Source organism: Achroia grisella, unplaced genomic scaffold (assembly GCF_030625045.1).
Source record: "Achroia grisella isolate CSIRO2021 unplaced genomic scaffold, CSIRO_AGI_Agris_v1 utg1866, whole genome shotgun sequence".
NCBI lineage: Eukaryota > Metazoa > Arthropoda > Insecta > Lepidoptera > Pyralidae > Achroia > Achroia grisella.
The window spans coordinates 200,596-272,684 of record NW_026712689.1 but is presented as its reverse complement, the minus strand read 5'-3'; the positions used below and the strand labels follow the sequence as shown (position 1 = coordinate 272,684).

Below are 72,089 nucleotides of genomic sequence, written 5' to 3'. Positions count from 1 at the left end.
AACTGCTTCACAGTCGACAGTTTGGTTTCATCATTGATGCCGGTGTATGTATTTGATTCTTGGGAAGTATGCACATTTTGTGATCTGCATTTGATTGCGTTGAACATGAAACACTTTTGCTCATCATTACATTAGATAATATAAATATCTAAATAATAGATGCAAGTTGTCGAATATAATAGAACTAGTATTAAAATGGGTGTTCATCTTTTTATTTTCTTAAACATAAATGATCTTATATGGTAGAAAAGATAGCTGACATAGTTCTGTTTGCTGATGATTTTTAGTATTCAAAGTCAATCGACATATTGATGATTTGGACGTAAAACTGTCTTTCATGTTTTAAAATGGTTTACGGCTAATAATATGTTACTAAATGCAAATAAAACTAAATGTATCATGTTGTAAGGCTAGATTCAAAAATCACGTTTAAATTATAATTGTATTTTATATTATTTCTAGGTATCACATTAGATTCCAAGTTGCTGGGGTTACATTTTTAAGTTTAAGTGTGTGAGAGTATGTCTGTCTGTCAACTTTGCTATTCGGCAGTATGTATTTACAGAAAATTCTTAAAAGTGTAATTTTGAACAACATTTATATAAAAGAGCAACATGCAGGTTCCTTTGAGATTTTACTGTGTTTGGCTAAAGTTAGTACAAATGAAAATGGTGGAATAAAAAAAGATAAATGTCAAATAAAACACTTCCTAAAAAAGCTTACTTATATTAGGTTTTTGTATTTTTAAATACATAGAATAAATTATCTGATTATATTTCTATTTTAATTTGTTACTGCTCCACGACTCAATGGCTGAATGTATATGTCATAAGATAAATCAAAATATGACTATTCAAAAGTGCTTGTAATGAGTTTATTTGAATAAAGATTATTTCTATTTCTATTTCTATTTCTATAATATAATATTGTAGATATGAGAATATAACACAATAGAAAATCATTTATTCAAATAAACTTACATTGAAGAACTTTTGAATAGTCATCACATTTTATTTAATCAACCACATTCGTAATTTTTAAAAATAAAAACTAACATAAATATTATACTATGTATATAGGTTCCTTGACACACTATACGAGTATATCTTCATGTCAATGTACATCCTTACTAATATTATAATTCAGTTTTTTCTATTTCAATTTGTTACTGCTCCACGCTTTCACACAAAAAAGTCAACTGAACCATAAATAATATACAATGTATATAGTCATTACACACTATACGTAATTTTATACACTTGTTATTATAAGGTGTTAGACACAAAAACAACTGAATGATGATTTTATACACTTGTTCTTAAAGGTATTAGAATGAACATAGGATACTTCTTATGTAAAAAATTTGCGAGCAAAGTCGCGGGTGAAAGCTAGTCATTAATAAATAGCTATTTAGTTGTTAAAAAAAAAGACAATTTGTAACATTGATTCGTCAGTGTGTGAGTGGTGTACGCAGGCAATCCAAGGGTTCCGTGAGACAGAGCGCAGCACGTGGAGCGAAGAGAACGCCCTGGTGATGTCACGTGTGCGCGGCGCCGCGTTCTCGAGTGCACGTGCGGGCGAGGCGCTGCCGCACGTGCACGTGCTCGACCTCGCCGCCGCCGGACACATCCGGCCCCACGTGGACGCACTCAGGGTGAGCCCCCCCCACTACTTACACTAAACTTTTTTTTTACTTGGAGATATTCGTCATGGAGCTTCTCTCTCCCCGGGGGAGGTCCTCCGCTTGCTATTAGCGCCGAGGTCAACGGGTCTAAGTGCATTCATTGTGGCCCTGACAGCGCAGGCTCTGTAGCCTGCTCCTCGAGTGGTTTTCTACTTAATCTCCTAACCTAATCCTCCCTAAGGGACAACAGACGCCTCCGCGTCTGTCGCCGTGAGGCGGCATGTTCTTGCGGATGCTGAAACTCAGCATCCATCGCCTCCACTACCCTCCACACTAAACCTGACCTATTATGTTTATTCGAGGTGCCCTGTACGATCAGCGACGACATTCGTTTTTCGATTTTCAAACAGCTGCACACTCCTAGGGCAGTGAAGGATGGGGCCTCGGGGCCCCTTTGTCTCGGCATCAACTCCGAAAGCGACAACACCCTGTAATCAGGTTAACATCCTCTTGATGCGAGTTACCAAAACTTAAACTAAAATTGCACTGAGTTAGATACTATTACAAAATAAAAAATATTTGCAATAAATTTACTTGTCCTAACTTGAGAGGTGGTCCATTTTGGAAACTGGTTATTTTTCGCGCGGGTCGTAGCAATGCTTAACTCATATTGGAACATTACAATGTCAATTTCACTACAAATAGCTAACCTATTGCCACCAGAACTATTTATATATTTATTCTATTATATATGTGTAGTGAACATTATTATATCATAATGCACATGTATCGCTAGTGAGTGGTGAACAGTGACCGTCGCCGCATCCTATTAGTCACGGTCGAGCCACCACCTGATTGGGCTATTACCTGAGGATTACCATATACCCTCCCTCCTCTAATTCCTCAAAGCGACCTCTCGAGGGAACTGTACCTATGTATGACATGGTTTATGTAAAATGTGCGTGTGTATGTGCAGTTCTGCGGCGAGGTGATTGCAGGCATCAGCCTGCTGTCGACGGCAGTGATGCGCCTGGAACACGCACAGAGACCGCAGCTGCGGCTCGACGCACTCCTCCCGCAGAGATCACTCTATATTATGAGGTGAGTTCACACACCATTTGGACATGTATTTATTTATTCATCTATACATATAAATAAAATTGAATTGTCTGTTTGTAATATTGAAATAACCGTTTTTTACTACACGCATATGAATGAATATGGTACCAAAATAATTTTTTTTACATTTTTTGTCTGTCTGACTTTTTGTTCCAGCTAATCTCTGAATTAGCTAGACTGATTTTGACAGGATTTTTATTGGTAGATAGCTGAGAGCGTGGAATTGAACTTTATTTTTCTAAAATAATAGTAGCGTAAGTTACTCCTTATTACATTAGCTACCTGCCAAAAAAAGTCGCGTCAAAATGGGTCCAGCTATTTCAGAGATTAGCCGAAACAAACAGACAGACAGACAAAAATTTTAAAAAATGTTATTTTGGTGTATGTACCATATTCATTTATACACATATAGTAAAAAAACGGTTATTTCAATATTACAAACAGACACTCCAATTTTATTTATATGTATAGGTTTACTGTTAATAATGTAAATTAAATATTGTAATGGGTGAAAACTGTGATTGGTACAGCCTATGCTGTAAATAATATAAATGACATAGTGGAGTAACTTGAAACAGTCATGCTCGCTATAAAGTTCAAACTTGTGGCGGCGTGGTGGGCCGGGTCGATGTGCTCCCTCTAATATGGTTGAGTGCAATGATGGCTGGCTCATCCGTCATACTCGTGTACGTGTGATGCTTGTGGGGACTGGTCTGTTCAGGTTGCGAACACTGATTAGATTTTTTGATTTTTTTTATATAGCATATGCTGGTGGTCACTCTATTCTCCCAAATTTGAATTTAAATGAAATAGTATTATTGTAAATATGTACAACATTAAAAAAAAAAGACGAGCTGAGTTTCTTGTCAGTTCTTCTCATCTCGAAATCATTCGGAACTGACGGTAGATTTGACATATCATAAGAGTCTGTAATAGACCTACATGAATAAAGATATTTTGACTGATGCTTTACAACTATTTAACGAATGAAGCTGCTTGACGGCTGAGTTGAATGTATGAGATAAAGGTACCCAAATGGCTAGGTGACAAACTCCCGTGTGATTGGTACAGGGGCGTGGCGCGGTACGAGTTCACGCACGCGGTGTGCGGCGGCGCGGGAGCCCCGAGCACGTGGCGCGGGGCTCCGGTCCCGCGCCGGCGCCGCCTCGCGCTCATCTCGCGCAGTCGGCCGCCGCCGACCGCATGCTGACGCACGCGTAAGCATTCTTACTACTTTGTAACACTGTATACTACCCGAGCCCTACATATTGAGTGGGAATTTATCTACACACTGACTGTTCGGTAGAACATTTGTAATAATAAAGTAAAAAAATATATAAAATATATTTTGATTATCAATATTTGTAAATATTGATAATCAAAAGTGTTACAATACAAGTGTTTGTATTACTGTCGTGTTATACAACATAAAAGTTAATTTTTGTGGTTTTCCGTACATATAGTATTTGTTTACAGTATTAACCTATACAATACAAATCCTCGATTTCTTTCTTTCTTACCATAAAATATTTAAAATAGGTGTAGGGGTGTTTTATGATAAACTAGCTGTACGCGCGACTTCGTCCGCATGGAATTTTGCAACATTATTTCTCTAAAATAAAAGTAGCCTAAGTTACTTCTCATTACATCAGCTACATGCCAATAAAAGTCCCATTAAAATCGGTCCAGCCATTTCAAAGATTAGCCGGAACAGACAGACAGACAAAAATAGTAATAAATGTTATTTTGGTGTAATAGGCTTTGCTCAGTATATATGATTTAACAGATGTTTTGAATTTATTTAAGGGTAACTCCAGTATATTCTTTGGTATCTTATTATACATTTTTATACCTATTCCTATAAAAGACCTATTGACTTTTTCTAAACAATACTTGGGGTCAGCAAGATTGTCTTTAAATATAATATAACCTACAAATATTGGGGGAAAGGAATTGTTAGTAATGTGGATTGATAACCCCATTGCTAGCAATGTACCATGTCAGGTCGACCTCCACGCGTTTCCCCCTGGAAACAATCGTGTTAAATTCCTGGTGAATTTGTCACGATAACGCTAACTGACCTGACCTCATGCTCATCTTATCATCCTCCACTGGTGCAGATACTTTCCATTATCATCCTCAAAAAAAAAACCTACAAATACTTATCAGTTTCAATTAATACATGTCCCTTATGTTTCAGCACTACAAACAGACAAGAGAGAAGATTATAGTATATTATATGATAGTATTATTGACGAATTTAATTTCCCATTATTGTACTTTCCTATTTTATATAACTTTGAATAATGTAAATATTTAGTACTAAAAACAATGTGATACAATGTTATGTGCCCTCAATGTACAAACATAATATAGAAGTGTGAAATTATTTATTATGTATAAGGTAAATAAAATATTTGAAGTTTATTCCAAGTTGTTTAAATGAAAGTCTTGTTTAGTGCGAAATATATTTTATTTACAGTCAAACAGGTCTGCCCTAGAGTAGAGGTATTATAATAGAAAAAAAACCAATTAAATTTATACAGCTGTATTGAAATGCTATTTAGAATCAATCAATCAATCATATACATATTGTAAGGGTGAAGGGGGTTGTTGTTTCAATGAGGTTATTAGTCAACATGGTAAATATTATTTTAGCCAGGAAGACGTCCACTGCTGAACTATGGCACCCCTCAAAGGTCTCCACGACGATTGGTCCTGCGCTGCTCGCATCCGACGCCTTCCAGCGATCTTGACCAGATCGTCGGTTTACGTTAGTCCACATTACTGGATCATTGCCAGCAATGAATCATGTCAGGTTGACTACCATACGGTTCCCCTTGGATACCATCGTAATAAATTCCTAGTCAATTTGTCACGGTGGGGTATCTGACCTGACCTCATGTTCATCTTATCATCCTGCACTGGTGCACCATTCCATTATATGGTACAGTTTGTCTTCCTAATTATCGGCTCTTAAACACGCACCACTGTTCTTACTCGACGATCACAGCTTAATGACGCCAGCAGTGTGCGCAAGAGACGACATAATACTTCCTTCTCTTTCTTATACTACACATGTATAATAAATTAATTCGATTACCATAAAATATGAAGTTAATACGTTTTTTAGTATACAATTTAAATATAACGAAAAGATGCAATGTAGCACAATCCTATGATCTGGATTCGAACGTTCGGAATTGTCAAGAGCAGACAGCTCGATTACTAACTTACAACTTACTTAAACTTAATCTATTAAAACCATAGTTGCATCAGTCCTTACATAACGAGAAAATATACACAAAGTCGCCAATATTTGGTTTATTTGTATTAGAAATGAATATTTATTATTTGTCTAACACACGTTGGTGGTCTACTCGCGGTATTCCATATCCTCAAGGGTTTCAACTTCAAGGTATTCTACTTCACCTTCAGCGTCGACGTTCACATTTGCTTCCACCTCCATCTCCTCACCGTCGCCTTCCAGCTGAGAATCCTGGCCGTCTTCCTGCAAATTAACATTATTTAAATAGTTATAATGTCTAAGTTATTTTGTAATGCTCTCTAGAAAGTAAAATATCACTTGAAAATAAAACCGGGCTAAGAAACGAACCCTGCGATACATCTTTATTAAGGTTGATATTTTAATAGAATTTTAAACAAAACAAATATATTAGTTTTTTTGTTTAAACTTCTTATAGCAATATATTAAATTATTGTCTGCGTGGCAGCTAGTTGGAAGCAGCCATCCCTGGGGTGACGGTCTTTTGAAGTTTTACCACAAGTAAAAAAAAAGCTAGTTGATAGACGTATTTGGTCAGAACCAATGTTTTTTATTAAGACAGTCTTCTCACTATCTACATTATTCTGTACTAGCTGAGTGCCGCGGCGTTGCCCATGGAAATTCATAAACGTTCCAGTAGTTTTGATATCCTCACAAAATATCGCAGTTACCAATTTTAGAACAGTGTCAATTAACAAATTACAATATAAAGCAAACACTTTTTTGCTTTAAGTTAATGTAATTTAGTAAGATCATCGTCAGTGCGTCATTCCGTCACTTGATGTGACTGAGAGTCAGTCAGTACCTTGGTGATCAGCCGGTCGCGGTGCACACGAGCGTGGCGCTTCATGGCTGCTACAGACCCGAATCTGCGGAAATTAATATATTTATTAATATGAGATGCAGATGGTAAATCTTGATACGACACGATGAATTTATCGACATTATGAATAATATCGAAGGAAAAATAGGATGCAAAGAGTGGAAGAAGACCAAGAAACGGCTATATCAAGCAGATTAAGGAAAAAGTTGGAGTCGTGTCGTATTAACAACTAAAAGCATTGATGGAAAATTGTGGAAAATAGTAAGAGCAGTAAATGAATGAAGATGGAACAAAGAGCTAATCGTACAAACAAATTTATACCAGAGGTAGACTGTACAAGTTTCTGTGTGTGTGCCTCAGTCTCGCCTATTTCTTTTTCAGCCAAGGAGCAACTTCCTTTGTGAGGCGTATTTCAGTTTTAGGGTACTATTAGGCAGTGTAATTACAGGTTAAGAGGCATGACATACTAGTTCTCTGTAATGACACTGCATGAGTGGCATCGTCGGTGTCACATAACATGATGTCCGTAGTGCTGTTCGTGTATACAGGCGACGGTTACCACTTACCATCAGGCGGGCCGTCAGTAAAGTTAAGTAAAAATTTACAGCTAACGACTTGTAGCTCTGGTAAAGGTACGAGAGGTTGTAGGTGAAAAATCAGTGTTATTACATTATATATGCTACTAGCTTTTGCCCGCGGCTTCGCTCGTGTTAATTTATCCCCTTAGGGGTGGAATTTATCAAAATCATTTCTTAGGGGATGCCTACGTCATAGTAGCTTTATGCATGCAAAGCTCTCAGCCCGATCGGTTTAAAATTGACAAAGTTTCATACAAACTTTCATCCCCTATTTTATCTCCTTGGGGGTAGAATTAATCAAAATCCTTTCTTAGCGGATGCCTACGTCATAACATCTACCTGCATGCCAAATTTCAGCCCGATCCGTCCAGTGGTTTGGGCTGTGCCTAGATCACTACGTCAGTCACCTTTGAGTTATATGTATTTAGATTTATAGATTTATGGATCCGGCTCGAAGGATGTTAAAAATGTATGTTCATAAATGTTCAAGATAAGTAATGAAGTTGCTTATTTTAAACAATCTTAAATGAATGTTGTTAGTAGTATATATAAATAGTGGTGGTGGATGATTGTGAATAGAAATAATGGAATTAAATAGATTCTTTTTCTTATCGACTCGTGCTCGAGAAAGTAGTCTAAAGTTGTGTCGCGGATGTATCCTACTTACGCTGACAGGGTTTATGTCACAACAAATCAAAGTATCTTTATTAATGTAGGTCTATTACAGATTCTCGCCAATACAATGAAATTCTTGTCTCGAATAGAAATATAGATATTTTTCATTCAACGCTGGTCCAGTTCCGGAGACAATTAAATTTCCACCGTAAAGAGACAAATTATATTTAATATTGTACCAATATAAATAAAATTCTGTTAATATGATAATTCATTGCATTACGTAGTTATAAATCATTTTCTATTTAGTTTACTTTTTATTATATAACCTTATCTAGCTATCTAGCGTATATTGAATGCGTCTATATAATTTATCTTTTAGGCATACATAGTGTTGGATTACAAACCAGTTTTGTACCGAACTACACGCTTCTAATTATATTATTACTAGGCGTACCGGCAAACGTTGTTTTGCCTTAAAAAAAAAAATTAGGGGTGGACTACCCCTAACATTTAGGGGGATGAAAAATAGATGTTCGATTTTCAGACCTACTCAATATGCTCACAAAATTTCGGTCGAATCGGTCAAGCCGTTTCGGATGAGTATGGGAACGAAAACTGTGACACGAGAATTTTATATATAAGATATTAATTGTAATCAGTTTTGTATGCTAATAAATAAATAAATAAATTCTTATATGTCAAGTTTACTGTCAGCTCATGCTTTCGAGCTAAGAAGAATTGACAAGAAACTCAGCTCGTGTAAGCAAATTAATGTGGTATGAAGCTTGTTACGGAAGGAAGGACTGTATAAGGACTGGTTAAAAATGAGACACGTTCTTAGGTGAGGTAAAATAGCGCGGCGGCAGCGGGGGCGCTAGCAAAAATATAAAGACAATAAGGCATAAGAAAACAAATAGTATATAAAAACAGAACGTCAAAATATAAAATTCAAATATATATAAAAAACATAAAAACTATCAAAAAGGTTGCCATCGGCAACAAAGCTAATGTATATGGTGTGTAGCCCTATAGTGTTGTATATATAATGGGATACGTACTTGCGACCGCAGTGCTCGCAGGTGGGCGCGGCGGCGGCGGGGGCGGCGGGGGGCGCGGGGGCGGAGCCCGACGACGAGTGGCACTTGCGGATGTGAGCCAGCAGGTGGCCTCTGTAGTGGCAGGCCAGTTCATTATGTTATATCTATTGAGAATATTCTAGTAGAGTATTATTTTTGGATTCCAATTTAAGACATTGTAAAAAGGATGCAGCATAGAGAACATTGTCACTTACTCATTAACTTCTCTTGGGATGGAGAAATGGGGGTTAGCGGGTAAGGTAATTGGACTGTATGGAATTGAAATAAAGGGGGCGCACAGTACGTACCTGCGACTGTAGAGCGGGTTTATTCTTGCACAGCTGCTGCACTCGATGAATACTAAGTTTAACACAGGCACGCACACAAAGTTACTTATTGTTAATGTCAATATTATATTAATTAATTTAAAGCGGAGCGGTTGGGACGAGATGTCACCATTCACGTTAGTAGACGCGGTCGTCGGGCGACCTCAGTTGACATACTGTGCGCGGGAAAGGGATTAGGATATGGGGAATAATACCATTCGTACCTGGAGGAGAACCGCAGGATGCAGGCGTCGTACCCGCACAGGAACCGGTCGGGGCGGCGGTGCCGCAGCAGGTGCGCGGCGAGCGCGGCGGGCGCGGGCAGGGTCCGGAAGCAGCGCGCGCACACGCAGGGCGCGCCCCCCCCGCCCCCGCCGCCCCCGCCGCCCGCCCCGCCCCCGCCGTGCGCGGCGGCCACGTGCGCGGCGAGCGCCGCCCGGGAGGCTGCGCGCGCGCCGCACGCCGGGCACACGCCGCACGCCGCGCCCGACGCGCAGTGCGCGCGCAGCTCCGCCGCCGTCTGCGGACCACATCTCACATGACCACTGACCGACGACAGATGGCAACTCCCACGGCACGAAAGAAATTTCGAACAGAAAAAAATATAAAACATTTCCGCCCTCCGATTTCTCTAGCCTGACTACCTTAGTTGAGATAAACTGACAAAAACCCAAATATACAAAGTTAGCCAAAAAAAGATCGCTAGCACTACATCGTGTTACTTATAACTAATTGATCCAATGTGATATTATTTCAGACAGCGTATATTGATTTCATACAATAATAAAGTGGAAACTGTGTAAATGCCCCTTTAAAAATTAGATTCTAAGACCTACTTCGTCGAGAACCAGGAAACTTCAAATGATAGAAACGACGATCAGAATAAAGGTGTTTTTTCCGGGATTTTCAAAAAGGAACTTCTTTTTCAAGAAGCCGTGACGCTCTATCCATGAAGTCGGTTAGCATTTGACCTCGAAAATTCCGGTCAATGGGTGATCCCATCGCCCCACTCTTAGCTCGTCATCACTTCGCTTGTCCAATTTTGAATTAAAGTTATTGTTCCGACCTAATATGATATTGAAACCTTCAATAAAAGAATTTCTTGCTTTTTAAAAGACCAGCAACACCCTCGGCGTTGGCAGCGTTCGTGCATTAGGTGAACCGCAAGCTCGTTTGTCCACTATTATTATCCCTGCGTATATATAAAAAAGCATACACTTACCGCGAAGTCTGTGCTGCAGAGGTGGCAGGTGAGTTCGTGGAGCGGCGCGTGGTCGGCGTGGTGCGCGCGCAGCGCCGCCAGCGACGAGAACTGCGCGCCGCACGACCAGCACGAGTGCAGCGCGTCCGCCGGGTGCTGCGACACGTGCGACCGGAACTCGGTCACGCGCTGCCCACGACCAACTTTATACATCATACTTTGCACCGGGTCAGTATGGCGACGAAGACGACCCATACAATGATACCTTTCATCAATCGAATGCCTTAATACAGGGGCGAGGGGCATTGTTAGTAATGTGGACCCCATTGAGACTCTACGAGTCGAGCGGCTGCGGTTGCGGGGAGTCGGAAGAGGACCTCCACCACGTTGATGGGAGTGCTCGCTGTATTCCGCCCTTAGGGGGAAGCTGCTGGAGGGGATACGTCGCGGTGAAGGAGAAGGAGAGGATCCGGTGTACCCGGACTTGGTGTCTACGGAGGAGAATTTTAGGAGGCTGCGGGAGTTCGCGCATCAGTGGCACCGGAGGCGGAGCGAGTACGAGAGGACTGACGGTGGTACACGTTCAAGAAGGAAGGATGCTGCTGAAGACGGCGTGCTGCCCGGCACCGAAGCTGTCAATGTTTCGTCTGCTGCCCCAGAAGGGAGAGAAATAATTTGTAGGGGTCAAGAGAATGCGTGGAACGTAGAGTAGATTCGGCCAGTATAACCGAGATGTTGGAATGGCCATGGGTTGGTGGAGGGTTATTGACCCCATTGCTAACAATATACCATGTCGGGTTGACATCCACACGGTTCCCTCTGGGTACCATCGTGATAAATTCTTGGTGAATTTGACACGATGGGATAACTGACCTGTGGGCTAATTATGTAACTTCGTTCGCAACGATTTTCGTATGTAACGTAGTGAAAATGACGTCATCTGTCAATAATGCGATTATATTGACGCCATTTGACGATGTCAACTAGCATTGCAACGTAAACGCAACTTTACATATCGATAAAAATTATTTCTATCGAATGTCGATTTAGTAACCTCGTTGCAACGTCACGTAATCGCTATTTTGCCGAAATGACAGCGTGGAATTGAAACGGTTTTTAGATTATGAGAAACAATTTAGAAGGTGTTTCTTTTGGTAATTTTCAGTATTACATATATTTTTATTATATTTTTATAAATATTACGTAGAAAGTCGTGAAAAGGTTTTAAATTTATTAAAATGGGAAAATTGTCACGACTCACAACACGACATCAGTGTTGCCAATTCGATATTTTATTTTTGTCCCAAATCACATTGAATAAAAAATGTTGGTCCAAATTAATAAAAAAAATGTTGTATCAACTAGAGTTTAACGTTTAATATAAAATTGGGGTTGTTTATGATATTAATATAATTAAAAAACTATTTCAATGAATACGGTGCTCTGTGAACAGAATACGGAACGTTTATGGTGCTCTGTGATTTGTTTATAGCAAATATTCAAAATTATTAACCTTATTTTTTCATTACAATAGATCTATAGAGAAAAGAAAATTTCTTTATTTTAATATTATTAATGATTATAAATAGTTTATAAAATATGCTTTTATATTCAAAATTATTAAATTTTTTCAAAAGAACAATTTTATTAAATGTCTGCAGTTTATTTATTTTGTAATTTTTGAACGCAATAAAAATTGTTTCAAATCAACCAACTAGTGTATTAACCCAATAATTTAAAATGTATCCCTCTAAAGGTATAAGCTATCTAATGTACACACTTTTTAAATTGGTCGGATTAACAATATTCCGCTACAACTTCATAGTAGTGTTTTATTGATAGAAATTATTTATGCTGCCATCATTCGATCTTACTTGATCGCATTTTTTAAATTGAAATGATTTTATATTGCATCACAACTTCAACAGAAACAATTTCATATTGTGTTACATAATTAGCCCACTGACCTCATGCTCATTTTGAGCATTCCCATCATCCTCAACTAGCGCAGGTGGGTGCACCATTCCATTATCATACCTAAAAAAAATGCCTTAATACACAATATCAAAAGTAAGAACACAGTTCATAATCAAGCAATTTGAGATAGATATATGTGAAATGAGAGACTAGGTAACCTTCTTTTGAATACCTGGAATGACTGTGGGCAAACTGAGCACTGATACACATTCTCTCCCCGTGCATTCCGTGCTCTCTCGAGATCCTCGTCATCAGCAGCAGCTGCGGCAGCTAGAGCATCTTTCTCCACCATGATGATGTCCTCCTCGCTATATGTACCACCTGCATTTGCTCCCGGTCCGCCAACAACAATGAATACATCGATTTTCTGTGTCAACTCATATAACTTCCGTCTTAATGCACGGATTTTCTCACTAAGTGGTGGAGTATTTCGAGCCGAGAGAGACGAACTGAACTCATATGCATCGACAGTTCTTCGGATGCAGGTAGGACATAGCCGACCTTCTGGTACAACCTGTAATAGAACAGATAAAAATATAAGAAATTACATGTAGAAAAACTTGATATCATCAGTTCAATAGAAAAATGGCAGTATTCAAAATGTACATTTTTTACAAAACAAACAGTTATTTTTCCTTTAAAGTTTTAAATTTGACGGCATGGTAAAAGGATGCAATACTAGCTTCTAATTTGGAAAATTGTCATTTTTCTATTTAATTGATGATATATTTTAGCCTCGAAGTGTATCTATGTTTGATAACTGTTGCCTGCTGTGTGCATATGTTTAGAATATCAAATTAATTTCATTTAATTTTTATAAGTAAAGGATTAAAAGTTTAAAGGGAAATGTAGTACAGAAGGTAACCCTATAAAACAAAGTATTGTAACAACTATGCAGTCTATATCTGAACTACAGAGTATCCAATTGTCCTCTCAATGTACATATCTACAGTAATATACTTATTTTAAACATTAATATTACAATGTATATGTCTATAAAGCGAACAAATGTAGTAAATAAACAAAATCTTTAAAACAAACCCGAATATATAACCAATACCCCCAAGACCCTTAATGAAAAACTGTGTACGGGTCCAGAAGAAAAAGGAAAAAATAAACTAACCTTATTATTATTGAGGTGCAGTAGCATGGTTCGCAGCGGCACCTGCAGCGGCTCTCCACCTGCATCGTGCTCCTCTGGGGTCAGTAATTCGCCTCCTCCATCGGCGCCACAAATTGTACACAACTCGGTTTCTGACTCTGTCTTCATAACCGTTGCCATCATAATTAGTCTTAAAAATATACACTAATAAAAATAATTCTCTTTATTTCAGACTAACTGAGAAACAATTATAAAAATAATTACTATATTTCAATATCAAAACAAATAAATATGAAATGTAGGTTAGATGCCGACTGGAAATGACTGGCGTCAATGTCATATCAATCATTGTCAATCTGTACATAACTAAGCGTCGGCTGTTAATTTGCGTCTGAGGAGGGACATTCCATTGTCAAGGATATTAAATTTACATTTTATTGCTTTTCACGCGTTATGTACACCGTAATAATAATAATACAATTTATGATTTATTTTCACGTAGATTCAAGATTTCATTTCTATATTTTTATTTATTGAATGAAAAATTTGTTCCGATTTAAATTTAAGAATAAATATATTTTAGTTACGTAGTTAATATCATGTTTTATTTATTTTAAATCTAGATATTAGAAAATAGATAGTATTCGTAATATTTTTTCAGTTCATTATATTATCTATAATAAGTCGATTGACTATTTGACTGATATTGAATGACATTTGATTTGTCTTGTCAGTTGTCAAACAATTTATTTTCGCCGCCCGCCATAGCTCTTGTTTTGTTTTCGTCCGTGAAATATCGAAAATACATCTCAATTTATCTAGTGAATCTTTTATATATCCAGAAATATTTGAAGAAATTATAGTTTTTTATCAGTAAACATGTCTATCGGTGTGCCTATTAAAGTACTGCACGAAGCGGAAGGTCATGTAGTAACCTGTGAAACAAATACCGGCGAAGTGTACCGCGGAAAGCTTATTGAAGCCGAAGATAATATGAACTGCCAAATGACTCAAGTAACTGTTACGTACAGAGACGGGCGCGTCGCTCAACTGGAAAATGTTTACATTAGAGGGTCAAAGATCAGGTTCCTTATATTACCTGACATGTTAAAAAATGCACCAATGTTTAAACGACAAGGGAACAAGCCGACAGCGGGACGGGGGAAAAGTGCTATATTGCGAGCACAAGGTTAGTTTATATAGTTTCTAATGTATGTTTCTGCAATAGTGTTTGTACTGACATGTATCAGAAATCATGTCACTAAACCGCCACCGTTTGAATATAAAAAGCCACTGTAAATAATCCTAACCATTTAGTAAAATTGATATTATTCTCCTATACCATAGTTCGTATCTGTATCTCTGTGTTTTGTAAGTCTCAAGCAAGAGAAGCCATAATTATATGCATGTGTGTCATTTTGTTTAGGGACAGTAAAGTGTAAATAAATAAACATCTTGGTCAATATCTAAAATCAGTCAAGACAAGTTTTAACTTAAACAATAACTGGCAAAGAAAATACCATGTGAATAAATAGTTCTGACTTTGCCTTTAGTTTAATTTTGTTTATAATTTAATAACATTGCAATTATAATAGTATTCAATGTTTTAATGAGGCCTGGAATGGTGCCCTCACTTGCACTAACTGGCTGGTCATCCAGTCAAAGATCAACTGACTTTATATAACAACTAGCTTACCTTAGCCCCGTTTAAAATCTCCTAGTAGTGCCTTTAGACTAGTCATATCCGCCAGGCAAGAGTTGACCTTTAGTTGCTTCATAATTTCTTCCATGGGTTTTTTCTTATGGATGATAATGGTATGGTGCACCTGCCTGCGCTAATGGTTTACACTGATGGGGCATCTTTGGAGAATGATAAGATGAACATGAGGTCAGCTAAGTTCACCCATCATGGTAAATTGACCATGGGGAACCATGTGGAGGTCATCCTGCCATAGTACAGTTGCTAGCAATGGGGTTATTATTTCACAAGAATCCCCATCCCTCCTCCTTCCACAGGTTAGTAGTGCCATCTGCACTCTTTCTGAATAGTACTGTGAAGCAACTGCCAACAACTTAGGATTAGTTTGGCGATAAAGGCAGATTTATGAGGAATTAACCATGATAGGTTCCTAGGGACAACACATTCAGCTCGATCTGTCATGGTACCTTGCTGGCAATAGGTTCACCTCCACCCTCTATATAACACATTTGCTGCCAACAAGTTTCTCAGGCCCAAGTTGCAATGTTTAACAGAGAATTTGTGACTGACAGCACTGAATGGCAAGTTAAAGTAGTCACCGCTGACTGACAAGGCGGTGAATGTGTTAAAGACCACATGACCATCAGTGTGTCACTCTGCAACTAAAGCAAATTTACACATTGAAACCGGGTGATCACCTGTGGGCACTGAAATTGAAATAAATCTAGAGGTTGAATAATGTCCACCTGAAATTAGTCTACACTAAAAACATTAAGAAAATAATATATGTAATTAACAATAAAAAAATGCTGGTCCCTATGTGATAAATAACATTTTTAATACAGTCTTTAACATGTTAATTAAATATCAAGTATGATATGATATAGTGAATAATATTGGAAGATGATATTAGGAAGGTAGCAGGACAAGGTTGGACTCAGAGAGCAAGGGACCGAATGCTATGAAAAACTTGGAGGAGGTCTATGTCACATCATGGCAGACTGTTGACATTCTGATGGAAAAAAAAGGAATAATGAATTAATAAAAATAAACTAACAGCAACACAGTGCCTAAACACATGTACAAATATCTAAAGTTAATGAACTAAATACAGACTTTTATAATAATAAAAAAAAACCTGTGGAAAAAACCAGCAAAAGCTGAGAGAGTGAGACGATGATGATAATAATAATAATTTCTCTCCCTGGGGCCCTGAACCCCGGCCGACTGTGCCTCTGCCGGGGGTATGTTGCCATCTCCTCTCCTTAAGAGGGGAGATGAGAATTTTTGGATAAAAATAGTAATAATAATAATAATAGCTGAGAAAACAAATATAATAATAATAATCTCAGGACAATTCACACAGCGCCATCTAGACCCAAGTTAAGCTAGCTAAAGCTTGTGTTATGATACTAGATAACTGATACATATACATAGATTTTTTTTGTAAATACATACATATTATACTTAGAAAATACACTCATGAATACAAATGTTTGTGCAGTGCAAGGAATCGAACCCGCGACCATCGGTCGTAAAGCGGTGTGTTAGACCACCTAATATAATTATTATTGTGACATGTAGTAAATAATGGTGTTGTTTTGTTTGCAGCTGCTGGGCGGGGTCGGCCGGGCGGCCGCGGCGGGGGGCACCGCGGCGGCTGGCAGGGCGGCTCCGGACCGTCCAGGCGTTAGCCAACACTCTCTTAAAATTAGTCTGTGTTGGAGTACATGAACTGGTTGGTATCATGTACTCGAACACGATTTCTTAAATTTAGGTACAGCTGGTTACAAATAAGTAATTTTAAAGCCTCTTTAATTATATTTGACATTTTCCCGTGAAAGAATAGTGTACATCCCTCACTTTTGAAATTGACTGTACTACTTATTATAAATAAGTCATACACTAAGATTATTAGTATATAGAGACACTTCAAAATAATAATTTCTTGTAAACTGCCAGTCTGAATGACACTGAGTGTGCGAGTCAGGTGTTTCAAGTCAGATCTAATACATGGACTTAAGGAAATCACTGCTAATTGGCAATTTATTACTTTGTGGTACTAAATCACGTTTTGTTATAGTAATTAATATAACACTGACTTTAAAAAGGCCAAAGTATAATTTCTGAAACAAAAGTTTAGTAGTGTCTACCGAATAATAAAAATTATATTAAGAATAGATATTAAGTATCATAAAACATGCAAACCTAGAGTAGTAAAGGTAAACCCTATAGATATAGTTATTTATAACTAGTTTTACCCGCGACTTCGTCTGTTTGAAATTTAACAAAAAAATTAGAGAAATTTTCTAAAATAAAAGTAACCTAAGTTACTCCTTATCAGTCACTCTACATCAGCTATCTGCCAATAAAAGTCAAAATCGGTCCAGCCATTTCAGAGATTAGCCGGAACGAACAGACAACATTTTTTTTTAATTTTATTTTGGTGTATGTATTTATATTCATATGCTTGTAGTAAGAAACGGTTATATCACAAAGAGAGACTACAATTTTATTTATATGTATAGATTTTCTCTAATATTTATTAAAAAATCTGCCCATTAGCAGTTATTTCCTTAAAATTAAAGATTGAAACATGATCTCTCTGTGTGACTTGTATTTATTCAATTGTTTTTGTTATCTCAGAAAGATATCAGCAGTACAGTTAACATAAACCTGTGGATGCATTATTATAATAAAAATGTCTGCACTTGTGTGCATTTGTATGAAGTGCTTGTGATAAATATGATAGGAGTGTGTACGAAATAAATTGATGGACAACAAATCGTGTGTTTCAATTAAAACTCGTGATTTTAAAAACTCGTTAATTATATACCGGTTGCATATACCTTGATATACCTTGGCTTTCATCTGGACAGAAGACTTGCATGGAAGTATCACATAAAAATGAAAAGATGAGATGAGCCTCAAATTCAGAGACCTAAACTAGCTCATGGGGATGAATTCGGTGCACTCTGCGGACAATAAACTCCAAATAAATGTCTGTCCTAAAACCAATCTGGACCTATGGTATCCCACTGTGGGCTACGGCCAGCAATACAAACATCATGTGCCTACAATATTGGGAAGTTTCAGAAATGATACATATACCTTCATATACCTTGGCTTTCATCTGGACAGAAGACTTGCATGGAAATATCACATAAAAATGAAGAGATGAGATGAGCCTCAAATTCAGAGACCTAAACTGGCTCATGGGGAGGAATTCGGTGCTCTCTGCGACAATAAACTCCAAATATATGTCTGTCCTAAAACCAATCTGGACCTATGGTATCCCACTGTGGGCCAGCAATACAAACATGTGTCTACAATATTGGTAAGTTTCAGAAATGATACGTCGATACAGCAGTACTTTTATTTTATACCTTTTTCAAATTCCACTCCACATAAATTGCATCGCTGTACATTCACGTCTGGTCGTCTCATTCGCCTCGAACAGAGAGAGAGCAGCCCCTCCTTGTTCCTGGTAAGTAGCTGTGACGTGGTCGAGTGGATTGAGTAGTCATACTCACTAAAATGTCCAGACATGTGGCGGCGTGGTGGGCCGGGTCAATGTGCTCCCTAAAATATGGTCGAGCGCAATGATGGCTGGCTCATCCATCATACTCGTAAACGAGTGCTGCTTGTAGGGACTGGTCTGCTCTTATCACTACGACTGATTTAATCTTATTGTATATTTATATTTTGACCCAAAAAAAATAGTGCTGGTGGGTAGTTTGTATTCACACGTTTCGACTTGTAAATGTAAACTTACAAGGATTATTTAAAAGAGCAACACACAAGTTTCTTGCTCGTTCTTGTGATGAGACAGCTTTCCGAACGAGCGGTAGATAAAAAAATATTATGACTATTCAAAAGTTTATTTGTATAAATGATTTTCTATTCTATTCTATTCTTTATATCTACTACTATTGGTGGCGGCAAAATCACGTGACTCACTATGGTTTTAAATTTGAAATGTAAGTTACAAACTAGTCAACTGAGTGTTATTTATGTATTAAAGCTAACAACAAAGAGTGCAAAATGGCATCCTGCGTATTATAGCAAATACACCATGGTTCTCGAAAAAATACAATGATTCTTCACGTCTATGGTGAATAGATATCTTCTGGGTAAGCGCGCTAAATCCTAGGTTTAACCATCATTTCCCATCAGATGAGGTAAGACCAAGAGCAAACTCATTAATACTAAAAAAAAATGTGATTTATAAGTAACTGTATGTGCCAACAATTCATGACGAATATTTAATCGAATTAGGTGTTATTTCCGGAAGTCCATTTCACTACTCGATGGATTTATATAATTTTGTTTAATTCCGCTACAATGTCCGCAACATGTGTGAGACTACGAATGTTCGGTGCGGAAACCTGACCAGCGCTACGACCCTCCAGTGGTGATCAAATTCCGACCGTTATTGAGTCTACACCCATATTGCGACACGTGTTTCGCCTCTGAACGAGGCATCATCAGGCGTTAAATATAGATCGGGTACAGCTCGGAAGTCTAGTGTTGACTCATCGGCGACCAAACCTCAACTGTCTTTGGCGATTTGAGGTCTCACACATGTCGATTGTGGCGGAATTAAACAAAATGATTTAAATCCATCGAGTAGTAATTCATGACACAATAAAGCGCTACAAGAAGTATACAGACAGACTGTCCAGCCACCCCAATCCATTGGCAGCACAGCTCTTGGATCCTTCTCACACAGTCGAGAGAGTGAGCAGGAGGAATATGCTACAGAAAGGCAGAAGTGGTAGTGATCTCTTCACCCACATATTCAGCAGCACTCAACACATCAGCAAAAAAAATATTAAATGGCCGCCATCAATTTTGATCGGTGATTATGCCAATGTCATAGTTTGTAGATAGATAGATATATAGAATGTACTTTATTTGCAACGTACAGTAAAGAAGAAGCACAAACAATATAACAAAGAACACATGTATCGTTACAATAAGACGGCCTTATTGCTAAAAGCAATCTTTTCAAGGCAACCTTAGGGAAACGGATTGTAACATCGAACAGGTAGGTAAAATGACATGAACAGGAGAAAACTAAAAGGTAACAAATATATAATGATGATAAAGGAAAGTAATAATAAATATTATATGAATTAAAATTTATGTACATAGTAATATTTATATATTAAACTAGATGTCAGAAAGGTTAAAGAGTAATCGTTTATCGTGGTATGGGCATGTAATGCGTAGGAATGAAGATCATATCCTAAGGACGGTGTTACATATGAATGTGGATGGTTTTAAGGGTAGAGGAAGACCGAAAAAGAGATGGATGGACTGTGTGAAAGATGATATGGTAGAAGGAAATATATTTAGATTATAACCTAAAAAAGTTTCATTGTTTCACTTAAACAATGACGATACTTTTATACAAATAACGGAATTACAGAGATGAATGGAAGAAAAAACATATTACGCCGAAATAAATGGGATAAGGAAGAAGCAGATGATGATGACACTTAAATAAACTACATACATAATTTTAAAGTTAAATAGAATAAACTAAATATAAATGCCATACTAACTGAAATTTAAATATTGAGGAGGAAATCTTTTACTTGCCGTTTAAAAATATGAATGGACTTTGCAGTTCTGATAGATATAGGTAACGAGTTCCATAACTTGATACCAGTTACAGTATAGGAATTGTGATAGAATTCAGTGGAATGGGAAGGAGTGGAAAGCAAGAGATTTTCGGAAGAACGTAATAATAAAGAATGAGTAGAAGAGGAAAACATGAAACGTTCTTTGAGATAGGAAGGAGCTTTGGGATACGTATCTCGCGGTATCTCGAGTTATCCTCGCGTTATGCATATCTCTTCGCTGTCGTATAGTAAGCCACTTAAGTTGGGTACGATATTGCGATACATGATCAAATGCAGATGTAGCTGTGGCGTATTTCAGTTTGTTCAGTAAAGTTTGACAATTTCGTCCGAGTTCGGCATACAGTGGACCCACGACTATCCAACAATCGTTTTGCGGGGCTGTGTCGGAACATCGAATTTGTCGGACTATCGAGTACTGCCTAAGGGTCCCCTATAATCCGGATTTTTAAACAAAAGAGGATCTTGTAATCCGACAAATTACAGATCCAGTGATTATTCTATGTTATATATGTATGTATGTATATGCACTTTTAAGTATAAATCAAACTTCATTATGTATGTCAACTACTAAAGGAAAGCTAGCCTTGAAAGCTTCACCGAACAATAATAATAATAATAATAATAATAAATAATAATAATAAAGACATTTATTCAGCATTACAGTATTCTTAGATGCTATCTATCTTATATACTATACAATTTAAAAGCTAAAAGCTAAAACATACTAGTAACGCTGAATGTGACTCCCAACATTAGCATTTATATATAATTTGTATATATATACCACAGTGCTGATTTTCAGTGATACCACACACGAGAGAGCGTACGTAAAGATTTTTACTAAAGAAAATAAAAATAAACGTTAAAATTAAGACCATTTTATAAATAGGTATCAAAATGTATGTAAAGATAAATGCAATTTTAATTAATGTATGTATTTAGTATATTCTGTATATTATTTAAGTAGGTATATTGCTATGTAATAAGATATTTATTATAATAAAATTTATATATATATTTATATTTAAATAGGGGGCGATTCGTAGAAATAAGTATATATTAAACCCGCTGAAGGACTTATAGAACGCATAATCATTTTAATGATAACATAATCGGACGAATATACGAAAAAAAAATGATAACAACCTCAAATCAATACTGAAATATTTGTGATGAGTGAAAATTGTATGATATGAAATTATTATTGAAAATTTTTTTTCATGTCATTATCATTTTTTTGACAGAATCATGCTCTCGCTCTTTCACTTGATTCATTCATTTACTAGTTGAATTCTTCTAACTCGAGTTAACTTGAATTATGCGCAACTCGTGTTGAGACCTACGCACAGTGAGCCTGATCTTACATAGAAATGTAGGCGTGCAGACATGTCCTAATAATACAAACGTAAGATTTCAATTAAAACTCAATATAGTGTATTTACAAATATTTATTTATTCACCTGTACACCAACTTACGTAGTAAGTCTTCATATCGAGTCCATATTCTAATTACTATGCTATCACATTTGTTACACTTATTACATCTAAAGTACATTCTAGTAGTTGTTACACTCAACTCATGTTGACAATTGACTCTCCAAAGTTATTTGTTTTCTAATTATCTTATTGTATTGTTTAACAAAAAGTGTGTGTTATATGTGTAAATTTTTAGATTATAATAACTGTAGACAATTGACACAGCGCCATCTAGTCCCAAGCTTAACAGAGCTTGTGTTATGGGTACTAGACAACTGATATCAATACATAGGTTTATTGTTGTAAATACATAAAAAATACTCAGACGATACAAACAATCATACTCATGAATACAAATGTACCGCGCGAGGAATCGAACCCGCGACTATCGGAGGTAAGGCGGTGTGCTATCTCTAGAACACCGAGAACGTCCAAATATCAATTCAGAATTTAATTAAAATCTTAGTTTAAATTTTGTAATATTTCAGTCTTGCTAAAAAAAGTATTTTAAAAGTAATTTTACAAAAATGTACATTTTTTTATAAACTGTTTTAAACTTGACGCGGTCATTATTTATACGTATAATTAGTAAAAATCACGGGATCTTACCACGTTTTATATTTATTTGCTGAGTTCCCGATATTTCGGCTGTGTTTCAACCACCATGATCACGGGTAAACTGAACAGCAGCGGGTAGATGGAAAATGAAATCTTTTTATGGGCAGACATATGCGTCTACCTTCACACGTCTTCGTTTGTTGCTACTACTGGAACTCGCTCGACATTCATCTCGGCAAACTGTACTCACAGTATCTTTACGTACATTTAATACACTTTTCGATCGCGTTTTTTGATTTTGTTTAATTAAACCAATCACTGGATTCCAGGCATTACAGAGCCTATAACCGTCTTCTCGATTGAAATTTTTATATCTTTGTGTTTCACAACACAACACCGCCGAAATATCGGGAACTTAGTAAATAAATTTAAAACGTGGTAAGATCCCATGATTTTTATTAATTATACATTGATTTTTTGATATGCAGAGATTCTAGACTTAGATCTTACATTATAATGTAGATTACTACATCACCTGTAGCAGTTAGTAGATTTTCTGCCTGTTACTTGGCAGAAAATCTAAAGTTAAGATATTCAATATTTTTTGGACAATAATCTAATTAACATTGTAATTCACTCAGCCTTCCATTGTACACTCAGCCCATAGTCTGTATTCGCTTAGTGTTCACTAAACGATACAAATCACTACAGATGTGATGATTCTAGCAACACTGCAATAAAGACTAATTCATCATTGCAAATTGCTGATTTTAAAGCTAACATTCCTGTCATTTTGGTGATGTCTATGCAGCCGAGGGAGATAAAGTGCGAATCTGTCCTTTCAACGCACAGCTCCGGCGATCATTGAAATTTCGTTTTCTGAAGATTTCAGTAATAATGAGTGCGTAGCGTTTTCTATGTTGATTATCGCATGCCTCTTACTTGTAACACTGTAATTATTGTATATAAAAAAAACATCTATTCAAAAGAGCAACACACGAGTTTCTGGCTCATTCTTCTTGTGATGAATCTGCATTTAGAATGGGTGGTAGAATCAAAATATGACTATTCAAATGTGCTTGTAATGAGGTCATTTGAATAAAGATTATTTCTATTTCTATTTCCTCTGAATGATGTGGTCCACTCTAGATGCCTAGACATGCCAGAAAGATTTTGCGTCTTTAGAGGTTCGTCTGGCTCTTATAGCAACTTAAGCTGTATAAGAAATACAGTTCAAATTAGTCTAAATACGCAACTATTTTTTTTTCGATTCCTCAAAGCTGGGGTCGTGGCTAGCTTTGCCAGATGTCCCGTATTTCCCGGAGGGTTCCGATTTTTTGGGCTTAGTGTAAAATGTCCCGGCGGGACTGATTCTGTCCCGTATTCGAATCGTGCTCCGTTTTTTCTTATTAAATCTATCGATCTATGCTAAACCAAAATGCTCGCGACTAAAATTCACGGCGTTCGAACCCCTGATGTAATAAAAAGCAAGTTGAAGATCGTTCTTAATTACGATTATAATGGTAATGTTTTTCATAAATATGTTTGTTCAATATCTACTGATGTAATAAAAAGCAAGTTGAAGATCGTTCTTAATTACGATTATAATTGTATTGATTTTTATAAATATGTTAAAACCAATAAAAATATGTTAAAACTGACTTGCTCCTCAGAAAAATATTAAAAAAAAGAATATCACTATATAATTTTGTTTTATGTTTATTTGTCCTGGGTAAAAAACTAAATTCTGGAATTTTTTGCCTATTTAAGCGTTTGCCGCTTATAGATTGAAAAAAATCTGGCAACTCTAGTCGTGACCACCAGGAATTCTTCCAACCAAATCTCCTATATATATTTCATTTGACAGCATCTCATCGGAGTCATAGAAATAGAAAGAGAAATAATCTTTATTTAAATAAACTCATTACAAGCACTTTTGAACAGTCATATTTTGATTCTACCACTCATTCGGAATGCAGATTCATCACAAGAAGAATGAGCAAGAAACTTGTGTGTTGCTCTTTTTAATATAGAGTCCATTTGACTATATTTTTATTTGTATTTCCTCCGCGTAGTGGAATTTTTAAAAAGCAAACTACTAACTTTACATTTTGCAGAATACACAAGGATTCTCAGTCGACTGCATAGACACCTAATATACACCGCTCAATTTCTTCTGAAACTTCTTTAGTAATCTCTTCAGTGCTACTAAAATTAAGATTCTGGCAACATCGAAGTTTTACATAGGATTGGTAAATATTTTTTACAAAATTTAGTCAAGTAGGTACATTAAAATGCCCAATAATTAATGATGAGGCAGAATGCTTATGTTATTAGCTTTAGAAAATAATTGCATGACTGACTTCGTTATCTTATATATAAAATTCTCGTGTCACAGTTTTCGTTCCCATACTCCTCCGAAACGGCTACCGATTCTCATGAAATTTTGTGAGCGTATTGAGTAGGTCTGAGAATCGGCCAACATCTATTTTTCATCCCACTAAATGTTAGGGGTAGTCCACCCCTAATTTTTTTTTTATTTTAAGACAAAACAACGTTTGCCGGCACAGCTAGTTTTTTATAAAGATTTTTGATAAGAATCTACAACTGAAAAATAAAACTCGCATTATTGGGAGTTTCTACAATATATAATAAAAAACTGTTAATGAGGTATTTGAGAAACTTTTTGACAAAAGTTTAGTCTAAAACAATATAATTAAATGAATAATAATAATAAATAACCCTGGACAATTAACACAGCGCAATCTAGTCCCACGGTAAGCAGAGCTTGTGTTATGGGTACTACACAATTGATATAAATACCTACATTTTTTAAAATACATACATACAGATATAAAACACCCATACAAACAGTGCTACTCATGAATGCAAACATTTGCACCGTGCGAGGAATCGAACCCGCGACAAACAAGGAATGTTAATGTGGTATTGAGAATCTTTTTGATGCAGAAGTTTAGTCTAAAGACTGTTTTAAAATATTGGTCGATAGATACTATATTGATACTAGCTGTCCCGTGAAACGTTGTTTTGTTTTAAAATAAAAAAAAAATTTAGGGGTGGACTACCCCTAACATTTAGGGGGATGAAAAATAGATGTTGGCCGATTCTCATACCTACTCAATACGCTCACAAAATTTCATGAGAATCGGTCAAGCCTCCGAAACGGCTTGACCGATTCTCATGAAAGGAGCAGTATGGGAACGAAAATTGTGACACGAGAATTTTATATATAAGATATTGATAGATGTATATCTTTCGACCAATATTTTTATTATATATATCACGTTTAATTTTAATGTACCTACGAGTACTTGTAGCGTATTTCTACATCTTCACATACGTATCTTATATACTATGTACACAGCAACATAACTACCATTTGATGTAAATTCATGTATGGGGCACTCCTATTTAAGAAAGTTTCAAGTACTTTCTTTGATTTAACACATTAGCTACCTTTAAACATACGCTACATCACGCACGAATCGACTTTCACGCTGGAAAGAGCGAGCATGTAAATGTTAAACAAAGAACGAGAAGACGCGTGTGCAAACAGTGAGCGCACTGAGTGAAATCGTAATTAATTACAAAAAGGCGCTAAAACACGAACAATCAATCACAATCAATCACAAACAATCTGACAGTAGATTTGACATATCATAAGAGTCTGTAATAGACCTACATGAGTAAAGATATTTAGAATAGAAATAGACGAGCGCGCAAACAGTGAGTGCATTCCCGCGTATTTCTATTGTGCATGTTTTAGCGCCTTTTTGTAATTAATTATGATTACAAAATGGCGGACATCGGACTATAGACCAAAGACAATTATAGAGTTATTGATAAATTATAAATCTTAAGCCTGTTTTTGGTGAATAAATATTATGATTGCAAAATGGCCATCTCTTATGTATACCTACAGTTATTGAATAAAATATTAAACTGTCTTTGGAATAAAAATTATAAAAAATATATTTTTTTAAGAAAGTGAAATAGATAACAATCACTCGCGATTACGCGCGCTCCTTTTTTTTCGGACTACTCTAATGCTGTTGGCCGCAGCTGGCCGTTACAGCTTTGCTGGACGATAGGGAGCGAGTGCAGATGACACTCCAAACCAAAGGAAGGACTTATGGAGCGGCTGAAGGTCCACTCCCGACTGACGGACACAATTTTAGTCTGAGGATTAGAATCTCTGCTCAGGTCATCGTAATTTCGATCCTCGTTTGAATTGGACGAGGGATCGAGCGGAGGGGAGTGCGCTCCTGGGGGGCTAATTACGTAACTTAGTGAAAATGACGTCATCTGTCAGCAACTCGATTATATTGACGCATGGCTGTATAAGCTGAGTCATTTTGCCTTTCCCTGAAACGGGAAAAACCGATCCCAAAAAAAATACCCTGTCAATTAGGATTGTAAAGGAAATATTAACATATCCGTATAATTATATGTAGGGAATGACGTCTCTGATCGCGCGTGAAAGAACGTGTATACAGGTAGCAATTACTTTAGTGCCCCCGGCCCCCTGCGTCAGTGTGGCGTCACTTGCTGGCGTCCTTCTTGTCGGCGACGCCGGGCGCGGCGGGCGGGGCTCCGGTGCGGGCGGTTAGCGCGCGGTGCAGGCGCTGCGCGGGGAGCTCCACCAGCAGCGCCAGCGGCAGCGCCGCCATGTACGACACGAATGCCACGCCGAACCACTCCAGTATCTGGAATCAACCGTTCACATCACACGTACTGTCCTTCCTACTAATCTTATGTTACGTTTACATTCAGCCGCTTCCCCTGCCACTCGCGAATGCAAAAACACGCTGCCACTCGCGCACGAAAAGCGCGAGCAGCGACACTCGTGTTTACACTCTCGGGCTGCTCACTTCCCTGCCCACTCGGGCTGAGTGTAAATTGGGCATAATTACTGATATTATAAACGGATGTTTGTGAGTATGGTTGGATGTACTCTGTCATGCAAAAACTATTGAACGAATTTTGATGAAACTTTACAGTAATATAAGTTATAAATCAGGATAACACATAGACTATAAATTAAAAAGATGTAAATTAAGCGAAATATAATAAGAAATGACGAGTAAGTGTGATGCAAAGTTGCGCAGGTTAGCTAATCTATGTAATATTATGTTATCTGTGGCTAATCTATACATATAAATAAAATTGGAGTGTCTGTTTGTATATATTGAATTAACCGTTTTTTACTACATGCACCACAAATAAATACAGTACATACACCAAAACAACATTTTTTTGTCTGTCTGTCTGTCTGTTGACATTAATCTCTGAAATGGTTGGACCGATTTTGATGGGACTTTTATTGGCAGGTAGCTGATGTAATGAGGAGTAACTTAGGCAAGTTTTATTTTAGAATAAATCTCTAATAAACTTTTTAGATAAATTCCACGCGGACGAAGTCGCGGTTACAGCTAGTTTGTAAATGAGAAAAAACGTCGCCAGCGCCTGACGCGTGTCTATAATATAGATGGTGAGGTGGGAAGGTGATTGTTAGTAATGTGGACTGATGATCTCATTGCTAGCAATGTACCATGTCAGGTCGACCTCCACGCGGTTACCCCTGGAAACCATCGTTATAAATTCTTGGTCAATTTGTCACTATGGGCTAAATGACCTGACCTCAAGCTCATCTTATCATGCTCCACTGGTGCCTCCGTAAACCGGAACGCGGGTGGATCTTTCCATTATCATCCATGAAAAAGAGAATATGGATGGTGTGTGGTGGATGGCAGGTGGTGACTGACCGCGGTCTGCCTGTCGAGCTGTGTGGGCGCGAGGCGGGCGGCCACCAGCGACTTGTTGATGATCATGTGCAGCATGAGGGCGCCGAACGACAGCCGCGCGCACGTCGCCCAGCCGCGCCACGACAGCACCGACCGCACCGGCGCTACACCGAAAAATACAAAAGAAAAAAAGGAAAAATTAAAATATAAATCTTTGAGTATTACATCACACAGAAAAGAAAAAAAAAAGAGAAAATTAAATTATAAATCTCTGAGAACCACACAGAAAGAAATAAAAGATAAAAAAAGGGAAAATTAAAATATAAATCTTTGAGTATTACATCACACAGAAAAGAAAAAAAAGATAAAAAAAGAAAAAAAATTCGTCAAGTGTGACACTGTGTCTTAAGTTAGGTTAAATTTAGTTTAATGGTAAATATCATCAGTACATGGTATAAAACAAAGTCGCTGTCGCTGTCTGTCCGTCCCTATGTATGCTTATATCATCATTACATAGTATAAAATAAATAGTAAGTATGCTTAAATCTTTAAAACTACGCAACGGATTTTGATGCGGTTTTTTAACAGATAGAGTGATTCATGAGAAAGATTTCTATGTATAATACATGTACACTTGAGCGAAGCCGGGGCGAGTAGCCAGTAGAAAAATAAGAGAAAAAAAAAGAAAAATGTTTGTCAAGTGTAAATATCTGTTCTCAAGTTATGTCCCTAACTTAAGTTAGTTTTAAAGTAAGCCATCCTAAAAGACTCTTACTTCAGAGACAAGAACCCTTGAGGGCTCTTGTCCCCGGAATTGACCCCTCTTTGCTCCGGGGACAATTTCTTAAAACAAAAATATTTTAATAAGAAAACTTATATTATGACGACCTCGGTGGTCTAGCGGTCTAGTACACCGCTTTACGACCGATGGTCGCGGGTTCCATCTCCGCACGGCACAAACATTTGTATTCATGAGTATGATTGTTTGTATCGGTCTGAATGTGTTCTATGTATAATAGGTATGTATTTACGAAAAAAATGTATTTGTATCAGTTGTCTAGTACCCTTAATAAAATTTAGTTAGTTTAACTTGGGTCTAGATGGCGCTGTGTGAATTGTCCTGTGATGATTATTATTATGGTGTTTTCTATAATATGTATGGAATTACGAAAAAAAATTCTATGTATTTGTATCCGCGCCACCCACCCCGTTGTCGCCGGCGTACCCTTACACCACCGGAACACCTGCGCACCGCACCGCTCTTACACTCGTATTTATAAACGAGTAATTACTTGTTGCTTGATCTGTGTGAAGTAATTACTTGAACATAGATTATTATTATGTTTTATAGACGAGACAGCGCACGCCGTTGATGGCAAATGCATAAAAATTAGCATAAGTGAGTAAGACACGTAATGCTTGGTTCTCTCTGGCAACACTAAACTTTGGCGTTTTGTTACATAAATAGCCGAACGCGAAGTTTGTATTTAATTTATAAAGTCTTACTAGACATATCCATACCTATGTATATTTATACAAAATCCATAACTACAACAAAACTTTTCATACAACTCGCAATTTCAATAAAAATATATACTCTTTTCAACATATATTATCTGCAAGATTGGAGAATTAAAACGCGTGACACAGTATAACTCGGCCGAATTAAAATGTTTCTGTTTGACAAGTTGGCGCTTCGTAATAGTATAGTTGACCCTTCCTGCACCACGCTACACAAATCTTCGATACTCTACGACTACCGCTATTAAAACCATTGAGGTTCGTACACGAGTCGCGTGACTCGCGTCGCACCAGTCGTGCGCTACGCCTCTTCGTACACAAGGCCAGGGGCGGATCGTGAATTTGTGGCACCCTAAACTAGATCTACTTAGGGGCCTACGTAATTAAATTACTGAACTAAAAAATGCAGCGACAAAAAACGAGTGACCAAAAATTCCCCGTTCCTTTCGATAGACGCGTGCTCGCATTGGTTGATTGATCTCCGGATCCAACCTTATGATAGGTTTGTTTTAAAATTCTAGATATTTTTTATATTCTAAATATCGCTTCAGAGAGGACTGTCCCAGGGCATTGCAGCCCAAGGCCCCGAAGATACAAAGCATCCCTCTTTGTATCCTCGGAGCCCTGGTCCGTAACCCAAAAAGCCCTTAGGTAAATCCGCCCCTGCACAAGGCTAGTAAAATCTTTGATACTGATGTTGTATAGTAAGTTAGTATCGAGTCGCGTACGGTCCATACACACGACATCGCATCACAACATGAAAATAGCCTATTCAATCACTAATAGGCATAGCGACTGAACAGATCACACGTTTACAAAATGTTTAATGCTCCGCCATCTTAGATTACGCCGCAACTTATGTAGCGACGATGTCAGCACTTATGTAGCACACGACTGGCGAGGTGCGAGTCGCGGGATCACTCAATGGATATATATGGTCACTCGGAGAGTAAAATTGTAGAGTATCGAAGATATGAGTAGCCGGACGTACGAAAAGAGCAAGGCCCTTGCAATTCCAGTGCCAAAAATAATATACTATTTAGATAGGTAAGTACTCATACTATTATAAATGTAAATGAAACTCTATTTTCTACACTTAGGCTAACATTAGGACCGTTGTTGTTGTAAAACCGAACTCTTCCCAGGGACACAGAAACTTTCTGATCTCTTCATAGTTTACGGATATTTAAACCTTGAAAGGCCACTCCTACGGTCTCCAGAATTACTTGAACAGCCGTTTCAGATTAAGCAACTTTGAAGAAGCTATAATATATACCGTACTGACGACCTCAATGGTCTAGCGGTTTAATACCTTGGACTTGTGGACCCAGGTTCGATTCCTCGAACGATGCAAAGATTTGTATGACGATGAGTGTTGCTATTGCTCTGAATCAATTGTATATTCCGTATGTATTCAAATATTTCTACCTAGTATCCATATTGTAAGCTCTACTTAGCCTGAGCCTAGTATGGACTGCATGAATTGTCCAGGTCGTTGTTATGAGCGTCATAGTGGTACCTTGTAGTCGTTGAGTTGCACTCGGCGGTCGAGGAGCGCATGGTGCAGATGCGCGAGTAGCAGGCCGGCCAGCGCGCCCGGCAGGTTCCCCAGCGGAGACTGGTACAGCAAGTTGAATGACGCATCGCCCTTGTACAGCACGCGGATAGATCTGTGTACACACACTCATATATACTCACAAGTTATAATAGTTGTTGGACGAATTTTAATGCAGTTTTCAGCAATACATAGACTGATTGAAGAGAAGGGTTTATATGTATACATGCATGTCAATGGTATATTGGTATGTATGGAACAAGCCGAGAAAATAAAAGATTTGTAATAAATAAATAGAGTTACTCGGGCCTGTGGAGGACGAACGTGGGCACCAGCCGCCAGGAGTACGCGAGTAGGAAGTTGCCGCCGACGGAGGCCAGCATGAGCGCGCCCAGCGCGTACACCGCGCCCAGCCGCAGCCGCCACAGCGCCAGCGTCAGCACCAGTGACAGTGCGTACAGCTGCATGTCCGCCGCCAGGTACCTGACACACACCCAAACAATCATGCTCGGTATAAAGTTCAAACTTGTGGCGGTGTGGTGGGCCGGGTCGTTGTGCTCCCTCTAATATGGTTGAGTGCAATGATGACTGGCTTATCCGTCATATTTGTGAACGGGTGCTGCTTGGGGGACTGGTCTGTTCAGGTTACGAAGACTGATTAGACTTGTTGCTTTTGCAATAGCATATTCTGGTGGTCACTCTGTTCTCCCAAATTTGAATTTGGGATAACAGAGTGAACTGTGATGAATCAATCTGTATTATTGTAAACATGTACAACATTTATTTGAAAACAATACGAGCTGAGTTTCTTGTCAGTTTTTCTTATCTTGAAATCGTTCCGAACTGACGGTAGATTTGACATATCATAAGAGTCTGTAATAGACCTACATGAATAAAGATATTCGTATTTGAAATTTGAGTTTATTGGGGGATTTGGGCTATTGTCAGGTGCTAAGATTTGTAGCACTGTGACCTGTATAGATCTATTGTGCTCGCCCTTAATCAAACTTCGCTACCTAGGCCCGCAAGGGACAAGAATTGAAGGATATTCTTAGGAGCGATGGTTTTTGTCTCCTCAGGATATAATATATAATATACTTTCCAAAGGAGATATTTCCATTCATGACAGAGCTACAACCTGATAGGACGTGTAGTGGCGTAAAGGAAAGGTTTAAATTTTGGAAGTACTCGGAATTAGCGATTACCTATATTACTAACTAATAATAATTTCATCATCCAATCCAATCTCACCAAGTCTGTATGAGGCACTTGTCGTCGGGGTAGATGAGGTTGTTGAGGTAGAGGAGATGGGTCCACCACTTGTGCCTGCAGACGGCGGCCTCGGAGCCCACCAGCGGCGCCCACATGGGTCCGTCGCCCGCGCGCTCCCACCAGCTCGACGCGAACCACACCACCAGGAAGTAGCTCGGGCTCATTCTGAACAACATATATATTGTTAGAATCTTCTACTTTCCTGCGCCGGACCTCACTAGTATAGCGGCGTTATACCGCCTTGTCGCGCACAAGAGGACTAACAATCCCATTGCTAGCAATGAACCATATCAGGTTGACCTGCACGCAGTTCGCTCTGGAAACCATCATCTTAAATTTCTGGTGAATTTGGCACGATAGACTAACTAACCTAACATGCTCATCATTTTCTCCATTGGTACCCCCCCAGCGTACACCGTTAGCCAGGAGGAGTCCATTTCATTATCATCTATTAAGAAAAATGTATATTCGTTGTCTGTAATGCTGTCCATGTATATGCTTACCATCAGGTAGGCCATCAAATTGTTTGCCGATTAAATAAAAAAATGTACGGAACCTAATGATCCTATTAAACATGGTATGGAAGAATGTGGATATCTTGGGCACGTGCTGGCCCTGCCGCCGCTGTTGCAGCAACTTGTGCGCGAGCAGGAACGAGGACATGACGAAGAACACCTGCACCACTAAAGTGCTGTTGGTCATCAACACCACGTCTCCTGCGCGCCTCATCTGCAATACAACCACACATAGGTGTATTACATATAATAGTGTACTATAAAAAAGAAAACAAGAACATAGAAAAATACTAGACCAGCGTTCTTTTAAAATTAGTTGCAATATCCAAAGGCTCCAATCATCAACATCAGGTCATTCATATAATCGAATACTTTGACAAAAGTAAGAGAGTGATTCAAGAATTGATCATTACAGTGCAATTAGTTGGGAGAGTAGTGACAACTCTATAGATTTCATATTAAGACAATGACGTACAACAATTCATAAGTAAGCAATGTTTCAACTACGATGGATTAAAGCTTAAATTAGGGGACCACCTCTGAATTTAATTCGGGCAATGGTTAGGAGCGAGGGGTCGTGGCTGGCAGTGCTCACTGCGAAATAATTTCTTCGCAGAAGGAGGCGGCGGAGAGGGACCGGGAGTACGATCCTTCCACCCCAAAGATCGCGCCGCCGGAGGACCAGGCGTAGACGTCGGGACGAACCCAACTCCGTCCCGAGTCTACCCCCCACGGGGCCGGGGTGCATGCCTTGAGGGAGGCACCACCCCACAACCAGGCCCCTGGAGGCGCGCGCGTGTACCCACGCGCCTCCACGAGACGGTACGGTGCAAGTCATAGCACCCTAACCAGAGAGAGGGGGCCTGTCCTACAACATCTACAGGACAGGCCAAGCCGCCGAAGTCTAGGTTGAATGCCAAGTGCGAACCCCGGACTTCAGTCCACGGCACCTCAAGGTATACCGTGTGGTTTTTTAGTGGGTACGGGTCCTACACACTACTCGCCATCCCTCTGGCGGGGTGACGGTCTTGTTGGAGATTTATCCAAACGTTAAAAAAAAAAAGAAAGGACCGTGGTGGTCCTTTCCCGTTCCAGTTTCCAGTTCCAAAAACTGACTATAAATAAATGTCATATAGCGGCAGATCTCTTCTTTTTTTCGATCTATTATATTCTGTTGGCCGCAGCCGGTCCTTATAGCGTTACAGAACTATAGGACGCGAGTACAGATGGCACTCCAAACCAGCAGCGGTTGAAGTACAACTCTTGCCTGACGACTTTAGTCTGACAGCACTGCTAGGAGTTCGAACTTTGGCTCAGACCTTCGAAATTTCGATCCCCGTTTGAATTGGACGGGGAATCGATCGGTGTATGTACAATAAACCGTAATATAGGCTGATCTTCCATGACGTGCGTGATGACATGTAATTTTCCCGAAGGTTAAGGACTTAGGCGTCCCAAACTTTTCTCAAGAGCGTTTTATTTAGTCGACCATCAGTGTGAAATGTGGATAGAGGTATCGTTGACAGTGCGCGGTACCTGTTCGAAGCGCCTGGTCTCGACGAGGTAGGAGAGCGTGTTGAGCCAGCAGACGTGCTCGATGATGAAGCACATCATGCCGAGCACCCGCAGCCCGTCCATGGCGGCCAGGTCTGCGCCGCGTGCCGAGGGTGGCGGCGCGTGCAGCGTGCGCCAGCTCCCCGCTAAGGACCACGACACCGCCCACTGCAGCCCTGCACAGTTTTTTAATAATAATAATAATGGAAAACAAAAATATGTTAAATCATATTTACTGAGCAAAGCCACTCATTAAACGATTACTTGAATGACGAGCGTGCATGGCAATAGTTGGTCATGCACGGGATTTTCATTTAATGTTCGACATAGGCACCTATATAAATATACATTGTAAATAAACTGGCTTTAAAAAAAAAATATTCAATTGAGTTTCTTGCCAGTTCTTCTCAATTGATCTATATACTTAATACTAATATAATTAAAATTATAATGTAAAAAAAATTGACATTCATAAGCGGCTAGGTCAATATGTCCTACATGAATAAATGATTTTTGAATTTGAATTTCAATGAATTTAAACTCTTTATTGTGCTATATAGCTTAACTTGGGTCTAGATGGCGCTGTGTGAATTGTCCTGAGATTATTATTATTATAGCTCATTCTGGCGACTCAGTAGGTAGTTAAAAAGTTTCTATTGTTCACGTTCACACACAACGCCGTCGCATACTAATTCAATTAATCAGCTGATTATCCAAGATGGCCGATAAATATTAAGTTTGTTTCGTTTCTAGACAAAACACTAAATTTATTAATTCGTAAAAATGTTTTGTTTATCCCGAAAAACCCGGAATATGTTACATAAAATCCCGAGATTTTCGGGACCGATCCCGGGATCCCGGTTAAATTCGTTGTTGGCCAAATTCTTTAATCACCACACGATATATAGATCGCAATAAACGGTTGCTTAGGCACCATTCACCGTCACGCCCATGACCACACTCGCAGCATTGCACTGTTACTGTAATGCGTAATCAAAGAGCGATGTTTTTTTTATTATTGTGTGTGCAATTGGAAGCAATGGTCGCAGTTACTCGAAGTCGAAAGAACCGTTACTGGAGAAGGGTTACAGTAACGCGGTCAAGTTTATGTCATCAAGCTCACTGGCTTTTTAACAATAATAATAATCTCAGGACAATTGACACAGCGCCATCTAGACCCAAGTTAAGCTAGCTAAAGCTTGTGTTATGGGTACTAGATAACTGATACAAATACATAGATAATTTTTTTTTCGTAAATACTATACATATTATACATAGAAAATACCCAGACCGATACAAACAATCATACTCATGAATACAAATGTTTGTACCGTGCGAGGAATCGAACCCGCGACCATCGATCACCGAGGTCGTCAGTTTGAAGTAGGGTTTTATTTCCCAAAAAGCGCAAAAGCACTGCCTTTACTATTCATAATTTGATTGACAAATCTGTATTATTGTAAACATGTACAACATTCATTTGAAAAGAATACGAGCTGAGTTTTCAGTTCTTCTCATCTCGAAATCATTCCGAACTGACGGTAGATTTGACATTCAAATATCATATTTTGATTCTACCACTCATTCGAATGTTCATCACAAGAAGAATAGCAAGAAACTAATAGATGTTTTTTTTTTTATATAAATAATTACCAAGTACATGAATAAAGATATTTTGAATTTGTATTTGAACTGGAGAGAAAAAGTATTTTAAATCAAAGCATAAAGTTACGCCTATCATACGCTAACGCTCTGTAATCGCATACCAAGAGTAGCGAGCGTCACATTGTAAGATGTAAAGATTGTAAGATGTCTGTAGTTCTGCGACGGTGACCACTTCACCATCGGGACTTTCAGCTTGTTTGTCATGCCAATTACATAAAAAACTGTCATATATATATATATATGTAGGCGAGTGTACGTTGTGCGACATCCGTCTCAAATTGATGATCATTTGTGTAAACACACGTTTCGCAACGCGAATCGTCCGAGTCGGTGCTAATTGTCTGTAAATCCGGCTTCGGAGGCACCAGGGGTCCCCACCCCACCCCACACGAGGGGTCCCCACCCACCAGAAAAAAAAGGTTAACACTTTTTTTTGGGGTTTATGGGTATTGTCAGGTGCTAAAATCTGTAACACTGCGACCGGCCGCTCAGAGATTACAGAGTCGTCTAACGGATACGACTTTAGTCTGAGGGCATCGCTAGTTCGAACTAGAGATGTGTCAACTCGAGTTAACTCGAGTTGAATTCTGCCAACTCGAGTATGAAGAATTCAACTGGTAAATGAATGAATCAAGTGAAAGAGCGAGAGCATGATTCTGTCATCGAACCGACAATGACATGAAATTTTCCGATCATTTCATATCATACAATTTTCACTCGTCACAAATATTTCAGTATTGATTTGAGGTTGTTATCATTTTTTTCGCATATTCATCCGATTATGTTATCATTAAAATGATTATGCATTCTATAAGTCCTTCCGAGGCTTTAAAGTGCCATTTCTACTCGCCCCCTATAGTTCAGTGAAGCTTTCAAGGCTAGCTGCGCCCAAAAACATTAGAATTATTAGAAATAATATAAACAAAAAAAAAAATATTCCAGGTAACTTGAGTCAATTCGAGTTAACTCGAGTTACCTGAATTTCAACTCGAGTTAACTCCAGTCATGTTTATTACGAGTTAGCACATCTCTATCAGAGATTGCATTTCGGGCAGGTCGGGATCAAATGTGCGATGTAACTTTGAACGGACGTACAATTTACGGCAAAATTTTAAATAACTGGCTGGTGATAACATTAAAAATTTAATAATTATTTCAACTCACAATAAACGTATTAATTTTGGGCAAAATGTTTTTAACTATTAACAAATATAAAAATGATAATTTTAAAAGACAAACCATATCAAACTACGCTGTTTCAAGGTTATTTAGTCACATCACTACAGAAACAGTTGATTGGTAAGAAACGCAAAGCATCAGGGACAAGAATTGAAGGATATTCTTAGGAGCGATGGTTTTTATCTCCTCAGAATAGAATGTATACTTTCCAAAGGAGATATTACGTTTATGCACAAGTGGGTTACAACCACATTGGATGTGTGCCAACCTTACAACACTTAATACTGTTTGACATTAGTGGATTATTGTGACATATTGTTATATTGAATTATGGACTGATGCTGGTCAGCCGCGCCCCCGTGGAGGTTGGGGCCTCGGAGCGAACCCCTTTGCCCCGACATCAACTCAGGGGATCACAATCCCCGAGTATCTGGAATGTTGTAAGCCTCCTAAGGCCGGAAAAACTATAATATATATATAAAACTATAGCGTAACTTATGAATTAGATAAAAAAACTTAATGTTTTTTTTTTAATTTATATTATTTTGTTAACTTTAATTTTTTTATTTATATTTATCAACGTTGTAAGAAATAAGTAAAATAAAATAGGGGATGAAAGTTTTTATGGAAATTCGTCATTTTTCAAGCTAGAACCAGAAAACGATTTTTTTTTTGGGTTAGATTATAAAATATTTTTTCTTTATTTGATCAAGGTCACTATTCTACGCGGACGAAGCCGCGGGTACAGCTAGTATATGTATATACATATATGTGTATCTGTATATATATATTTATATACAAGCTACCCACTCCGGCTTCGCAAGGGGGTATATGTATTATACACAACTACCTCTTGAATCACTCTATCTATTAAAAATAACGCTTCAAAATCCGTTGCGTAGTCTTAAAGATTTAAGCATACATAGGGACGAACAGACAGCGACAGCGACTTGTTTTAACTATGTAATGATATATATAGATATATATATGCGGTGTAATATAAACCTTGACATCGATATAACGGCAGATTTGTATGTCGTAATGAGGTTATTGATCCTTACGTAACTCATTGATTACGGCCGCTGACATAACAACCAATACAAAATAGTTACGAATTAGCTCGGCCACACTAAAATAAACACGACCGTACGATATTATTGAATTCACTGATCACATTATTTTATTTATGAAAATTTTATGTATATAAAACTACAATTTATTGAAGATTGTCATCTTAGCAAACATTGCTTCTGTATATATCCTTATTTACTGATTTGTGTACATATTATATATAATTTATAGGTACCTATGTCTGTAATAATACTCTATGATTATACTCTATGATATACGCAAATATTTTTTAAAAATAAAATTATTCTATTTGAAAATAGAACACACGAATCAGAACATCGATATTGTTTTGTTCTTTTTATAAATTTCTATACACTTCTCGAAAATTCCACGGCGTCACCAATAAATATATTTAGTGTACAAAAAGATCCCATCAAAAACATAAATGTGAAATGATAGCCGAGTTTAATATTATGATATATGCCTTGATTGTTGACTTCTACGACAAAAGAGGTGAGATCTAAATGGGTGCCAAGTTCAATGGTCTGTCCTGAAATGTATTTATAACAATATAAAATATCATTTCTTCTTATAACTTAGGATAATATACTGTAGCCTAAGGTCTGACTTGGCTAGTTCTCATATACCAATTATTACTTTCGATTGCTAGTTACTACTAATAATAAAATAGGAACCGACAAGTAACATCTTTAGAACTTGCGAAGGCTACAGTATATTTCGTATATGAAAACTAGTCAAGTCAGATCAACACAATCTCAGGACAATTCACACAGCGCCATCTAGACCCAAGTTAAGGTAGCTAAAGCCTGTGTTATGGGTACTAGATAACTGATACATATACATAGATATATTCTTTTCGTAAATAAATACATGCTATACATAGAAAATACCCAGACCGATACAAACAATCATACTCAGGAATACAAATGTCTGTGCTGTGCGAGGAATCGAACCCGCGACCACCGGAAGTAAGGCAGTGTGCCACCATTAGACCACCGAGGTCGTCAAATCCAGGAACCTTGTTGAAATACATACAAACACTATCCATCCAGAGCCGTAAAAATATATAATCTTTACCTTTCTTGGCGTTATCGGAGAGTGTGACATCCAGCACTGTGCTGATGGCGGTAAGGGCAACAAGCACAGCGATCACCCCTGCGAACGCCCGCTCGTTGTCCGTGAGCGGCGGGTCGGGGCCTCCGGGTCCCTGCCGGCAGTACTCCAGCCGGTACAGCCGCGCTGACATATTGTACTCCGAGATCATGCTCGCGTTGACGCACGATGAAAACCTAATTGGTGATACAATGTTTAATCTTCATAGATAAAGATAGATCAATTCTTTATTCAACAATTATATACACAAATATTATAATGGGTGAAAACTGTGTTGGTACAGTTTATGCTGTAAATAATATAAATGACGTAGTGGAGTAACTTGAAACAGTCATGCTCGCTAGAAAGTTCAAACTTGTGGCGGCGTGGCGGATGTGCACCCTCAAATATGGTTGAGTGGGGGAAAAAAAACATCTATTAAAAAGGGTTTTTGTTAGTAATGTGGACTAATGTCCCCATTACTAGCAATGCACCATGTCAGGTTGACCTCCACGCGGTTCCCCTGGAAACCATCACGTTGAGCTAACGAACATCTGGTGCCTCATGTTCATCTTCATTTCATCTTCAGTTCTCTTTCATTTCGAAATATTTCTGTAATAGACCTACATGAATAAAGATATTTTGAGTTTTGAATATTGAACATGACATAGAAAAAAACATGAATTAATAAAAAAAATGTAGATGATGATTCATTTATTTCCCTTCACTTATATATTCATTCTCTCGTCATTCATGCTCCAATTCATGCATACATCGAACAGTTAACACAGTCGTTCCGTTACAAACCAATCCCACATTGGGCCATCCTACAGTCATGTCTGTCCCCAGATATGTTATCTATGAAACTATATGTTATGACTTCATTCTCATCAGATACACTTAAATAACAACATAAAATACAATATAATATCTTACAATTAAATACAATATCTTACAACTAAGTACAATTGACAATAACAATTTATTTACCAGAAAACTATTCGTGTTAAGATCATAAATTAAGTGTCTAAGATAAATAATAAAATAATAAAATATCTTAGATCTTGTTAAACTCGTTTAACTATGTTATAAATGCAAAGATTTAATCTTATATATAACTAGCTGTCCCGGCAACGTTATTTTGCCTTAAAATAAAAAAAAATTTAGGGTTGGACTATCCCTAACATTTAGGGGGATGAAAAATAGATGTTGGCCGATTCTCAGACCTACTCAATACGCTCACAAAATTTTATGAGAATCAGTCAAGCCGTTTCGGAGGTGTATGGAACGAAAACTGTGACACGAGAATTTTATATATAAGAAATTCTCGTGTCACAATGTTAGTTACAATACTTCTCCGAAACGGTTTGACTGATTTTCATGAAATTTAATATGCACATTCAGTAGGTCTGAGAATCGGCTACTATCTATTTTTCACACCCCTAAGTAACAAAGGTTGTCCAGAAACATTGTATTTTTATTTTAGATGGTTTTTTTTTAATAAAACACATATAACCCTAGAGTTTCTTTCTTCTATCACCAACCCCTATTTTTTTTATAGCGTTATTAATTTATATGGCAAAACAACGTTTGCTGGATCATCTAGTAATGACCATATAATCATGTAATCCTATGACCTATGACCTAACATAAATCTTACAGATTTCCATGATAAATTACTCATAAAATTTATACGATCATAAATTACATTGAGTTTTATATTTCGATACATTACGTACATCTCAACATAGTTACATTGTATGGACGTCATATGAACGTTGTATGTCACAATCGCACTTAACTTTATACAGACTGGAACCAACAAAATGCAATACAAACTGGAGTACATGAGTTGCAATCAATAATAGACGTAATTACGATTAAGTAACTTTTTTTAATGGATGATAATGGAGTGGTGCACCCGCCTGCACTAATGGTTTACCCAGGGCGGCAGTGGAGGATGATAAGATGAGCATGAGGTCAGGTCCAAATAACTAGGAATTAACTACATGGTTTCCAAGGGGAACCGCGTGGTCGACCTAACGTGGTACATTGCTAACAATGGAGACACTGTACCCCATTACTAAATATCCCCTCCCCATCAAATAAGCATTGTTCATTTGCTATTATTATTATATCAGTTATGTGTTATGTTACTTAGACTATTTTTTAATTTTAATAATGTTTTAACTAGCTACTCGCCCCGGCATCGGCAGGTTATACATGTATTATACATATAAACCTTCCTCTTGAATCACTCTATGTATTTAAAAAACCGCTTCAAAATCCGTTGCGTAGTTTTAAAGATTTAACCGTACGTAGGGACGGACAGACAGAATAGCTTTGTTTTAAACTCTGTAGTGATGATATCCTGTATAGGATAAAGTGGCGGAAAAAATAAGGAAATTTGACTCTACCAGAGAGCGAGATAGAGATATTAATAATAATAACTCAATATAATCCAAACAGAGCCATCTAGCCCCAAACTAAACAGAACTTGTTATGGGTACTAGACAGCTGATAGAAATATATAGATATTTATTTATAAATACATGCATATGCATAGAAAACACCAGACCGATACAAACACACACTTATGAATACAGTTGTTTGTATTCTGCGAGGAATTGAACCGCGACCATCGGAAGTATAGCAGTGTGCTGAATCTGATGCGTGCATCTGTTTAACTTAAGGTTGCAAATAGAAACTTAGGGTTTTTTTTTATGTATGATAATGTAATGGTGCACCCGCCCGCGCTAACGGTTTACGCTGGCGGGGCACCAGTGGAGGATGATAAAATGAGCATGAGGTCAGGTCAGTTAGCCCAGCGTGACAAATTCACCAGGAATTTAACACGATGGTTTCCAGGGGGAACCGCGTGGAGGTCGACCTGACATGGTACATTGCTAGCAATGGGGTTATCAATCCACATTACTAACAATCCCCTTCCCCCTAGAAACTTAGGGTTGGAAATCGAACTTGGACACTCGGAGCGGAGGATGTAGGGGCATCCCAAGTTTCCAGGAGGCGAGTGATCCGTGGAGTGTGGGCGTGGAGTGGTCCCCGTGCCCAACTTCGGGGGCTCCTTCACTGCAGACCCGCGGCCGGAGTGCGGTAGAATGCAAATGCCAACCCGCACGAAGGTGAAAGTTGTTTTTAGAGGAACACCGAGGGGTTTTGGGGGGATTTCGTCCGCTCCCCTTCATAAAGGCGGACGTTTCGGTACTGAAACCTCTCCCCTCGTAAAAAAAATAAAAAAAAAACGGTTGGAAATCGAAATCGTTGCATTTCTTACTGCATCCTTATTTTAAACTGACCAAATTCAAATCTTGTTTTTTTTTTTTAAATTCAGGTTGGCAATTTTTTTAACTTACCATGCGTCAAATGCTAGCTGTTCGAGGCTCTCGTTGTGGGAGTGGTGAGCAGCGAGCGGTAGGTGGTTGTGAGTGGTGTCTTGGTGGTGGGGACAGCGGCGACTCACGCACAGCCCTCGGTGCAGTCGTGTGTGGTTGAAATTATCCACCCAGTTAGCTGAGTAGCGCTGCAGAACATATTGGGCTCATTATATAGTACTTAATACATGTAATTATAATAATAATAATCTCAGGATAATTCACACAGCGCCATCTAGACCCAAATTAAGCTAAAGCTTTTGTTATGGCTACTAGACAATTTTTTTTTTCGTAAATACATACATAATATACATAGAAAACACCCAGACCGATACAAACAATCATACTCATGAATACAAATGTTTGTGCCGTGCGAGGAATCGATCCCGCGACCATCGGACGTAAAGCGGTGTGGTAGACCGCTAGACCACCGAGGTCGTCAATATTATTATTATTATTATGTATTTTATATCTCCCTTTTTACGGGGGTAATATATTCAAACACGCGGGCCTTAGCCAAGCATGGATGAGTTATGTGATGAAGATAGAAATTTTCTGACTATTCGGCATGTGTTTAGTATGACAGCTTTTTGTAATAGGTCTATTGTAGAGGAGGGGATTTCCAACGCGTCTAGGTGTTTGATAAGACTTCTTGGTATAATTCATGTGGATGATAGAACTGTGGGTAATATTATAATACTATATTACTATTATTATTAATATTCCCGAACAACTCACAGCGCCATCTAGTTCCAAGCTAAGCAAAGCTTGTGTTATGTGTATTAGATAACTGAAATAAATGCATAGATTCTTTTTTGTAAAATACATACTCGTAATTCAATTCAAAATATCTTTATTCATGTAGGTCTATTACAGACTCTTATGATATGTCAAATCTACCGTCAATTCGGAATGATTTCGAGATGAGAAGAACTGACAAGAAACTCAGCTCGTATTCTTTTCAAATAAATGTTGTACATGTTTACAATATAATAATATTTAATTAATGTAATAATGTAAGTGTAATAAGAGCTCTGGACAACTCACATAACGCAGGGGGAAAGGGGTGGTTTGTAATGCGGACTGATCTTATTGCTAGCAATTTACCGTGCCAGGTTGACCTCCACGCGGTTCACCCTGGAATCCATCGTGATAAATTCTTGGTGAATTTGTCACGATGGGCTAACTGACCTGACCTCATGTTTATCTTATCATCCTCCACTGGTGCCCCGCCAGCGTAAACCGTTAGCGCAGGCGGGTGCACCATTCCATTATCATCCATAAAAATATATTTATATATATATATATATGTATATTAAGATTAATTTAACATGACATTGATATATATACTTAAAGGTTTAATTAACAAATCAAAAACAAAATATCTTTATTCATGTAGGTCTATTACAGACTCTTATGATATGCCAAATCTACCGTCAGTTCGGAATGATTTCGAGATGAGAAGAACTGACAAGCAACTCAGCTCGTATTCTTTTCAAATAAATGTACATGTTTACAATAAAGTCATTAAAATTCAAATTTGTGAGGATAGAGTGACCACCAGCATATGCTATTGCAAAAAACAGAAATCTAATCAGAGTTCGCAACCTGAACCGAGCAGTCCCCACGAGCAGCACCCGATCACAAGTATATTCACGTGTATTAATTAATATGAAATCATCGCAAAGTAAACTGCTTGCTCAACTGAAGTCGCGGAATGTTTTTTGTCCGTCTGTGTTTAACCCAAATCGTGTGTTTATGTGAAATATAAGCGTGTATCTACCAAAATATATCTTACTAATATTATAAACGAAAATTTGTTACTCTTTCACGCAAAAAGAAAGAATTTTTACTGTTTATTGCCAGCTTCATTGTATAGAAAATTTAATTTATTACTTTTATTCCAACTAGCTCTACATGGAATTTAACGTTATTTTCCTAAAAAAAAATAGCCCAAGTTACTCCTTATTACATCTGTTACCGGTCAAAGTCTCGTCAATATCGGTCCAGCCATTTCAGAGATAACCGAAACAAACAGACAGACAGACAAAAAGTATATAAAAAATGTTATTTTGGTGTATGTACCATATTTATATTCATATGCATGTAGTAAAAAATGGTTATTTCAATATTACAAACAGACACTCCAATTTTATTTATATGTGTAGATGTATAGATTTATAGAGAGATTGGGATCATAGAAAATTCTCATTGCATGTCTCTGAACCGAGTCAAAAAGACCGAGCTGGTATCCAGGTGCTCCCGCCCAAAGATGAGAGCAGTATTTCAATATTGCAAACAGATACTCTAATTTTATAGATTCATATGTATAGATTTGGAACCATAAACTAACGATGTTATTGTGATGTTGGTGGCGTCACTATAATGCCACCAACATACAAGAAAAAAGGTGGACAGAACGGCCATTCTCATTTTGAAAGCCGATCAATGATAAAAGATATATTCTATTACCGGTATAAAAAAATTAATATAAGTGAGTAATGTAATTGGAGACCGAAATAAAAACAAGTACATCTGCATCGAGATATTATTTCGAATCTTTCCAATATTATTCGTTTGCTTCGCAGTACCGTATAAATAATCATAATTTTGCAACACTAGTGTAACGTAATTTTAATCCACAATGTTTGAGCAATAGGCTTCTTAGGAAACGTCGTAAACTCTCAAGTTCTGATATATTAACACTGGGGGGAAGGAGACCTGTTCTCTGAGGACATGTCCTAGTTTCTGAAGAGTCCTGGAAAGTCCTGAATAGATATTTGGTACTGTACTGGGTTTTTTTTTAATTTGCGCGCCTCTTAATTACTGTAGTCAACAGCATAATTTTATATATTATAATGTAAAAACTTGACGTTCATAAGCGGCTAAAATGTCCTACATGAATAAATGATTTTTGAATTTGAATTTATCAAATACTTTTTATTAAAAAACCTGATTATATTAATTACTTGAATTTTACATACTAATATAACTATTGCAACACTATTTATTTATTTTATTTAATTCAGGCTACATGGCCCATATTATAAATACCTTATAGACTAACATACATAAGAGATAATAATAAAATATGTAAATAAAATTGTCTCTATGGTCACGGCACTAACGACGGCAATCTGCAACGGGAGCGCCGATAGCCGATTATTACTGCGTTCTGTTTTTAAACTGGATAGCACTGGTTTATTTAACTTGGGCTTGGTTTTTGGGCTTGGGAACCCTATGTAATATACGCGGTTCCCTCTGGAAACTATCGTGATAAATTCCTGGTGAATTTGTCACGATGGGCTGACTGAACTGACTTCATGTTCATGTTATCCTCCACTGGTGTCTCACCAACGTACGTTTACATTCAGCCGCTTCCCCTGCCACTCGCGCTGCCGGAAATATTGCCGGGCGACAACTGAGCGAGAGGGCTGAATGTAAAAACACGCTGCCACTCGCGCTGCCATTCCTTTGACTCGCGCACGAAAAACCGACAATCGAGGGAGCGCCGGGCAGCGCGAGTGGCAGCGCCAATGGCATGGGAAGTGTTTCCACTCATGTTTACACTCTCGCGCTGCTCACTTCCCTGCCCACTCGGGCTGAGTGTAAATTGGGCATTAGAGCAGGCAGGTGCACCATTCCATTAAACAAATCCGCGGCAAACAGTTGTATGATCCGTATACCACGTGGTATAATTACACAGATGCGAACAAAAACTGCATAATTTTAATTACGTGAAAGTGCTTATATTTAGTATATATTGCGTCATTACGATGTAGAGTGCAGATTTGCGAAATGTACGGAGAAAGTGGCGTGTGCAGCCAGGAGGCAAGTAGATGTAGGTCAGCGCAGCTCGTGGTTGCAGTGGACACTCCGCACACATACACAAACACAGATACTTTATTTATTTATATATTTATTTAAACTTAATGCACGAATAGAATAATAAAGGTCCAGCACAAAGGAAGATCTAAAATGCGACAGTATGCGCATAAGTCATTCTGGGGAAAACATATTTAGATGCCGTTGAAACGAAAGAAGATGAATACGGCAAGTTGCAAGTTAAATAGAAATAATCTTTATTTAAATATAATATAAGCACTATAATACTTAATATAAGCACTTTTGAATAGTCAAGTTATTTTATTCTACCGCTCATTCGGAATGCAGACTCATCACAAGAAGAATAATCACGAGACTTGTGAATAGTGGTACATACACCAAAGTAACATTTTTTTACCTTTTTTGTCTGTCTGTCTGTTTGTTCCGGCTAATCTCTGAAATGGCTGAATCCGATTTTGACGAGACTTTTATTGGCAGGTAGCTGATGTAATGAAGTGTAACTTAGGCTACTTTTATTTTAGAAAAATAAAGTTAAACACAGTCGTAGTATCGGGTATAGCAAGTTTGAATTTATTACTTGAATTACATAGTATAAAACAAAGTCACTGTCACTGTCTGTCCGTCCCTATGTATGGTTAAATGTTTAAAACTACGCAACGGATTTTGAAGCGGTTTTTTTTAGTAGATACAGTGATTCAAGAGGAAAGTTTATATATATAATACATGTACAGCCGTGCGAAGTCGGGGCGAGTAGCTATTGATATATTATTATATACAACTAAGAATGGTGTGTATGCAGTGATTCAAGAGGAAGGTAAGCGGCCACCAGTTGGTATTAATGATTATATTATCTGTGGTATTACCAACAATCCCTACCCGAAAATATAGTAATAAAAAAAAGATTTTGATATGTATATTTGGAAAGTGGAGACAAAAACGCCTGTTATGTTTTCGATTGACCGGTTATCCGGGCCGCGATATGCGCACACCGCTACCAATACATAATTGATGATACACCGGGTTACTAAACGCCGACACGTGGTTGCTAGCTGTGGCGAAAGGATGGGAATCTGCTACATACGCAACCACGCACTCACAAAAAGTTATAAGAAATCTGGGCCTATTACTGTTAATTGGTTGTCAGAAGTGAATTCAAACAACAGCATTCTTAGTTGTATATATATTAATAACTAGCTACTCGCCCTTGCTTCGCCCGAGTGTACATGTATTGTATATATAAACCTTCCTCTTGAAGCACTCTACCTATTAAAAAATTGCTTCAAAATCCGTTGCATAATTTTAAAGATTTAAGCATACATAGGGACGGACAGTCAGCGACAGCGACTCTGTTTTATACTTTGTAAGGATATTTCAAACTAGCTGTACCCGCTAGGACGTCTGCGTGAAATTTAACTTAATTTTTCTAACATAAAAGAATATAATATATTAATAATTATAATATAATATACATACATAATTTCTAACATAAAAAGTAGCCTAAGTTACTCCTTATTACATCAGCTACCTACCAATAAAAGTCCCGTCAAAATCGGTCCAGCCATTTCAGAGATTAGCCGGAGCAAACAGACCGACAGACAGACAGACAAAAATTGTAAAAAATGTTGTTTTGGTGTATTTACCGTGTTTATAGTCATATGCATGTAGTAAAAAATGGTTATATCACTATTACAAACAGACACTCCAATTTTATTTACATGTATAGATGTATGGATTAAAAAAAATCGAAAAGTATTTGTGTCTCAGTTATCTAGTACCCATAAAACAAGTCTGTTTAGCTTGGGACTAGATGGCGCTGTGTGAATAGTCCTAAGATATTATTATTATATAGAAAAAATCCATATGGTGTACTAACCTGCATGGTCTGGAACAGCTGATGATGGGAGTCTGCAGAGAGCTCGAAGCTACCGAGGCAGTAGACTCCGCGCGCCGCCAGGCACTGCTCGTAATGGTCCAGGTGGAACAGGTTCGGCATCTGATAGTACTGCTCATCTGTAACCCACAGTTTATTAATTCAATTTTAAATACACGTCCACTGATTGTAGAATGAACTACCTGCCGAGGTTTTCCCACGAGACTACAGCATGGGGTTTTTCAAGAAGGGTATATTAAGGTTTCTTAAGGGTCGGTAACGCGCATGTACACCCCTGGTGTTTCAGGCGTCCTTAGGACGTATTTTTTTTTTTTTTATTGGGTTGTTTGGGCTATTGTCAGATGTGTAGCACCTGTAGCACTGCGACCTACATAGATCTATTGTGCTCGCCCTTTTCAGAGTTCGCTACCTAGACCCGTCAGGGACAAGAATTGAAGGATATTCTTAGGAGCGATCGTTTTTATCTCCTCGGGAAAGAGTGTAAACTTTCCAAAGGAGATATTTCGTTTATTCATGAGTGGGCTACAACCACATAGGATGTGAAGCGGCGTTTCCTCTTCAGTTTGGCAGAATCTGCAGATACTTGTCGTGCATAGGCCTAGCTTAGCCATATGCTTGTTCAATTTGCAGTGTCCTGTGAGGGCCCTAGTCATCATGCATATGTTGTTTTTACTCAATAGCAGTAATCTATTGGAGTATTTGGTCGAGAAGCCCGATATTAGGTCTTTTGAATGTATTAATCCTGGCATTTCTTGCCAGTGATTCAGTGCTTCTCGTTTGGTTATTAATTTGAGATGTCCCAGTTTTAGGCAACGAGGCACACCACAGAAGGGTTCGGGGCCCAGTTGGACGGTTTTTGCCCCTAACTTTGCCAGATGGTCGGCATTCTCATTGCCTTCAATATTTGAATGCCCGGGGACCCATCTCAGTATAATATTATTTCTGCTTCCTACTTCATTTAGTAGCAGGATACAGTTTCTAATAAGTTTAGAGTAATAAGTTTACCTTAGGACGTAACCATTTACCATCAGATGGGCCGTATGCTTATTTACTACCATAGTAGTATAAAAAAAAATAACAATAATTATGATAATAAATAACCCTGGACAATTAACACAGTATCTAGTCCCACGGTAAGCAAAGCTTGTGTTATGGGTACTAGACAACTGATGTAAATACTTAGATATTTTGTAAATACACACATAATATACATATAAAACTCACAGACCGATACAAACAATCATACTCATGAATGCAAATGTTTGTACCAAAGTCAAATTCAAATTCATAAATCATTTATTTATGTAGGACATTTTAGTTGCTTATGAACTTCATTTTTTTTATATTACAATATAAAAAAAATATTAATTTTTTCCCTACCGTCTAGTTCAGTATATAGATCTAATTGAGAACTGGCAAGAAAGTCAATTGAATATTTTTACTGTGCGCGGAATCGAACCCGCGACCACCGGAAGTAAGGCGGCGTGTAAACCGCTAGACCACAGCGGCCATCATATCATAGGTAATAAATGTAAGGTTGCAACACAATTATCGTTTAATTGTGAGTCATTGTTCCGATGACTTGTTGCACAGACGGTGCAACAGTTCAAGATAGCAGGTTCCCGACCCCGGCGAGTAAGATAAGTTCCGATTTATTGACTCACCGTTGTTTTTTTTTCGGACTACTCTAATGCTGTTGGCCGCAGCTGGCCTTTACAGCTTCACCGGACGATAGGGGGCGAGTGCAGATGGCACTACAAACCAAAGGAAGGACTTATGGAGCGGCTGAAGGCCATCTCCAGCCTGACAGATACGACTTTAGTCTGAGAACAACGCTAGGGGTTGGAACCTCGGCTCAGGCCGTCGTAATATCGATCCCCGTTTGAATTGGACGGGGGATCGATCGGAAGGGACTTACTGTTGTCAACACAACCCTTTTTTTTCATACTACGATGCTGGCAAGTATACGGCCTATAGGATGGTAAATGTTTACCGTAGCCTATGGACGAGTGAATAAAAGCTTAAAACAAATAAAATATAATAAATACTCTTAGGAATTAGTTTGTATGTTAAATAATCTATGCCAGAAGGAATATAGACAGTTTCAAAAGAGTTAGTGATTGCACTAATAAAAGCTTACGTAACAATAACAAACTGATTTTACCTAAATGTCGTTTGGCTAAAGTTAGTAATTCGTTTTATGGCAATTGCGTAAGGTTTTACAATAAAATACCAGAGTCTGTTATAAATCTGCCAGAAAAAAGATTTAAATGTCAAATAAAACAGTTCCTTTGCAAAAAAGCTTACTATAAAATTGAAGAATTCGTTAACGATAATAATGTTTTTATAGAAAAACTTTAAATCCATAGCACTGACAATATTATCTGATTACATTAATAATGAGTGCGTAGCGACTTCTATGTTGATTATCGCATGCCTCTTACTTGTTACACTGTAATTATTTATATAAAAAAAAAAAAAACATCTATTAAAAAGAGCAACACACAAGTTTCTTGCTCATTCTTCTTGTGATGAATCTGCATTCCGAATGAGTGGTAGAATCAAAATATGACTATTCAAAAGCGCTTGTAATGAGTTTATTTGAATAAAGATTATTTCTATTTCTATTTCTATTTCTATAAATAGTCAGATAGGAAAGTTAAAAATAGTGTTAATTACATTATTTTTAACATTCAACTAAAATATTAAATTCAAGTAAATAAAAAACTAAAGATAAAAAACTAGTAAACAATTTCTAAGTGTTTATAGCAGTTGTCTAGTACCCATAACACAAGCCTCTGCTTAGCTTGAGACTAGATGGCGCTGTAGTAATTGTCCAGTGTTATTTATTAATTTTTTCTTTACATGTAAGGAATTTATTCGTAAATTATTTTTTATTTTAAATCAACTAAAAATAAAACTAAAATCGAAACCAGCTTTAAGGATTCGATATTTATTGTTTTATTAAATAAGTACCATTTAGAAAATGTTTTATGAGAATAGGTATAAGAAATTACAATAAGATACCAAAGAATATATTGGAATAAATTCAAAACATCTGTTAAATCATATTTACTGAGCAAAGCGACAAATTCACTAAACGATTACTTGAATGACCAGCGTGCGTGGCAATAGTTGTTCATGCACGGGATTTTCATTTAATGTTAGACATAGACACCTATATAAATACCTATACATTGTAAATAAACTGACTTTTAAAAAAAAAGTAATTCAATTGAATTTCTTGCCAGTTCATCTCAATTGATTTGGATAGATCCAATTGAGATACCGAACTGGACGGTAGGGAAAAAATTAAAATTATAAGGTAAAAACTTGACGTTCATAAGAGGCTAAAATGTCCTACATGAATAAATGATATTTGAATTTGAAATAATGTAAAATAAGTCCAGGGTTATTTATTCTTTACACAAATATCGAATCGTTGAAACTGGTTTTTTATTTTTCGCTAGAATTCTAAAGTACATAACCTAATTTCCATGTATTTATAATGATATAACTAACTCTTATTAAGTAAATAATTAGATGTTTTCTAAATAAACAACATAATTATAGCAAACACTTCCCCGTACCGTCCACCAGCAGGTGACTGGTCACTAAATAAACAAACAAGGTAGGTAAAACCAAATGAAAGTGCCGTACAATACCAAGTGTAGGCTAGGTACATGAACAACCTACAGATTATACACTCGAGCGAAACCAAACATTGTGTAATAATCAAATATTATTTTAATTACCTAAACGTCGTTTAACTAAAGTTATGGGACACAGTTTAGATACAGCAGTGCTTAGTAGATAATATTGAATTTGTCTTACTGGACATTATTAAATGCAATTATTATTTTGATGTATCTGTGTCCCATATTAGTAATTCGTTTTATGGCAATTGTGTAAGGTTTTATAATAAAATACCAGAGTCTGTTATAAGTCTGCCTGAAAAAAGATTTAAATCTAAATATATATAACTTAAAAGGTAACTGACTGTAATAGTGATCTATCAACGCACAGCCCAAACCACTGGACGGATCGGGCTGAAATTTGGCATGCAGGTAGATGTTATGACGTAGGCATCCGCTAAGAAAGGAAGGGAGGTAGAATTAGGAGGTAGGTAGGAGGAATTAATTGGAGGCAGTTTGTATGAAACTTTGTCAATTTTAAACCAATCGGGCTGAGATTTTGCATGCATAAAGCTACTATGACGTAGGTATCCTCTAAGAAAGGATTTTGATAAATTCCACCCCTAAGGGGATAAATTAATACGACCAAAGCCGCGGGCAGAAGCTAGTGTCATATAGAACACTTCGTTTGCAAAAAAGCTTACTATAAAATTGAAGAGTTCGTTAATGATAATCATATTTTTATAGAAAAACTTAAAATCCATAGCACTGACAATATTATCTGATTACACTAATAATGAGTGCGTAGCGATTTCTATGTTGATTATCGCATGCCTCTTACTTGTTATACTGTAATTATTTATATAAAAAAACATCTATTCAAAAGAACAAGACACAAGTTTCTTGCTCATTCTTCTTGTGATGAATCTGCATTCCGAATGAGTGGTAGAATCAAAATATGACTATTCAAAAGTGCTATGTAATGAGTTTATTTTAATAAAGATTATTTCTATTTCTATTTGTATTACGTTTCAACATTTGGTCATGTTGATAATTAAGTCAACATTCTGTCTGTACGTAACATTATTTTAAACTAGCTGACCCGCGCGATTTCTTCTGCACCACAATGTACATAATATCTTTTTAAATTATAGCCTATGTGTTATTCTGATATATAAGCTATGTTACTGAAAAGTTTCATCCAAATCCGTTCAGCAGTTTTTGCGTGAAAGAGTAACAAACATCCATATACAAAAACTTTCGTGTTTATAAAATTAATAATAAGATAATGGAATGGTGCACCCGCCTGCGCTAACGGTTTACGCTGGCAGGGCACCAGTGGAGGATGATAAGATGAGCATGAGGTCTGGTCATCATGAACTACTCTCAGAACTGGTCCAGTATCATTCCTCTCAATCAATTGTATAGTCTGACTCAACTAACATAATGTATATACATCTATACATATAAATAAAATTGGAGTGTCTGTTTGTAATATTGAAATTGTTATGATGTTCTTACTTATTCACTTAAACCATTGTTATTTATTTAATTATACTTTATTGAGTAGCCATTACAATTAGTTTCCATTCTTACTACTAATCACACCTATCACTAGTGTTGTGTCAACAATTAATAATCACGCTAGTGATGTACTCTTACAACATCCCCTTTCTTTTACAAAACAAAACTTTAATAATATATAAAATCTTCAGATACAGGTTTTCTTATTAATCTACCAGAACGAGAACAATTTTCATTTAAATTATTATGATTAGTTATATTACTACTTTCATCATCAATTACATTATTCTCATTATGATTCATTGATACATTATTTTCATTATACATTGATACATTATTTTCATTATACATTGAAACCTTTTCATTTTCCATATCATTATCATTTTTCACACTCACATCACTATAACTATCATTTACTTCAAATTTTCCACATTTATTTAAATCCTTCCTATTTCTTGTTATTATCCTACCATCCTCTCTTTTTACAATGTAAGATCTTGGTCCTTTACCTTTCCCTATCACTATTCCTCTTTTATACCAACCTGCAGAATTTTCATTTTTAATCTTTACATAATCATTTTCATTTAATACATTTAATTTTCTACTTCTCCTATCCTGATACATTTTCTGTTTATACTGTCTTTCCCTCAATTCCTTAGTAAAATCTTTCTTAACAAAATTATCATTATGTATGTATGGTAATATATTCCTAATACTTCTATTGAATAACATTTCTGCTGGAGTTGTACCATCTTGAGATACAGGTGTATTCCTATACAATAACAAACCTAAATATATATCTTTTTTTTCATAAAGCAATTTTTTCAATATGTTTTTAATAGTTTGTATATATCTTTCAGCAAGACCATTTCCTTGGTGATGTTTTGGGCTTATGATCTTGTGATCAAAATTCCATTTTTTACTAAATATTTTAAAGTCTTCACTTGTAAACTGACTACCTGAATCAGAATATACTATATTAGGTATCCCATATCTAGAAAATATTTCTTTAATACCCACAATTACACTTTCTGTTGATAAATTTGATAACTGCTGAATCTCAACAAATTTACTATATGTATCTACTAAAAGCAAATAAGGTTTATTATAAAGAAAAAATATATCCGTGGCTACAATCTGCCATGGATTGTTAGGTATCTCTTTACATATCATTGGTTCTATACAATTTCTATTTTGAAAAGTTTTACATGTATCACAATTTTGAATAAGATCTTCAATTTCTTTTCCCATATTCGGCCAAAATACTGACTTACGAGCTATTGCCTTACATTTTTCCATTCCTAAATGTGAATAATGAATTTTTTCAAGAACTTCCTGTTTCATTGTCTTAGGTATTACAATTTGCGTACCCTTAAATACTAAACCATCACATTCACTTAACTCATCCTTATAAGTATTATAAATTTTTGCATCACTATCAATATTACATTTATTATGAGGCCAACCCTCTCTTATATATTTCCTAACACAATTAAGTACTCTGTCTTTATCTGTTTCTTCTACTAACTTTTTCATTTTCTCATCTGTAATCCTTTTACTTTCTACTATCATAGCAACATGTGCTTTTATATCTGAATCTATCATATCATTACTATTTTCTTCCTTAATGTAGGATCTACTCAAATGATCAGCTAAAAATAATTCCTTACCCGGTTTGTACTGAACTTCAAAATCATATGGTTGTAATGCCATTTTTATTCTTTGTAATCGAGCAGGACATTTATTTAACGGTTTTGAAAAAATAGAAACTAAAGGTTTATGGTCAGATTCTACCACAAATTGTTGCCCAAATAAATACTGATGAAATTTCTTACAACCATTTAAATATATTTGACTATATGACTTTTCAGTTTCTGTCATAGACCTTGAACTATATCCTATTGGTTTTCTATCCTGTAAGATAACTGCACCTAAACCATCTTTAGAAGCATCCACACTTAAAACAATCTTTTTATTAATATCAAAATAAGACAATATTGGTGGTTCAACTAACATTTTTTTCAATTTATCATATGCAGTTTGCTGATCTACAGACCATATAAATGGAACTTGTTTTTTAATTAATTTACGCAATGGAGCTGTTAATGCTGACATATTCGGAATGAATCTTGAAACATAATTGATTACACCTAAAAATCTTAATAATTCTGTTTGTGATTTTGGCACTTCCATTTCTTCTATTGCCTTAACTCTATCCTTATCTACCTTTATACCTTTTTCTGTAAAAATATGTCCTAAATATTTCACATGAGACTTTTTAAAATTACATTTATTAATATTAAATTTAATACCAAATTCCTGAGCTCTCTTAAGTACTTTTTCAAAAATTTGATCATGCTCTTTTTCTGTTACAGAGTGAATAAGTAAATCATCAATATAAATCTCTACTCCTTGTATATCCTCAAATATATTACTGAACACACCATGAAATACTTCTGGACTAGATGACAAACCAAACGGTAATCTGTTATAAAAATATCTGCCATAGGGAGTATTGAATGTAGTGAGCTCCTTAGAGTCCTCAGAAAGCTTAATCATAAAAAAACCTGAATTTGCATCTAATGTACTAAATATGCGACTACCCTTTAACTTTGAAGCAATTTCATCTAATGTAGGAATTAATATTTGTTGACGTTTTATTTGAGAGTTAAGATATTGTGGATCTAAACAAATTCTTAATGAACCATTAGGTTTTGTAGTGATAACTAATGAACTAACAAATGTAGTAGGTTTTTCTATCTTTGAAATTATATTTTTACTTTCCAATGTATCTAACTCATTTTTCAACTTTTGCATTAATTTAAATGGAACATGTCTACACGGTTCAATTTTACCTTGCGCTCCTTCTTTCAATTCAATTTTGTATTTGAAATCTTTAATTTCTCCTATACCCTTAAATATATCTTTGTATTTATTGTATAACTCCCATTCATATATCCCTTTTACAACATTAATTTTATCCATACTAATATTTCTATTTAGTAAATTAAATTTTTGAATAGTTGGCAACCCTAAAATTGGTGTAAAGTTATCATAGCATACCTGAAAATTAACAATCTGTTCCCTTCCATTAAGTTTACATTTTAAATCAATTTGTCCAATAGTAAATTTTTCCTCCATTAAAATTAGTTAATGTTAGACTACTTTTTTCAAACTTAAAAAGTTTCATATTATTACAAATTTTCAATGAAATTACATTACACCCACTACAGTGCACCAGTGTCCAATTTAAATTTTGTACTTTGTCCTTGTTGCACAAAATGTACCATTTCAAACCAGCTTGCCTCATCGCTGTGAACACCAACTGAAAACAATTTAACACTTTTTTCACTATCACTCTTTTCTTCTTGACTTGCCATTACAGTTCTGATTTTTCCTCTGCAATAGCACATCTTCTTAAAATGCCCTGTTTTGTTGCAATTTGAACATGTTTTCCCATATGCTGGACAATTATTTCTTTCATGTTTGTATCCACACCGCTGACATATAAAATTATAATTAATCTTATGTCTGTTACTGTAATTTTCTTGATTATTTTGTGTCATATTTCTGTTTTTCTGGTTTTGATAATTATTTCCTTTGTGGTAAATTTTATTTTGATTATTATTATATACTTGTTTGTTAAATGATGAGTTTCCTGATGAGTTATTACTTCTTATATTTTTCTTGATTAAATTTATTTCCTGGCTGTTTCCTATCTGATTCTCCATTTGTCTTATGTTTTTATATTTCCGCTATTTTGCAAATTTTTAGTGTTTTATTTAGATCAATGTCCCCTTCGCTTAATAATCTATTTCTTAATTTCGTATCTTTTATTCCGGCTTTTATTCTATCTTTAATCATTCTATCTCTTAGTTCACCGAAATTGCATTGCTGAGCTAGTTTTTTTAAATCTGTGACGTAGCAGTCGAATGACTCATTTTCATTTTGATTTCTGTTCATAAATATATGAGAGTATACGCTTTCATTCCTCAATGGCATGAAATGGTCCACAAATTTTCTCATAACCACTTCATAGTTATTAATTTGTTCCTCATTTAAATCAAAAGTACTATGGATGTCTATACCTAAGTCACCCATGCAATGTAACATAATTGCTATTTGGATATCTCCCGGTTTATTATTCATACCAGTCGCTTTCCGGTAAATTTCAAATCTTGTTTTCCATTTCGTAAATTCCTCCGCGTCTAATTTCTGTAGAGTTTCTGGGGGTTTTAAGCCCATAAAACTATCCTCCATTTTCCTTTGTTCTAACAATGGATGACGCAACTTACTTGTTTTTGTATTGTCTGCATACGAATCACTGAATTTACTTTATTTTATATTTTTATTTATTACGCAGCGCCATGTTATGATGTTCTTACTTATTCACTTAAACCATTGTTATTTATTTATTTATTCTTTATTGAGTAGCCATTACAATTAGTTTCCATTCTTACTACTAATCACACCTATCACTAGTGTTGTGTTAACAATCAATAATCACGCTAGTGATGTACTCTTACAACAGAAATAACCGTTTTTTACTACATGCATATGAATATATATAAGGTACATATTCCAAAAAACATTTTTTACAATTTTTGTCTGTCTGTCTGTTTGTTCCGGCTAATCTCTGAAATGGCTGGACCGATTTTGACGGGACTTATTGGCAGGCACCTGATGTCTTCTCTTCTTCTTATTTTAGAAATATAAAGTGTTGCAAAATTCCACGCGGACGAACTCGCGGGTACAGCTCGTTCGTAATGAGTATTGCACGATCTAGGAAACGTTTAGATTTACGTCTAGAAAGGACTGGTCGAGCGGGTGTCGCCTCTAGAAAGTGACGCGGCAACTGGTGTTCCGTCTACAGTTACCTCACTGTACTAGTGACGTAACACAGGGATATCTATCCTATTGTAGCCTGTGCAGCCACGCCATGCTGACATCAAATCAAATCAAATTTATTTGCACTAAACATAGGTTTACATTGGTTGTTATTGTAATATAATGTCCCATTATGTTTTGCCTCATTAGGCATGCAAAATATATAAATATTAAATATTATTTAATTATTAAATCAATTGTCATCAGAGAATTATAAATACATATTAACTACCTAACTCAAGAGATTTATCATTATATTCATAACTAGCTGTACCCGCAACTCCGTCTGCGTGGATATTAACTTTATTATACAAACATAAAAGATTTTTCTAAAATAAAAGTTTCCTAAGTTACTCCTTATTACATCAGCTATCTGCTAATAAAAGTCCCATCAAAATCGGTCCAGCCATTTCAGAGATTAGCTGTACCAAACAGATAGACAGACAAAAATTGTAAAATATGTTATTTTGGTGTATGTACCGTATTTATATTCATATGCAAGTAGTAAAAATCGGTTATTTCAATATTACAAACAGACACTCCAATTTTATTTATATGTATAGATGCCGCATAATAAGTGTAAATTTTAAACATTACATTATTTCAGTAGTTATTTTAAATCGAGAGTTGGTCTCTCATCCGTCCCTCATCTCATTATATAAATGTCTAAATATTGTATTGTATTGTATGTTCAACACATTTTTTTTAATTTACTTTTGCCCCAGAATTTAATCAGTAGATTGTCAAAATATTATGTTCCTATATTCACCGCAAGAGTTCCTTTATCCACCCCGATGAACAGTGTCTGACTGTTTGTGGTTTTATTGTTTCTAAACGGAACCTATTTTGAATGGGGCTTTATTTTAAACTGAGATCATTGAGACAGTTCTTTTATTTAAAGACTATTAAGTAAACGAGTTAATAAATTCAAAATTCAAAATATCTTTATTCATGTAGGTCTATTACAGACTCTTATGATATGTCAAATCTACCGTCAGTTCGGAATGATATCGAGATGAGAAGAACTGACAAGAAACTCAGCTCGTATTTTTTTCAAATAATAGTGGAACATGTTTATGATAAATACAGTTATTAAAATTCATATTTGTGAGAATAGAGTGACCACCAGCATATGCTATCGCAAAGAACAAAAAATTTAATCAGTGTTCACAACCTGAACAGACCAGTCCCCACAAGCAGTTTATAAAATAGTTTATAATCTCTCTTCTGATTGACAATTTCTATAACTAAAGTTTTCATCAGTCGCCTACTCAATTGAGTGGTGAGTAGTCATGCTCACTAAAATGTCCAGACATGTGGCGGCGTGGTGGGCCGGGTCAATGTGCTCCCTAAAATATGGTCGAGCGCAGTGATGGCTGGCTCATCCGTCACACACGTGAACGAGTACTGCTTGTAGGGACTGGTCTGCTCTTATCACTACGACTGATTTAATCTTATTGTATATTTATATTTGACCCTAATAAGTTAGTGCTGGTTGGTAGTTTGTATTCTCACTTTTCGACTTGTAAAATGTGAACTTACAAGGATTATTTAAAAGAGCAACACACCAGTTTCTTGCTTATTCTTCTTGTAATGAGACAGCTTTCCTAATGAGCGGTAGATTTAAAAAAATGTTGACTATTCAAAAGTGTTTAAATTAAGTTTATTTGAATAAACGATTTCTATTCTATTCTAAATTGTATTTGTACAATTGAATATTTTTGTTATGGAACCGTAAAAAGACCGGTTATGAGGAAAACGTTAAATTTAACCACGCGCTGGTTACGTATTAATTATTTATCGACGGTTACAGTTAAAGCAAATGTAGTAATTAGTTTGCAATATTGCAATAAGCGGCGAGTGTGGGAGAGTGCGATGGAACGTCGACTTTGAATAATATGTAATAATATTACGTAGAGTAGCGTCGGCCGGCGCGGTGGGCAGCGTATGTCACAATATCCTAACTAAATAACTAACGGTGAATACTTGAAAAGATACGCTCAATTAACTATTTATTTATTTATTTAATTCAAGCTACACGGCCCACATTATTAATATGCACCTTATATACTAACATACCTAAGAAATAATAATCTATACATGTATATGTGTAAAAAAAAATTGGAGTGCCAGTTTGTAATATTGAAATAACAGTTTTTTACTACATGCATATGAATATGAATACGGTTATAAAATATTTTTTTTTACAATTTTTGTCTGTTTGTTTGTTAAGGCTAATCTCTGAAATGGCTGTACCGATTTTGATGGGACTTTTATTAGCAGGTAGCTGATGTAATAAGGAGTAACTTATTTACTTTATTTTATAAAAATTTTTTTTTAGTAAAATAAGAAAAATTCCACGGGAACGAAGTCGCGAGTACAGCTAGTATATAAATAATAAGTATACATTTGGAGTTACAGAATGTTATAAATACAGAGTTACCATGATGTATTTAGATATAGATAGATGTATGTATGTATATCTAAATATATATAACTCAAAACTGACTGACTGACATAGTGATCTATCAACGCACAGCCCAAACCACTGGACGGATCGGGCTGAAATTTGGCATGCAGATAGATGTTATGACGTAGGCATCCGCTAAGAAAGGATTTCGATTAATTCTACCCCCAAGGGGATAAAATAGGGGATGAAAGTTTGTATGAAATTTTGTCAACTTTAAACCGATCGGGCTGAGACTTTGCATGCATAAAGCTTCTATGACGTAGGTATACCCTAAGAAAGGATTTTAATAAATTCCACCCCTAAGGGGATAAATTAACGCGAGCGAAGCCGCGGGCAAAAGCTAGTATATTATAAATAGGTATGAAAATGTGTAATATATATACCTATATATATATCGCAACTAGCTGACCCCGCGAACTCAAAATTAAATATGTCAAATGTTTTTTGAAGTTTAGTTACGCAATACATTTCTGAACGCACCCTGTTCAACAGGTATCGGCAGTTTGTATGGGAGAATATAATTGTTGTTTTTACTACTTTACATGCAATTTGTTCGTATTTTATCACCGTTCAAACCTTCGCTGGACTTCCACGAATATTTTAAGACTAAAATTAGCAAAATCGGTTCAGGCGTTCTCGAGTTTTAGTGAGATTAACGGACAGCAATTCATTTTTATATCATTACTAGCTGTCCCGGCAAACGTTGTTTTGCCGTAAAATAAAAAAAAATTAGGGGTGGACTACCCCTAACATTTAGGGGGATGAAAAATAGATGTTGGCCGATTCTCAGACCTACTCAATACGCTCACAAAATTTCATGAGAATCGGTCAAACCGTTTCGGAGGAGTATGGGAACGAAAACTGTGACACGAGAATTTTATATATAAGATATATATAGATATATATTTATAGTATAAACAGGTATGAAAATGTGTAAAAAAATGTAGGTATAGTAATATAAAAAAATGAAAATGTGTAAAAAATATGCATAGTAATATAAAGAATAAAAACTGTATAAGAGTTTTAAATGTAGCAAGAATTTACTCTCTTTGTGATAAAGAAAGAAAGAAAGAAGAAAAAAGAAGACCCTGAAAATCGTCTTGCTATTGTAGAGACAAACAAGAAATACAATAACTCATTATAATCAGATAATATAACACTATTTAAGTCATAATTAGATTTTTAATTACTTTAAAACAATTTTAACGATCATTATTATCAACTAAACAACACGTATAATATTCAATTTGCTATTTACTGATTAATATAATAGCTTTATTTGTAATGAATAGGCACTTTAAATTCAAATTCAAAAATCATTTATTCATTTAGGACATTTTAGCAGCTTATGAACGTCAAGTTTTTACATTATATATTTCTTTTGCCTACCGCCCAGTTCCGTATATATATAGATCCAATTGAGAAGAACTGGCAAGAAACTCAATTGAATTACTTTTTTTTTAAAAGCAATTGCATAAATGTTATTTTTACTTGATCTACACGTGATTTCGTCCGCGTGGAATTTAACTTTATTATTAAAAAATGAATGAATTTTTCTAAAATAACGGTAGCCTAAGTTACTACTTATTACATCAGCTACCTGCCAATAAAAGTCCCATCAAAATCGGTCCAGGCGTTTTAGAGATTAGTCGGAACTAACAGACATGCCGACAAAAATTTTAATAAATGTTATTTTGGTGTATGTACCATATTTATATTCATATGCATGTAGTAAAAAACGGTTATTTCAATATTACAAACAGACACTCCAATGTTATTTATATGTATAGATAAATTTAACTGTGGTATAGTGGTAATTACCCCACATAGACCGAAAGGAAAATTTATATTTCTGACTGACTTTCCTGTGATGGAAACACCGGTAAAAAACTACCAAATTAATCAGTTTTAAACCTGTATACCACTTTGGATGTTAATATACATATCGACACTTCCACTGTCGACAATACCCGAGGTACTCTATTGAGGATAAAAGACGTAATTTAAAGAATCATAATAAGATTAAGTAAATAAACTGATATAATAATTAACTCTAATCAAAATTTATTCTACACTAGCTGTTCCCGCGTGGAATGTAACTTTATTTTTCTAAAATAAAAGATATTTATCTAAAACGAAAATGTAGCCTAAGTTACTCCGTATTACATCAGCTATCTTCTATAAAAAGTCCCATCAAAATCGGTCATGCCATATCAGACATTAGCCAGAAATAAACAGACAGACAAAAATTGTAAAAAATGTTATTTTGGTGTATGCATCATATTTATATTCATATGCATGTAGTAAGAAACGGCTATTACAATATTACAAACAGACACTCCAATTTAATTTATATATAGAAAGAAATAATCTTTATTCAAATAAACTCATTACAAGCACTTTTGAATAGTCATATTTTGATGTAGAATCAAAATATGACTATTCAAAACTCACTCACTCATTCGGAATGCTGATTCATCACAAGAAGAATGAGCAAGAAACTTGTGTGTTGCTCTTTTGAATAGATGTTTCTTTTTTATATAAATAATTAAAGTAAGAGAACAAAATAATATTTTTTACAAATAACAAAATAATATTTTTTTACAATTTTTGTATGTCTGTTTGTTCCGGCTAATCTCTGAAATGGCTGGACCGATTTTGACGGGACTTTTTTTGGCAGGTAGCCGATGTAATAAGGGTAACTTAGGCTACTTTTATTTTAGATTTTTTTTTATTTTAGAAAATTTAAGTCGGACGAAATCGCGTGTACACATATATATGTAACTTTAACACACCCACAGTATATAGCTATACAAATCGCATAGTATTTCATATTGTATAACGTTTAAACCAACATTCACTACTTTAACTTCCTTAGATACTGGTGTGGTACCAGACAAACCAAATACTGGACACTGCAGTAAAACATTTTGATTATGATTGCGTAAAGCACTCAAAAACTTTTAAACAAATATCGATGTAATTGCACACATTAAACAGATTAAGAGAACAACAGATTGCTTTAAGCGATGAGTATTTTTTTTGTAAATATTTCTGTGCACAATAGAAAATTATTAAAATCGCCTTTTGTATAGCACATTTATTTAAAATAGTTTTGTTTATTAAAAAAAACTAGCTACTCGCACCGGCTTCGCCCGGGTGTACATGTATGATATATATAAATCTTCCTCTTGCATCACTCTATCTGTTAAAAAAAACCGCTTCAAAATCCGTTGCGTAGTTTTAAAGATTTAAGCACACATAGTGACGGACAGACAGCGACAGCGACTTTATTTTATACTATGCAATGATATAAAACTTCCTCTTGAATCACTCTATCTTAAAAAAAACCGCTTAAAAATCCGTTGCGTAGTTTTAAAGATTTACGCATACATAGAGACGGACAGACAGCGACAGCGACATTATTTTATACTATGTAGGGTTCTAATAACGTTCATATTTATAATTTAACTATGGTTAAATTTCAAACACTGAATTTAAAACTATTAATATAAATCACAGGGTGCACAAGGGTTGTAGAGGGTGTTAAACACGAGCACTGTACCGGAGATGTCGTAGACATCCTGGGCTGCGCATACGCAGGCCAGAGCGGCGAGGGCGACGGCGGTGATCGCTCGCGCCATGTTGGGGTCACACTGCGGCGGACCGCGCCGGCGCATGCGCACCTACTTGCGTAACATGCCTGAGCCTTTCCCCTGCTTCTAGTTCTTATTATATATATATATAAATATACATAATAGCCAGGTCACGGCAAATGTAATGTCGGATGAATGATTTCCACCCTTAACTCTTAGGGGTATAGAAAAGACTTAAATATTCTAAGACCAAATCTATATACATCAAAAATCATACTGTTTCGGAGAAATTCTATAAAAAACAATTTTATAAGTAGATATATTCTTATTACTTATCTATATATATATATAACTCAAAGGTGACTGACTGATATAGTGTCTGTCGACATAGTAGCTTTATGCATGCAAAGTCTCAGCCCGATCGGAAAAATTGACAAAGTTTCATAACAACTTTGATCCCCTATTTTATCCCCTTGGGGGTAGAATTAATTAAAATCCTTTCTTAGCGGATGCCTACGTCATAACATCTACCTGCATGCCAAATTTCAGCCCGATCCGTCCAGTTGTTTGGGCTGTCCGTTGATAGATCACTATGTCAGTCAGTCACCTTTGAGTTGCATATATTTAGATATAGATTTGGGATATTTGTTCACGTAATATGACTATGACAATCTCATTGTACCTGTACTAAATAACAAAAAATTACAACTTAAACTTATGCGAAACCAGCTAGAACAATAACTTGGCAACATCGGAAGTTGTCACTGCCAATATTTCATGGATATACCTATGTCCAATCAATTTAACTTGGAAGTTAAATTGATAATTAAGTTTGGACGATATATAACTTGGATATACTCTTTTATAGATGAATTACAAGCACATTCCATCAAAATATAGTGCAGATCTTCTTTCCCACAAGGTACATAATTATGGAAGTCTACCTAAATGAAATAGAAATAGAAATAATCTTTATTCAAATAAACTCATTACAAGCACTTTTGAATAGTCATATTTTGATTCTACCACTCATACGGAATGCAGATTCATCACAAGAAGAATGAGCAAGAAACTTGTTTGTTGCTCTTTTGAATTGAAGTTTTTTTTTATATAAATAATTACAGTATAGCAAGTAAGAGGCATGCGATAATTAACATAGAAATCACTACGCACTCATTATTAGTGTAATCAGATAATATTGTTAGTGCTATGGATTTTAAGTTTTTCTATAAAAACTTTTTATCGTTAACGAATTCTTCAATTTTATAGTAAGCTTTTTTGCAAACGAAGTGTTTTATATGACATTTAAATCTTTTTTCAGGCAGATTTATAACAGACTCTGGTAATTTGTTGTAAAACCTTACGCAATTGCCATAAAACGAATTACTAACTTTAGTTAAACGACATTTAGGTAAAACAGTTTGTTATTGTTTTATTAGTGTAACATATATGACATCTAAATCTTTTTTCAGGCAGATTTATAATTAATGAATACGCAATGGAGTTTTTATAATAAGCGAAATATTGATTTGGTTTTATCAAATATAAATAAATATATTACGAAAACATTCCGACATCGTTGTAGTATCATAATTTTGATAAAGCGGTCAGCGTGTTGCAGATGACTATCTTCATTAAAACGCCTTCTTAATGTTACTAAATAACGTTTAATTATATAAACTGTACATAAATGTAAGACATACATACACATTCTGTTATAACATATGATTAATTGACATGTATTGTATGTCTGAACTCCACAAGAAAAGGAACAATTTTAATATACACCTTTATACATTTAACGCGTTCATTTATATGTAAAACTAGCTGTTCCCGTGACTTCGATTACTTTATTTTAGATAAATAAAAGTAGCCTAAGTTACTCCTTATTACATCAGCTACCTGCTAAAAAAAGTCCCCTCAAAATCGGTCCAGCCGTTTCAGAGATTAACCGAAACAAACAGACCGACAGACAGACAAAAATTGTAAAAAATGATATTTTGGTGTATGTACCGTATTTATATTCATATGCATGTAGTAAAAAACGGTTAATTCAATATTACAAACAGACACTCCAATTTTATTTATATGTATAGATAAAAGAATTTTTCTAAAATAAAAGTAGCCTAAGTTCTCCATATTACATAACCTACCTGCTAAAAAAAGTCCCGTCAAAATCGGTGCAGCCATTTCAGAGACTAATCGGAACAAACATACAGACAGACAAATGTTATTTTGGTGTATGTACCGTATTTATATTCATATCTAGTAAAAAACGGTTATTTCAATATTACAAAAAAATTTAATTACTATTCAAAAGTGCTTCAATGTAAGTTTATTTGAATAAATGATTTTCTATTCTATTCTATTCTACAAACAGACACTCCAATTTTAATTATATGTATAGATTATAGATTAAACTAATGAGATCTTACTATGTTTTGTTTATATTTATTGAATTTCCAATATTTGGACAGTCTCACAGTCGATTACAGATGGCCACGGGTAAACTGAAGGGCAGCAGGTAGATGGTAACATGATATACCACTTAGAGTGTCTTAAATTATTTTGTAATTTCAAGCTTCTCTTATTGTAACTCGTGAAAAATCTTCAAAAGCCAGCCACAGCCTCGGTGGTCTAGTGGTTTAGCACCGCTTTACTATCCGATGGTCGTGGGTTCGATTCCTCGCACAGTACAAACATTTATATTCATGAGTATGATTGTTTGTATAGGTCTGAGTGTTTTCTATGTATAATATATATTTATTTACAAAAAAAATGTATCCATGTATTTATATCAGTTAGTCATAACACAAGCTCTGCTTAGCTTGGGACTAGATGGCGCTGTGTGAATTGTCCTGAGATATTTTTTTTATATTCTCTCAACTTTCGCTGGTATTTTTTTTTTATTATTATTATTATCATAAAAAGACCGTCACCCCACCCCAGCGACGGCGGGGTAGTGTGTGGGATTTTTACCCACCAAAAACCATACGGTGTACCTTCAAGTATCTGTAGGGTTTCTGGAGCTGAGGGTTTCGAAGGTGCATTCCACCCGACGAGGGTATATTATTGTCAAGTATCAATTAAATTCAAATTCAAATTCAAAATATCTTCATTCATGTAGGTCTATTACAGACTCTTATGATATGTCAAATCTACCGTCAGTTCGGAATGATTTCGAGATGAGAAGAACTGACAAGAAACTCAGCTCGTATTTTTTTTTAATGTTGTACATATTTACAATAATACTATCTCATTTAAATTCAAATTTGGGAGAATAGAGTGACCACCAGCATATGCTATATAAAAAAAAAAAAAAAATCAAAAAATCTAATCAGTGTTCGCAACCTGAACAGACCAGTCCCCACAAGCAGCACCCGTACACGAGTATGACGGATGAGCCAGCCATCATTGCACTCAACCATATTAGAGGGAGCACATCGACCCGGCCCACCACGCCGCCACAAGTTTGAACTTTATAGCGAGCATGACTGTTTCAAGTTACTCCACTACGTCATTTATATTATTTACAGCATAAACTGTACCAATCACAGTTTTCACCCATTACAATATTTAATTTACATTATTTAAATTACAATATGTCATTACTAAATTTAGGATAAGTTTCTTTAGTGTTTATTACATTATCTATGTCAATGAGAAAGTTATATACCTCATAACAAAAGTTAAAATTGTAATTAAGTCCACGCATTGTAGTCATTCAAGTAGTCGTTAATTTTATAATAAGCTTTAGCGCAGTGTATTTTTATATGTATCTTAAATTTCCCTTCATTTAATTTGAAAACACTATCAGTATGTATGTATATATGTTGATGTGAATATAGTAAATATCTATACATCTTTCATGTTATTTGAGTCACTAATCCTGGCGTTGCTGGGTGCCGACGTCATCGGAGTCATCAAAATAGGTTAGCACTGGTTACATGCACAGTTTGCGACACCCCTCCGATCGATCCCCGTCCAATTCAAACGGAGATCGAAATTACGACGGCCTGAGCCGAGGTTCGAACCCCTAGCAGTGCCCTCAGACTGAAGTCGTATCCATCAGGCGGGAGTTGGCCTTCAGCCGCTGCATAAGTCCTTCCTTGGTTTGGAGTGCCATCTGCAATCGCCCCCTATCGTCCGGTGAAGCTGTAAAGCCCAGCTGCGGACAACAGCATTAGAGTAGTCCGAAAAAAAAAGTTTGCGACAGTGGCGATTTAGAACCGAACCGGTCCTCCCGCGGGCCGACACCGGTACTGCTGACACACTGCCCCGCGACACACAGCCCTGACACCTTGCGACACTCGCATCGATACCCAATATAGCTCTACATTCCTATCACTAAGAGGAAACAATTCTATTTCTTCTAATGACTAAACTCAAGTTATAATTACCTGCTATTAATTTTATAACCCTATTTATATTCTTTATTAATAGACTATTATATTATTAATAGACTATTCAAAAGTGCTTGTAATGAGTTTATTTGAATAAAGGTTATTTCTATTTCTATTTCTAACTAGCTATTCCTGCGACTTCGTCCGCGTGGAATTTAACTTTATTTTTCTAAAATAAAAGTAGCCTAAAGAACTAAAAATTATTTTGTTGTTGAAAATCAAAGATTTTTACAAATTTTCATCCCATATTTTATCCCCTTAGGGGTGGAATTTATCAAAATCCTTTCTTAGGTGATGCCTACGTCATAGTAGCTTTATGCATGCAGTCTCAGCCCGATCGGTTTAAAATTGACAAACTTTCATCCCCTATTTTATCCCCTTGGGGGTAGAATTAATAAAAATCCTTTCTTAGCAGAAATATTCATATAAATAAAATTGTAGTGTCTGTTTGTAATATTGAAATAACAGTTTTTTACTACATGCATATGAATATAAATACGGTACATACACCAAAATAACATTTATTACTATTTTTGTCTGTCTGTCTGTTTGTTCCGGCTAATCTCTGAAATGACTGGACCGATTTTGACGGAACTTTTTTTGGCAGGTAGTACGTACTTTTATTTTACTAACACAAAGTTAAATTCCAAGCGGACGAAGTCGCGTGTACCGCTAGTTATATATAAGATTATACAAGCATTTCTCACAGTGCAACAGCGTCGTGGAATTTTTGCCGGCGAATTGACCTCGTCGTTGAAATCTAGTTTTAATACTTTCAATTATGATACACTCTGTATTATGACATAGTTATATAAATATAATATATTATGGAAGGTGGGTAACGCAGACGGCTGGGTGGTCAGGTTTCTTGATCATACTTCTTGGCTGAACTCACATTATATTATAGTACCACTAAATATCACTAAATAGAGCTCCATTACCGATCTGCTCCGATTTCCGGTATCTGGGTTCTCTCCTCCAAAGCAACTAAACACATTTATAAATCTGTAAAGTTAACACTAAATAAAAGTATTTATTATTATATAAAATAAAGTCACTTCCAGTGTCTGTTCACTAAGATCTTTTTAACAATGCAACAGATTTTAGTACAGTTCATACCAATAGATAGTGATTCGATAGGAAGTTTTATATGTACAATACATGTACACCCACACTGTGGCGAGTAGCTAGTACTTGATATAAGGAAAATATATTCTGGACGCATTACACCGACTTTGTAAAGTCTTTCATTGTTTTTAAAGGTACATTCTACTCGAGTTATATAGTTTATATATAATTGTAATATATACAGAACAAGCATAGGTTCTCTCCTCCAAAGCAATGGTGAATTAGACAGGACCATAAAGCATAGAATTAACGCAGGATGGATGAAGTGGCGGCAGGTTACGGCAACGACGTGTGACTCGCGTGTTCCCCTTAAGCTTAAGGGGATTTACAAGACCATGATCCGGCCTGCTGTCTTGTATGGATCAGAGTACTGGCCCGTAAAGGCGACGGATGAAAGACGACTGCATGCAACTGAAATGAGAATGTTGAGGTGGATGTGTGGTGTGACAAGAATGGATAAGATAAAGAATGAATACATTAGAGGAAGTATGAAAGTGGCGCCGGTGTCGGAGAGGTTGAAGAGTAATCGTCTATCGTGGTATGGACATGTAATGCGTAGGAACGAGGATAATATTTTAAGAAAGATGTTACATATGAATGTGGATGGTAATAAGGGCAGAGGAAGGCCGAAAAAGAGATGGATGGACTGTATGAATGATGATATGGTAAGAAAGGAAGTAAATAACGAGATGACTGCGAACAGGGATGAATGGAAGAGAAAAACATATTACGACGACCACAAATAAATGGGATAAGGAAGAAGCCGATGATGAACTCACACACACACACACACACAGATTTACATTAATACAGATCAGATATACGATCAGATTGATTGATATGATGATATTGAATGATTGATACGTCCAATCAGATGGACGGTCGTGTTGTTTGATACAATCCATCAGATTGATCTTCAGATTAATTGTTTCAATCCATCAGATGGACTGTCAGATTGTTTGTTACAATCCATCAGATGGACTGTCAGATTGT

General features: G+C 36.3%; 4 protein-coding genes across 4 annotated transcripts in view; 2 read left to right on the top strand and 2 right to left on the bottom strand.

Moving 5' to 3' along the window:
* LOC131841634 (alpha-ketoglutarate-dependent dioxygenase alkB homolog 7, mitochondrial) overlaps window positions 1-5,170 on the top strand; it is a 7,417-nt gene extending 2,247 nt beyond the window's left edge. The window contains exons 4-7 of the mRNA XM_059189960.1: window positions 1,455-1,654; window positions 2,601-2,725; window positions 3,815-3,960; window positions 4,944-5,170. Of these exons, the coding sequence (XP_059045943.1) occupies window positions 1,455-1,654; window positions 2,601-2,725; window positions 3,815-3,953 (464 nt within the window). The 3' untranslated portion in view covers window positions 3,954-3,960; window positions 4,944-5,170. The remainder of the gene's footprint in view (window positions 1-1,454; window positions 1,655-2,600; window positions 2,726-3,814; window positions 3,961-4,943) is intronic.
* Window positions 5,171-6,023: 853 nt separating this feature from the next.
* LOC131841631 (replication initiator 1-like) lies at window positions 6,024-14,064 on the bottom strand. Its single transcript, XM_059189957.1, has 7 exons — window positions 13,752-14,064; window positions 12,801-13,142; window positions 10,673-10,840; window positions 9,675-9,970; window positions 9,107-9,217; window positions 6,835-6,898; window positions 6,024-6,254 (listed from the first exon to the last, which is right to left on the bottom strand). Exons 1-7 carry the CDS (start codon window positions 13,911-13,913, stop codon window positions 6,120-6,122), a joined length of 1,278 nt encoding a protein of 425 aa, XP_059045940.1. The 5' UTR covers window positions 13,914-14,064; the 3' UTR covers window positions 6,024-6,119.
* Window positions 14,065-14,468: 404 nt separating this feature from the next.
* On the top strand, window positions 14,469-17,249 carry LOC131841636 (small nuclear ribonucleoprotein Sm D3). The gene is made up of 2 exons (XM_059189962.1): window positions 14,469-14,919; window positions 17,041-17,249. Exons 1-2 carry the CDS (start codon window positions 14,610-14,612, stop codon window positions 17,121-17,123), a joined length of 393 nt encoding a protein of 130 aa, XP_059045945.1. The 5' UTR covers window positions 14,469-14,609; the 3' UTR covers window positions 17,124-17,249.
* Window positions 17,250-27,135: 9,886 nt separating this feature from the next.
* On the bottom strand, window positions 27,136-65,613 carry LOC131841643 (nose resistant to fluoxetine protein 6-like). The gene is made up of 12 exons (XM_059189968.1): window positions 65,535-65,613; window positions 49,436-49,572; window positions 43,699-43,865; window positions 40,310-40,521; window positions 35,279-35,472; window positions 33,784-33,956; window positions 33,207-33,392; window positions 32,259-32,438; window positions 31,920-32,070; window positions 30,105-30,123; window positions 28,901-29,043; window positions 27,136-27,841 (listed from the first exon to the last, which is right to left on the bottom strand). Exons 1-12 carry the CDS (start codon window positions 65,611-65,613, stop codon window positions 27,677-27,679), a joined length of 1,806 nt encoding a protein of 601 aa, XP_059045951.1. The 3' UTR covers window positions 27,136-27,676.
* Between the last annotated feature and the right edge of the window lie 6,476 nt (window positions 65,614-72,089).

Bases quoted from the DNA above. Each gene is read 5' to 3' on its own strand.
- LOC131841631 (XM_059189957.1), bottom strand. From the start codon at position 13,913: ATGATGGCAACGGTTATGAAGACAGAGTCAGAAACCGAGTTGTGTACA. The intron at 10,841-12,800 runs GTATTCAAAAGA...GGTCGTGGGCAG, and splicing joins TTTGCCCACAGTCATTCCAG to CGCGTGACCGAGTTCCGGTC. The intron at 6,255-6,834 runs GTACTGACTGAC...GTTAATTTGCAG, and splicing joins GCGACCGGCTGATCACCAAG to GAAGACGGCCAGGATTCTCA.
- LOC131841636 (XM_059189962.1), top strand. From the start codon at position 14,610: ATGTCTATCGGTGTGCCTATTAAAGTACTGCACGAAGCGGAAGGTCAT. The intron at 14,920-17,040 runs GTTAGTTTATAT...TTTTGTTTGCAG, and splicing joins TGCTATATTGCGAGCACAAG to CTGCTGGGCGGGGTCGGCCG.
- LOC131841643 (XM_059189968.1), bottom strand. From the start codon at position 65,613: ATGGCGCGAGCGATCACCGCCGTCGCCCTCGCCGCTCTGGCCTGCGTA. The intron at 40,522-43,698 runs GTAAGTTAAAAA...ATCACCAATTAG, and splicing joins CAGCTAGCATTTGACGCATG to GTTTTCATCGTGCGTCAACG. The intron at 33,957-35,278 runs GTACCGCGCACT...GTTGTATTGCAG, and splicing joins AGACCAGGCGCTTCGAACAG to ATGAGGCGCGCAGGAGACGT.